Source organism: Engystomops pustulosus, chromosome 4, assembly GCF_040894005.1.
Source record: "Engystomops pustulosus chromosome 4, aEngPut4.maternal, whole genome shotgun sequence".
In the NCBI taxonomy this organism is placed as follows: domain Eukaryota; kingdom Metazoa; phylum Chordata; class Amphibia; order Anura; family Leptodactylidae; genus Engystomops; species Engystomops pustulosus.
This window is the reverse complement of record NC_092414.1, coordinates 139374953-139435900: the sequence shown is the minus strand read 5'-3', so window position 1 is coordinate 139435900 and position 60948 is coordinate 139374953. Positions and strand designations below refer to the sequence as shown.

Sequence of the window (60948 nt, the reverse complement as noted above, 5' to 3'; positions counted from 1 at the left end):
TATGCTACTACCACCTTTCTCTATTAGCGTATAGAGGCTCAGCTATGACAACTGCGTGCTGTGGACATGATGTCACCACTGAGCCTCTGTATACTAAGAGAGAAAGGTGGTAACAGGTGTGCTGTGCTGGAATGTAGGTGAGGATAGAGGTAACTGTAGGTTCTTTTATTTTCATATAGCAGACGCTGCCAGTAATATAAAAAGTATTTGTTCCAGACAACCCCTTTAAACACAATTCCCACATATGTAATTGGTGAAGTCTCATTGTTTCATTTATCATCACTGTTTTGAATAGGAAAAGTATAAACACAGAATAATTATGAAGAACATCCTTTATAAACCTTATAAAGGTATACTATTTCAAGTTCTGTATCCAATGGTTATCACAAGTACTGATTAAAGACAACAGCACCTGGTAGAAGGATAGCTTCACGTAAATCAGTGCAGCAAGATATAAAACTAATCTGTATTATTCATAGGATGATGTCATGAGTAACGCCTTACTTGCAGGTGTCACAGCAACACATTTATTTATTGCAGGGACTTCACGCAGGGTCACATGCTCTTTATTCTCCAGTTTCACTTTCATCTCCTTTGTCATTGGCTGCTTGTACTGTTCATTTTTTTCCAAGACCAGTCAAAGCACACAGACAAGGAAGTCAGTCTCTTGCTGAAGCCGTCACCATGAGCTGCCTGCTGGAGCGTTCTCCCAGTAAGTATAGTGAATTCTTGTTGGGGGCTCTCTTCTGACATTGACCTTCAGCTAAAAGTTTTAAATACCATAATAGAGATAGAGGTCAAGGGCCAGGTATAGTTAAAGTATAATAAGACTAAACATAAGGGTTGAAGCTAAGCCATTATTTAAAGCAGTTACTATCCTAAAACTAAGTTGACAAACAATATTTATATGACATCTGGTTAGATCTGAGAAAGTTTAGAAAACAGCACAACTTCTTACACTTCAGATCAATTACATGATATATCAGAAAAGAAGCAACGATTGTGTAGGAATGTCAGTAACAATGAATACCACTGAGAAAAGGGGGAACCAATGAAAGTGAATAGAGGTAGTACAGCAGACTCAGAGGGAAGTTTCAACATGTACTGCTTTGGCTACTTTTACAATCTCACACCAGAGTGTATGGATCAGGGCATCACAATGGGTCTTTGTTGGTAGAGGTACAATATAAATCAGGAAAGTAGGATGACAAAACTAACTGCAGCTGCAAATGCGGTCAGATTTTAATACCCTTTTTCTCTCCATTTTATATGCACAGAGAAACGCATGAGCTGAGATATGTGCAACCTTAGTGTAGAGCTTATAAAGCTCCTTCATCTCCATGTGGTAAAGGAGACACATATAACGAGTTTTCATTTCTTGGTTAAATAAATAGCAAATCTGGAAGACCTAAGTAGAAAGATTTAGTATGTCTTCTATAAGTGGAGAATAGGACTTGCACTAATCACTGATTTTCTATGTGATATACGAAGATAGAAGCAAAAATCTCAACACACAGTTTAGAGTCCCGGCTGCCCTATTTGAACTGCCCTTTTATCTTCTATTCAAATGAACGATAACTTAGTGCAGTATGGCCATTAATTGAGCTCTGAATTATCCCTTTAAACTTGATCTAATCCACAGCTTTACACAGTTATAGAAGAGTACCCTTTAAAAGACATTGCATGGTTATACATAACTGAAGAAAAATGTTCAGAGTACACAAAAAAACTTTCAGAAGTTTATGCACCAATCTCATCCATGTCTGAGCCAGCAGGTGCCATTGCAGTCCTGCACACTGCCCATTACCCCTATGGTCTTTGTCAGCATTTTGGTGGCTTACTTTAGCCATTAATTTTTGCATAAAACCGCAACACAGCAGCAATAACTTAGGCACAATATAGGTTCCTACTATACTCATTCTTTCTGACATAAACTATAGATTTTTTGTGCACTAGAATTATTGTGCAAAGTATGACCACAGTAGGGTGGGCACTTCTTAAACGATAGCCAACTCTTGACAAGTCCTGGATAGTGGCATGGTGCCACTACATTAATGTATATTTGGTTCATAAAAGCTTAGAGATATGTCATAAAATTTGTTTGCAAATATTTTATCATTTATGGTACAGTATACCTTACTGGCACAGGACTCCTCTATTGTCTGCCGCTGTATAAGTCTGCTATAGCACACAAATATGCTATTAACCCTGCCCTTGACAAAACACAATTTCTATTGCTTTGCCAGCGGAAATCCCCTTCTCTTTCCTCTGATCTTCTAAGAACTTTAAGACATCTTAGTTGAGGTGTTATAATACAGTATTTCCCTGTCTCAGAATAAATACATCTGTTATTTCCTGAAATGTCTGCAGATTGCTGATGATAGATTTATAAATCGGCTCGCCCACACCCAGCCGTACATGTTTCCATGAATGGCCAGGCTGTACATAAGATGCAGGTGCTGAGGATCTGGGAAAAAGTATTAATATATAGGTGATGTGATTCTTTATGCAATCAGAAGATACTTTAAGTGCACCCATCACCAGGATTGTCAACTTTAGCTGGTGATACATTCCAATAGCCTTTACAGATTTATATAATACCTGAATCATTTCAGTACTTTATAGAACTTTATTTCACATTACCTGGCTCGCTGGTACTTTCTGTATCAATTCCTCATGGTTTTCTAGATCTCTGCTTGCTGTCTTCTTATAGAAAGCCTTTGTGTTTACTTCTAGTAGATAGAAATCTGTCCATGGTCATGTGATGTCACGCAGGGGCACGAGCCATTATTATCACAGGAAATAATCAGAGTTGCGTGATAATGACAGCTTGTGGTCCTGCATGTCAAACATAAGACCATGGAAAGATTTCTATCCAGTGGAAGTAAACATAGTTGGCCAGATTTACTAATGTAGTGCCGTTTGCCTCACTATCAAAGCGAGTGTGCCAGATCCATGAAGACAGGTACTCGGTCTTCATGAATCTGACACATCCCTGTGGACGCTGAATGTCCTTAAAATGGAGTGCACCAATTTTTTCTGGTGCACCCAGCTTAAGGAGCATGTGACACATTTATGTTAGACTTATGACATAAATTTGGCAGCCAGTGCGAACGTGCATGGGAATACCCCTTTATGTGTATGATATTTATCTGCATTTATCTGCAGTCTAGAATTTAGGCGCAGACTGCTTAATAAATCTGGGCCTTAATCTTTCTACAGCAGGACTTTCTGTGCCAAGCACTGATAAGCTGAAAAAAAAATTCGAAAGGTGGTGGAATTGAAAAAAAACCCACAGTTGCAACATATTTGATGGGCTTTATTTGTACCGCTGTCAATTTGCGTTGAGATGAGACGCGCATGTCCATTCTGCTCCATTCAGCTCTATGGAGCTTACGGCGCTCAGCAATCTCCGTCAGCTCCATAGTGATGAATGGAGCAGAACGGACATGCGCGGATGTCTGCCCCACTCATCTCTGGGAACGACAAGCGGTCAAATGGAGGTACCTCAGAACCCATCAGACCCCCATTCTCATGACCTGTCAGCAAGTTGGGCTCTATCCATTAGGGAAAACCCATTTATGAGCAATAACTAACAAAGTTATCATTGTGATGGCTAGTGAAAGGTCTGATTTATGGACGCTGACTTTTTAAAAAGTTGCATAAAAGGTTCCAAAGCCAATTCTGTCCCACCCAGTGCCAAAACTGCGACTTTTTAAGTTAAAAATTGTTACAAGATTTAGTCAAGTGGCAAAGCCACAATGATTAAGTCTGATTTTGGCAGTTCCACCCAATGTCCTGTCAATTGTTTAACATCTCTATTGTAAATTATCTAATTCATAACAGGTAATTTCACCACTTAGTATGATTAGAAAATGTCCCAAAGTTTTGTTTTACAACTTCATATATGAGAAAAGTAATATCATACTGAAGTAACTGGATGCCAGGAACAATTTTGAGAATCTTATTTTAGGAGAAATAAAGGGAATGTGCTTGACAGAAGAGAAATAGGGATGACATAGACAGGGACTACTATGAAGAGGATTTCAACAAAGGAATGTTTACTATGACAAACAGTGAGAGATTATTAACTTAGTTACAAATGAACCTGTTGAATTTGAATGGAAACATTTCAACATTACCCAAAGAATGGAGGTTGGACTAAAGCCTGCTGGCCTTCCCTAGAATCAGGAGAAGAGAATATCCTCAGGTATGTCTTTACTTTGCAATTATAAAGGCATTTATTATTTATCTTACAAATGTCTGAAGGCCTGCAGCAGATATTCAGTGTGCTACCTCGTTTTGAGGATATTCTGATGCATTGACATGTCAACCCAATGATTTCTGAAAATGCCTCAGCCCTGCAAGGGACTACAGATTTTTTTAGACCTTCCCCCATAGTATATTTAAGGAAAAAAGTTTACAAATTTGAGCCTCCAAAATGTTATATCTTACCTTTGCACATTTTTCAAATGTGAATTGTTATGTCATGGAGGTATCATAATACTTACCACCCAGCCCCACAATACACTTACCTGAATTAAGAAGGACTGCACAATTTCCAGTTAAAGCTAACAATGCCTCATGCATCTTATAATTCTATTACAGCATCATACAGGCTGTGTAGCTCCTTAGATGGTTGTAAAAGCACATTATGAGACCATCTCAAGCTTATTAATTTGTTATACAGGCAGTCCCCGGGTTACATACAAGATAGGGTCTGTAGGTTTGTTCTTAAGTTGAATTTGTATGCAAGTCAGAACTGTATATTTTATCATTGTAATCCCAGCCAGAACTTTTTTGCTCTCTGTGACTTTTGGATTTTAAAAATGTTGGGTTGTCATAAGAATCAGGATTAACACTAAAGCTTCATTACAGACACATGTGATAACTGTTATAGCTGTTTATTGTAGCCTAGGACTAGAGTACAATAAATTACCAATATCCAAAGGTCCGTTTGTAACTATGGGTCGTATGTAAGTCGAGTGTTCTTAAGTAGGGGACCGCCTGTATATCTTTTTATTAAAATGATATATGATGTTATGTACAGTCGCTTTCCAAAAATATTTGTAAAATATATATGGAGTTTGTTTATTGTAAATCCTGGGAAAAATTTCCATGTTCTATTACTTGCCATACAAATTATATTCATGTCAGCTAAAACTGAAGATTTTGGGGGAAAGACCCTTGAAAGAAGACAGCAGAGGAGTTCAGGATCAGTCAGTTATATATTTTTGTTTCTCCTTTTCCAGTTCTCAACATATGCATGCTTAGCCATGCCCATCTTGTGTGATGGGGAAGTTTTGTAATGGTTGAAAAGGTATTACATTATACCAGTCTAATCTACTAAAGGTCACTTACCTTTGGTAATCTAATAAAATGGCCAGAAACACACAAAAGGGTTTTAATTCATTTCTGAGAGACAAAGGTCTTTGTTTATAGTTAGACAAACATATAGCTTCACATGATAAGGGCTGTATTTGCCATTAGGCAATTGAGAGCTAGTGCCTAGGGCAGTGATGGCAAACCTTTTAGAGACCGAGTGCCCAAACTACAACAAAGACCCGCTTATTTATTGCAAAGTGCCAACACAGAAATTTAATTTGTGATTTATACTTCCTTCTCTGTCACAGTTTTCATTGATACCAGCACTCTGAGGACACCAATAAAGCAGAAAATAGTCCAAGGTAGAGCTGTCACTTTAAAATAGCTCTGTGCACAGCAAGTCCTGGGCTGTCTGGGACTGCAGGAAGATACCTGGAGTCATCTCTGGTGACGGCCTGAGTGCCCACAGAAATGGCTCTGAGTGCCACCTCTGGCACCAGTGCCATAGGTTAGCCATCACTGGCCTAGGGCATCCAGTTACAGGGGGGCATCTTTGGGGGCAGTAATGTTTTACCATTCTTTTTATCTTCATACTAACAATGAGTCATAAACTAAGGAATGGTGGCCCAACAGTAAAAGAATATAGGGGGCCAAGGACTGTGGTTTACATTATATAGGTGTGTAGAAACATAGTTTAATGGTCTATAATGTTGGATCAGAGATTAGTCATAATCTGAAGGAGTGAATACATGGGGTTCCTAGTTTAAAAGAGAGGGGGCACAAGTGTTTAAAGTAATAGTGGGTAATAGTATATTGGAGTGGGACATGAAGGGGTCAAAATCTACCACAATAGGGGTTACATGTGGTAATAGTCTTGGATGTTATATATGGAATTACAGTTGATGAATATCACTAAGGGTGCATTCACACGCGGTATAAGTGGTCAAAACTTTGGAACTCTTTAACTTATCCTCCTGACACATTGCACTTCAAATTAGATAAAAAATTTGGATGATATCTTTTGCTTTTAGTTATGGAAAAAAAACAGAAATTTGACAAAAGTTTTTTTAAAAATCTTCATTTTTTAAAGTGTGAAATATTTCTGTTCATAACCAACATTTCCCAAATGTCTACGTTATATTGGCAAGGATTTTTCTGCATCCTCTAATTTTTTTAGTTAATTGTAGTTACAATTTTTTTATAATGTGGACGTATGGTGGCTTATTTTTTGCAAGATTACATTATTATGGGCTATCTATAGCAAATTGATTTAGATTTTAATAACTTTTTCTTGGTGGGGCATAAGAACATCATCAATTCTTGTTTAGGGTTTTTAGCTTTAATTTTTTTGGATGTTCATCTTACCATAAAAATAATATATTGGAGCACATTTACTAAGGGCTTTGCACCAGTTTTCTGAGAGACTTTGCACACCATAAATGTGTTGCACGTGACCCTATTGTGGCGCAGCTGCAGTAGCCTCCAGGCGACACAATTTAGAGGGCGTTCCGGTGCACGCCTTTTGTTAAAGGTGCACCACAAAAAAGTTAGTGAACTTTGTCTGGCCAGTGAAGGGAACGCCAGATTCATGATTTCTGGCACACAATCTTAATGAATCTGGCACACCGAGGAATATACACGGGCAGAGCAGTTTCCCACATTCTTGTGCCGCATTATCTTTATTCTATCGGTCACCTTAATTACAGCGATACCCTATTCATATAGCTTTTTATGTTTCACTTGTCTTACAGAATACAAAAATCACTTGCCAGGTTCTAAAAGATATAATATTTACATTTTTTTGTCTAAGGAGCTGTTTTAGGACTTGCTTTTTGCAGACTGCATTTGGTAAAATGTTGGGGTAAATGGTTATTTTTTATCACTCTTTATCCTGTTTTCATCAGGTTGTATGTAGAGATGGGCTAATTTGTTGAAATTCGGTTCGACCTGATTCTCCAAATTTTTTTAAAAAATTAGATTCGAATCATGACGAATCACGTTAAAAACATGCATTTCCTGGCTGCAGAGAGCCTGTAGGGTGTTGTAGAACGTTGTGCCATGCTTAAATATGCAGAGTGAGCGTGGTTTGGTCTTCAAACAATGCTGTGTTTTAGTATGACACGCACATGACAGCCGCCACTCTTTGAATCGCTCACTCTTCAATTCCATGGGCACTTACAGGGGCCAACTTGACCAAATAAGTGAAGCGGGAAGGCAGCCTGACAAGGTAATGTCTGTGCCAGCTCGAAAGGACTGAGCTGCGGGCCAAGATCCCACAATAATATCAAAGAGTGTACTCTTTTTACACTGACATCAGATGATTCCATAGATTACAACAGAACCTGTTCTGTTAAATGCGGATACATGTAGAAACCCCCCAAAAGAGTGCAGAGGGTGTCATCAGTAATCTTGCACTGACGTCACTGATCATTTTGCCCTTCTTTCATTTGTCAGTGTCTGCTTTCAATCGGTCAATAATCCATCAGTATTGCTAAAGCCAAAAACAAACAGGAGTTGATCCAAAACAGAGATCCTCTGTGTTCTGTATCCACTTCTGCTTTTGGCTATTAATCCTGAGGCTTTTCATTCCTTCTGACAGATGATATGAAGGGGAAAACCAAACATAGTGGCAAATACATAGAGTGTTGGAGGGTGAAAACAGCATTATGGAAATCATAGGGTGTTCCAGGGAGACAGCGGTAAGTTGGCAGCAGCATGAGAGGCAACAGAATGGCACGATGACAAATTCCGGAGGTGGCAGCAACATGGTAGGCCACAGTGTGGCACAATGATAGAGCATGGAGGTGGCAGCAGCAGGAGGTCAGAGTGGCACAATCGCAAAATCTGGAGGTTGCAGCAACATGGTAGGCCACAGTGTGGTACAATGATAGAGTGTGGAGGTGGCAGCAGCAAAAGCAGCAGCAGGAGGTTAGAAAATGGCACAATGACAAATTCTGGAGCTGGTAGTAACCTGGTAGGCCACATAGTGGCGCAATGACAAATTCTGGAGGTGGCAACAACATAGTAGGCCACAGTGTGGTACAATGATGGAGCGTGGAGGTGGCAGAAGCAGCAGCAGGAGGTCATAGAATGTCACAATGACAAATTCTGGAGGTGGCAGCAACATGGTAGGCCACAGAGTGGAACAAGACAGAGTGTGGAGGTGCCAGCAGCAGCATGAAGTCAGAGTGGCACGATGACAAATTCTTTAGGTGGCAGCAGCATGGTAGGCCACAGTGTGGCACAATGACAAAGTTTGAAATGAATTTGACGTTTGAAATGAATTTGAAATGTTTTAATTTAAATTTGACTTAGAGACGCCACATGCATCATTTATTACAATTTCCCTGAAAAGTGGTGGCTACCTCCACAGAGTGTCAGCGGGAGCTCCCAGGAAGCCTACCCGGGTTAATGGAAGTCCCCGGCCACACTTGGAAGTAAGTCCCGGTAAGGGACATGGCCCTGGAAGCAGCCCAGTGACTTGCCTTGGATCCCTAGGACCAGCTATGCCCTGAGAGCCATCTTTGGAGCATTTGTGGTGGTGACCGGCAAAACCACCCTCCCCTGGCCACCCTCATGGAAGTAGTTCCCGGCTGAGATGTCTAAGGAGCTCCCAATGCCTTGCTCCATCGATGAAGGTGACCGTGAGTGAAGAAAACGGCAAAGTGTGGAATTTTGTCCAGGATCGGCAAAACCACCCTCCCCTAGCCGCCCTCATGGAAGTGTTTCCCAGGCACGAGGTCCAGGGAGCTCCTGGGGGTGGGAAAGTAGCAAAGAAACGGGAAGGGGGCTTATTTGCTAAACCTATGCCGAAAAGGGTTCCCACGAGCCTGGCGTGATTTTGGCAAAGTACCAGTCAAATCAATGGACTCACACAGTGAATTTAACGGGATATCGAGAACCCTGGGGTGGATCGAGAGGGTGGAGCTGACACTGGAGAATTCCATGTGTGGAAGTGTGACCGGTGGATAGCGGAATGTGATGCAGACAAGGGTGCGCCTCTGGTGGCATGCTCCGATCATTTGCCCTGCAGCACACTCGCTCAACCCGACTCATGGGCCTGGAGCTCGTCTAGAGTGTGAGCCTTGCTCCGGGCATGGACATGGGGCTGGACGCAGCTGCTTCCAGGGTGGTCGGGAGAAGCATGCTTGCCCCTGCCGGACTAGCGGCACCATTTATATTTGAATTTGAAGATTAGAAACGCCACATGCGTCATTCATTTCAATTTCACTAAAAATCTTATATCTTTGCCAAAAAAGAACTGCAAAGGTGGCAGCAGTAGCAGCATGAGGTTACAGAGTGGCATAATAACAAATTGTGGAGGTGGCAGAAGCAACATGAGGTCAGATAGTGGCATAATGACAAAGTGTGGAGGTGGCAGCAGAACAGCAGCATGAGGTCAGAGTGGCATGATGACAAATTCCTTAGGTGGCAGCACCATGATAGACCACATAGTGTCACAATGACAAAGTGTGGAGGTGGCAGGAGGTCGGAGAGTGGCACAATGACAAATTATGGAGGTGGCAGCAACCTGGTAGGCCACATAGTGGCACAATGACAAAATATGGAGGTGGCAGCGGCAGGAGGTTGGAGAGCAGCAGTTTGAAGTTTGAAATGAATTTGAAGTTTAAAATGAATTCAAAGTTTGAAATGAATTCAAAGTTTGACATTTTTAATTTAAATTTGAAGATTAGAGACACCACATGCATCATTCATATTTTAAGTAGTATACAGGGTTCCCGCATTGATGCCAACAGTGAAACAGAGCGTAGTGCACACCAAAATTATAATGTTTAGGCCACCTCCTCCAACATGGGTGTGTTGAGTAAGTTTTTTTTTAAATGTACTCAGGACAACAAAATAACACATTCTCTAAATCAAAATCTCTAAATCATTCTCTTAACAAAAATACAGCAGATATAAATCAAAACTGCCTCTGCCAGTGCTGGTGAACACAATTCCAGTTGCCCCTAGATACTACCCTGTAACTTCTGACTTAGGGTTGGGGCAGCCATCTTTGATTTCTGTGTGACAGCCATGGTGATAGTGCTGAGTACAATGTGGAGAGGGGTGCAGAGAGAGACAAAGCAAGTTCTTTAGAAACAGACTTGGATGTAGAAAATTATATGGAACAGGGAAGATCTTGTACCTTTCTATTCTGTGTAAGGAACATCTGTATCCACACTCCTGAACACACTCAACTCTGCTATATACATAGAGAGCTCTGTCACATGACCTCCTCCTCTGTGAGCAGGAAGCAGCAGTCCCTTCTGTGAGATCGTAGATGTGTTTATAAGGCTTATTTGCATGGCTTGTCAGCACAGGCAGCTACTTCATCACTGAGATAATCTGAGGAGTATAGCAAAGAAACTACTGCATATAGGTAACAAAGAAAATAGGTAAAGTTGTTCTACATCCCAAGAGCTATTGATTTGTAGAAAAAAAAAACTTTAAAGTTGTTCTTTAAGAACCCAACTGTTACCTCAGTTGGATTTTGATTTTCAAAATCATCTTTCTTTCATAAAAAGAATATGGCAAGAAATGTGACAATTTTACACAGAATCCCCCAATACAGACAACAGAGGATCAATTAATTGAAACCCCTTTTAATGTTTTAAGGGAATCCGTTACCACTATTTTCACAAGTACAGGTAGTGACAGGTTCCTATAGAGCTCTAGTAATTATCTGACACCCTGCTTGTAGCTAAAAATTATTCCCCTGAGATTCCCATATATTCAGCTTTATAGTTTTACCTGGTACCTAAGCGTAGCTACAGCGAGTCCAGGTGGGCGTGGCCTCCGAGAGGTGAGTCCAGCAGCTTCTCTCCATCCCTATTGCTGTATGCTGCTATGACGTCATGTGACCAGGGTGACATCATCGCCGGTCCTATAGCTTTTGTAGCATTAGGAACTGTACAATAAGCATATATGTCATGAAATCACAGCATATTGTATCACATGAAATCACAGCAGCCTGCATGGAGATGAGTAGAAGTCCATGGAGGATGCTGTGATTGTTTTATGTGGTCAGATATGTACATGGGGTACAGCTTTCATATTAAGTAGCTTAAGGACCTTTGATGATGTCACCCCCGTCACATGACATTATGGCACGCCCCCCCCCCTTCCTCGACTCGCTCCAAAGCTGCACAGATAACAGGCAAGATTATAACTGATTTTATGGGGATCTTAGGGAAACTACTTTTAGCTACAAGAAGGGCGTCAGATAGTTACTAGGGCTCTATAGGAATCTGCCACTACCTGTATTTGTGAAAATAGTGGTTACAGGTTCCCTTTAAAAGTATAGCTAATTCTAAGATTGCTTTTAACATTTAGGATATTTAGCATAAGATATTTTGTCTCTTCCAGGATGACAGGGTTATCCAGTCTTTCTGTAGATTAACGGACAACAGATTGAACTAAGATAACCACATAGTGATGACTTCAAATGGCAAATGTTAAGAGATTTGTCTAGTTTGTATAGACGTTATTTACTCTTCCTTGCTTTTCATAAGGTCAATATCAGTAGCTTTATTAACTGTGGTGTCTCCACTCCACAAGGTTATCAAGGCAACCTGGAAAACATCAAACTGTTTTAAGCATTTTAATCTCCTGGCTCTTTTTGTTAATTCTCATCACTCATCACTCAGCAGATTCCTTTTCATAGCCATTCGTATTCTAACCTTTGTTGGCATAGATGTCATCTCTCTGTAAAGCTATATTTAATGAGAACCTGTCACCAGTAAACACCCCACCCCACACACGAACCTCACACACTACCTTTGTAGATGTTTTTATACATGTTCCACTGTTTTACCATTCTTATGAAAGAGACTTTTATGGATGTCCTCTGTACCAGTCATGGAGGCGGGGAGCTGCAGTATACAGTCAAGCTATACCACCTCTGTAAGTGCTAAAAAAAATTCCAGCGTGGGTGAGGAGAAGGTTTAAAGTGAGTGGCTTTGTGTGACTTGGCTCCGCTATATCATTGAACACTCCCTTACAAAGGTGGGGGGTTGAGAGTAATGCTGGCTATGGGAAGAGAAATCAACTTTCCTCTGTCAGTGAGGAGGTTGGGGTAGCTTGACTATGTACTGCATCTCCTTGCCTCTGTTATTGGAACAGAGGAACTCACTAAAAGTATTTTTTTAGAAGAAAATATATGACAGGGCCATCAGTGGAACATATATAAAGACATCTAAAAGGTACTGGCCCAGGCCCTGCACCAGTTCTCTGTCTGACTTTGCACATTATTTTCAGTGTAAACTGCTTGCACATGTATTTAAGAAGTGTCTATGACAAATTTGTGCACTATACCTGACGCAAACAAAATTCTGCCCTGAAAGGGGCATTCCAGTGCATAGTTGGACAATGCAAAACAATTATCAAGCAGAATTGTGTCGCACGCTCTATGTTGAAGGTACACCAGAAAAAAAGTTGGTGCACTTTGTTGGAGCAGTGCAGGGAGCGCCAGATTCATGAAGAACGGGCATCACAATTTATGAATCTGGCGCACACTGCACTATACACAGGCAAACTGAACCTAGTGCCACTGTGTGCGGTTTGTGTGTGGGGGTTCATTAGTGTCATTGGGGTCATTCTCTTTAATGTAATTGTTGAGCAAGACATAGACATGTTCATGGGAACTATAGAATGGGATGAATAATGTAGTAAATAAGGTAACAGTATTACGTCTACCTCCCCATACGAACTTTACAGAACAAAATGGTAATAGCAGGATTTTTCATACATAACTTTAAATAATAATTAAATTATACCACCTTATTATTAATAAATAATTTTAGGGAAGTGAAAAACAAGAAGAAATAAATGTATTTTTAGCAAACTAATGAGTCTTTCATAGTCATTGTGGATGCAACAAAAAACACTTTCCGTTGGAGTTCCTTAATATCACAAGTTCACAAATGTAGAGGGATGTAGCATGGACAGAAGTTCCCTTTAAGCTCAGCAGGGTATGTAACACATAGTTAAAGGAAATCCATCATCACTAATGGGTAGACTACTAGTACTCACACTCAAAAATGAGCCCGGTGGGTTAGAGGGAGTAAATAAATGAGGGGCTACGATAAAGCCCACAGAGCCCCTCCAGGCTCATTTGCACATTTTAGGTTGATCAAGAAGCAAACCACATTTATTGGAGAAATCATTAGTGATTGCTATAAGCACTGAAAGAAATAAATTGATATAACATATTCATGAATGTTTACTTAAAATCAGTTCTGTTTTTTCCATAGCCGACCAATCTGAAACAATGGAGGAATGCTGAATAATGTTCTATCTGTGATGTATTCCACATGTCCAGTGGCTCTGCTGATGTCTAACCATGCTAAAAGGTGGGAACCATCCTTAAACTTTCAGGGAATGTTCAAGTAGGTTTTGTTTGGAAGAATTGGAAAATACAAAACTTAGGTCTACGAGATCTATGGTCTTAGTTATGGTATACTTAGGTTTACGAGGTCTTGTATAGTAATAAGTCTTCACTAAGAAAATAATACTAACAATAAATGTGTTGATAATTATTTCAGATTTTAAAGCAGTGGTTTGCTCTCTAGATGCTTTCTTTGTGTGACTTGGAATCTTAAAAGTTAAAAATAGTTTTAGCCGGAGAGAGCTTTGACAACAATTCTAACAATACCTATATCATGATGCTGGCTTCTTCCTAGCCCGAGATCCAGTTTGATATATTGATCAGCCATACTACTAAAATTATCTACAGCTTCTTCTGAAATGGGTGGGCACTTCCTTGTTTTGACATCAGCTAAGGGTACTGAGGCCAGAGCAGCTACTCTCCTCTCTACCAGTAGCAGTCCAGCCAATCAGGACACAGAATCTCTGGCTGAATCATTTTCTTAGTGTTACTGCTGTACATCACAGATATGACCCTTATCTAACACCTTATCTAACAGATGAATTCAATGTTAGTTTTACATCCTTACATGCATACAGTTACAGTGCCCTATATACATAGATTATCACACACTCTTACATACTCTTACACACACTGTTACACAGATAGACCTAGAATCTATTATAGCCTTATTACTACTATTCACACTATCTGCTATGATGGATGTGTCAGTCAGGCTGTTTAGCAGATGCTATTACTCTCATCTCATCCCAGTACACTGGGTGGTTGGGTATACAGTGAACAATGGAGACTTAGCACACATAAGTAAATAGTCTTCATCCTATGTATCAGCCTGATGTGCTGATCCTATCCCAGCCTTATACAAAGATGAAGATGGTTTGCATACTACAACCATACTGAAGCCAGGGAGAGAGCATGAAGACCAACATAAATTTCTTAATGATGTATATTAGAAAAACTCCTGCCACACAATATCAAAAATCATCTGAAATTATGGTTCTGCTTAAAGCTGAGCAGCTGCAGGGGATCATAAGAGCAGAGTGTACACAGAGCAGACATGACACAGCCGCTTCCTGTAATCACTGAGGAAAGAAGGAGGAGCCCACTCCTCACCCTTTCCTGACCCTCGGGTCCATGGAGTTTCATTCTCAGGTCCATGGAGTTTCATTCTATGGACTGTCCTTAAACACCAAAATGCTTGGCATAGGGAAAAGTCTGAGGGAAGCAGCAAACAGAGAATTAGCAGAGAAACAGCTGCAATAAGGTAATTAATGTATATTGACAAAATGTTAGTTTTCAGCCATTGCAGCTATAGAAAAAAATCTTTATAAATATTAAATCTTTATGTTTTAACATGCACTTACAGTCAATCATATCCTTTACATCCATTATTAACGCATATGGTAACATTCATTACATTCATTCATGCCTTTTGCACTTAATTGGATTGGCACACAGTCAGAAGGCATATCTACATTGGGGTATGTAGGATTACATAATTCATATTCACCTTACTGATTCCCAGCTGCATCCCTCCATCACCTAGGATCTATACTACCAGGTCCTTTTAGACACACAGGACTCACCCAATCACTGCAACTGGGGGCTGTGTGGAATTTGTAAGGTCAATTTGATCTTATTGTCTGCAATTCTGAGCCTTTTAAAAGAAAGAATTATTAGCACGGACAACGCCCTTAAATTGTATTTACTAAGAGAAAGTACACAAGTATTCCCTAAAATAGGACACTATTTATTTCTATTTGAAATTAATATAAAAACATAAGTAAATGTCATGTAATAGCTTGAACTATAGGGTTGATTCTGAATATATCGTAAATGGGATATAGGATGGGTCTTAACTGCTGTATACTAGACTTGACTAGAAGAGATAATAGCCTTGAATGTGATGTCAGTTATGTTACATTTACATTATGATTGATTTCAGATAGAGAAGCTATTGCAAGTAACCCACCTGCTTTTCACTTGTAGATATCCAAATCACAGAGCAACCAGTGTGTGCCTGTGTTCCCCTGGACTACCCCCTAACCCTGCGTTGCCAGGCCCAGGGCCCTACGACACTGTATTATCAATGGTTTATGCAGCGGGAGGTAATTTCAACACATATGCTTACATTAGTGAGTGTATATTTATAGAGATCTAACCTAATGGAACAAGTACCGTTTGTGTTGAACACACTTCCTTTTTCTTTCTGCTTATCTGAAACTAGAATAGATTTTTTTCTCTTGTGAAAGTGCAATATAGGATGTGTCATTGCTGTGGGTTACATTCTCTACATGTCTTACTATAAATAGAATATGTTCAAATTAGTGTGAATTAACATGCAAGTTCCCTTTTCCACTAGGTATACTCATCACTCTTTGTAATACACTATCTGTTTATCTTCTATATGTATATGCCTTTCTAATGTAATTACCTAAGGGTGAATTTACATTGGTGCTTCAGTGATTTTTCACCAGCCATTTGGGCTTACGGACATATTCAGATTTGTCTTTGGTTCCTGGCTTCAGTGTGCAATGCGAGTTCTGTATATCAAAAACACACTTAGAACTCGCACGTGAAAAATGTTATTGTCAAAGGGGCCTTAGACTACATGCACACTGATGCACACTAACTATCTTTTCCCCGTGTATGGAGTGGTATTGCTCCGTGTGGCCATTGCTTTCAATGGGTGGCATATGTACAGCCGCAGGCTGTTGTTGGCATTAGTTGGCATCAGTAAAAAATCACTGAAGCCAAGAAGAGAAAACAAATCTTCGTATCCATAAGCCCAAATGGCTTCAGTGATTTTTACTGATGTGTAAAAGAACCCTTCGTGTGCTGCTGTTTGCTATTCCATAAAAAAGTAAAGAAAGAAAATTGCATCATAAATTGTCCCAGATAGACCACAAGGATACTCTATGGACCCCTTGGCTAAGTGAAGAAACATGGCCTCAGATAACCCAACTAATTTATAAATTTATGTCAGAAAGTGGCATAAACAATAGCTCAAATTTATGCCAGCTCCTTCCTGATGTATATTTGAACTTTTGCTGCCACATAAATCCAGTGGATCATGGCGGGAGGCAACGGTCTTCATAAATCTACCTTTATCTTTGTCTTTATTATTACATTTTTGGCACAATGATTGTCTCACTTTCTTTAAAACAATAGATATCAGACACACAGTTCACACACAGAGTACACAGTTTAGAATTATAGCTGCAACAAAGATTTCATCATGAAACTGAGAAAAATAACTTGACTTTAAACATAAAATATTGGATGTACCCTGGAAATAATTACAACAAAATATTTTAGACCATTGTAGGTCATTTTTGTTTGCAGAGCTCATTTGCTTAGTCACGCTGATAGTTTTAGATTTATAAAGCCGTTAAAGTAGCCGTACATTCTCTTGAAGAAGACATTAAATATCATTAATGGCTGTATGAACGAGAAAATCTAGGTATAATAATTATGCAAGTATTTCAAATATATTATCAGGTACTCATACAATTTAGGTAAATCTGTGGCTTGATATGAGGAGTGATGCATTTATATATGAAATGGTGTATGGTTTAATTAATTTTATTATTACATTAATGACTCCAATAAATGACACAATAATCTCCAAATATAAATAAAACATGAATATATCTGCACTAGTAAGTTAAAGCTCTGCTAACATACATTCTTTGTTTCACCAGTCCACATGTCAGGAAATTCCAGGCGCCACTCAGCCAGAGCTGTACATTCACGCCAAGCAATCCAATTTATACATCTGTCGGGTAAATGACAAAAAGTACCGGACCTTATTCAGCAACTGGGTGAAGGTGAAAGTACTAAGAAACATTCCTGCAGGTAAGTCAATATGCAGTGAGATAAATTGTTATGGTAGCTCTCATTTATCAAGAGTATTAATTCAACTTTATATTGATTTTGGGGGAGGGGGGGAGGTTACATTCTATTTATACTGTACCTTGTTGGGACATACAGTTGTAAGAATCCAATAAAACTTCAAACTACACAATCATATCAATATGCAGGATGTCAATAGCCTTCTTTATTTGTATTGAGCTGACAGTTTTATTTCTGAATACTTCTTGTAAGTATTTTACTTCCCAATACAACAGGACGCCAGATTCTGATTACTATAAGAATGGGAAGTTGGCTTCTGCTTTTGTGAACTATCTCAATAGCTTTTTATGTGATACATATTTAAATAGTCTAGTGATTAGTTTAGGCTTGGACTTTTACTTCCTAATATACAGTATTTGTCATCAAGCTTGATTAAAGTGTAACTCTTAAGTTACCTGGCCAAAAATAGATTTAGAATGGCTATAGAGAGCATTGGATAACAGTTCCAATGATATCTATAGCATGGTGCTGGCTTCTTCCTAGCCTGAGAACCAGCCTGATATGTCTATCAGGTCTTTTTGAAAAATCCTCTACAGTTTTCTTGATGAAGGCAGCCATTTCTTGGTTCTGACCTAGGCGATATACCAGTGCCCAATAGGAAGATCCACCATTGGTCAGGAACCGTTGACCGGGCCGCTTCAAGTTAAAAAAAAATTGCTATACTTGCCTTCGTCTTCTTCTCCTCTTCCTGCCGGCGTACATTCACTATGACGCGGCGGTGTAAGGGGTGTGTGACGTCACAGAGTGTGCAAGGGCCAGAACTGCAGGGACAAGAAGCCGTAGGTAAGAGTTTATTTTTTCAAGGAGGTCCTGAAGTGAGAGGGTCTGAGGCAGGCAGAAAGGAGAGCATTAGCAGGCAATTGGCTGCAATAAGGTTATGAAAGTATATAGGGAAAATGTTAGTTTTTGGCGATTACAGCTATAGAAAAAAAATGTATAGTCTTTACAGTTATACATTAAGAAACACAACTCCTGAAAGTGTAAATATACTAGGTGTGTGTAAGCTATAAGCATCCCTAGATACAGATTATATTAAGTGTGGATTTGCACAGTAACACTTGAAAAACGCATGCATCCTTATGCATGTTTTTTGACCCTTGTGTTTTTGACCCAACCAAAATGCCACCTGTGAGCTCACCCAAAATTTTTTGCTAAATCTTCAGCCAAATCCACATCAAAATGTCTGAACTCATACTTTTTAAATTATTTTTAGCAGTTTAACCCTGGTCATTTAATGTGCAGCAGGCAGAGAATACTTGTTGCTCATTTTGGAGCGGAGTAAGTGTGTCAGGTGTGGTTTTAGTGATTTAGTGATATACCTGTACCTTACCGTCACGGGTGGTCCCACGACCCATCGCGGGCTCACCCGTGCTCCCGGCGCTCGCAGGCGCGGTGCCTGATTCCCTGCCGAGCTCTGTGCGTGCACATCCCCGTCTCTTAGGGCACGCGCGGCACTTCCAGGGAATTTAAAGGGCCAGCGCATCGTTAATTGGTGCGCTGGCTGAACTTTCCCTTTAAAAGCCAGCACCTTCCTTACTGCCTTGTCGGATCTTTGTGCCTCACAGCCTGAGAGAAACCTCTTCTGCGATTTACCTGCGTTCCTGTGTCTCCCGCGTTCCTGAGTCCCTCCGTGTTCCTGTGTTATCTGAGCTCCTCCGTGTTCCTGTGTACCAGTGTTCCTCCGTGCTGCTGTCCTGTGTGCTGTATTCCCGTACCCATCTGCTTGGACCTCCTGTTGCTGACCCCAGATTGGACTCTGCTGCCTGCCCTGACCCTGTGCCTGGACTTTGACCTCGAGATTGTCTGCCGTCTCTGTACCTTGACCTTGGACGCCACTGCAGACAAGTCACACCTGAGGAACGACCTGGTGGTACCACGCCGCAGCTTGTCTAATCCGCTTTGCGGCGGGCTCTGGTGAAAACCGGGTACCACTTAGACTCCTGTCCCAGGTAGTGGCTTGTGTCATCCTCTGCAGTGGTCCAGATGATCCACACCCGCAAGCCTGACACTTACTTCACTCTGGTGCTGGTTATACTGGTCTCTTAACCCCTTAACGCTCTGCGCCGTAGCTCTACGGCGCAGAGGTGTAAGGAGTGTATGAAGAGGGCTCACGGGCTGAGTCCTCTTCATACAAAGGTGGGGGTTTTTGCATTTTGCAGAAAACCCCCACCGCTAATAACCGCGGTCGGTGCTTGCACCGATCGCGGCTATTAACCCTGTCATTGCCGCAGGCAAAGTCGCCGGCGGCGTTTAAAAGACGGCGGCGCGAGGGAGGCGCCATCTTTTTTCCGATCACCGCGCTCCCGACCATCATCGGGGAGCGGTGATCGATTGCCATGGTAGCCTCAGGTCTTCTTTTGACACAAGGCTACATGGCTTCTGGAGATTCGTTACAATGAGCCAGTGGCTCATTGTAATGAATGACCTGCAAAAATGCCACATATTGCAATACAGAAGTATTGCAGTATATGGTAGGAACGATCTGACCATCTAGGGTTAATGTACCCTAGATGGTCTAAGAAATAGTGGGGAAAAAAAGAAAAAAAAAAGTTTAAAAAATAAAAAAAATTAATAAAATATTAAAAATTCAAATCACCCCCCTTTCCCTAGAACTGATATAAAACATAATAAACAGTAAAAATCACAAACATATTAGGTATCACCGCATCCCAAAATGCCCGATCTATCAAAATATAAAAACGGTTGCGGCCGGCGGTGACCTCCGAGGCGGGAAATGGCGCCCAAATGTTCGAAATGCGACTTTTACACCTTTTTACATCACATAAAAAATGAAATAAAAAATGATCAAAATGTCGCACAGACCTTAAAATGGTAGCAATGAAAAAGTCGCCTCATTTCGCAAAAAATGACACCTCACACATCTCCGTGCACTAAAGTATGAAAAAGTTATTAGCGTTAGAAGATGGCAAAACATTTTTTTTTCTTTTTTGTACACATTTGTTTAATTTTTGAAAATGTATTAAAACACAATAAAACCTGTATAAATTTAGTATCACTGCGATCGCACCAAACCAAATAATAAAGCTGAGGTGTTATTTTGAGTGCACAGTCAAAGTCGAAAAAACTGAGCCCACAAGAACGTGACGTTTTTTTTTTCAATTTTTCCACATTTGGAATTTTTTTCAGCTTCGCAGTACACGGCATGTTAAAATAAATAACATTACGGGAAAGTAAAATTTGTTACGCACAAAATAAGCCCTCACACAGGTCTGTACACGTAAAAATGAAGAGCGAGAAATGAGCGGAAAAACCCTGCGTCCTTAAGGGGTTAATACTTGCTGTTATACTTCTTCTATTGTGATTTTGTTGTATTGCAACCCTTACTACATTTGTGACTATTCTTTGCCTAACAATTGTGTACCTCACCACCATTTTGGTTTTTGACTTTGCTTGTCTATTTATCTGGTTCTCTGTTTGTGTGTCATCTGTTCTAAGCACATACTCTCAGTATGGAATGTATACTAAAGTCATAGTAACCATACATGAATGCATGAATATACTCATTAAAAAATATATAATTAAAAAATATATTTAATCAAAAATACTGTAGTAAATTTGGATATAGAATTTTGGTTTGTTTTGTTTCAGGGACTATTCCTCCTGACTGGAATGGTAGGCCTATTATTGTTACTGAACCAGTGTCTGCACATGTGAAATGCCATAATGCAGTACGTCTTTACTGCTATGCTCTGGGACTACCCGCCCCTGAATACCAGTGGTATCATAATGGTCTGTGCTTGCTCCATAGTAGAGAGAAGGAAATCAAGGTGAGATTTCTACATCAAAGTAAGAATATTGGCCCAGATTTACTAAAGCCCCTGCACCAGTTTGAATATTGGCCCAGATTTATTAAAGCCCCTGTACCAGTTTTTCTTTGCACAATGTTTCAAACTGCTTGCACATGTATTTAATAAGTATCTAAGACACGCTGCACTCTACCCAAAGCGACACAAAATTCTGCACTGAAATGGGCGTTCTGGTGCTCAGTCGGACCATGTGCCACATTTATTATGCAGAGTTCGACAGAATTGTCCCATGTTAAAAGTGCACACAATAAAAATGGTGCACTCTGCTGGAGCAGTGCAGAGGAAGCCAGATTCATGAAGAACGGGTGCAACAAATCCTGAACTTGGCGCCCTTTGCACACTACTACACATAGTGCAGTTTTCACTGTTTTAGTAAATGTGAGCCATTAGGGCACATTTACTAAGAACAGTGCAAACTGTGCTATGTGCAGTTAAAGGGAACCTGTCATGAAGAAGGTCATTTTTACATGATGACAGGTTCCAATAGCCTCTGGCATGTAGATTTCATCTGAATAATTCCAGTGCTCATTTACTGTATTATTTACATTACCTGGCTCCCTGCCAGTAGTGTGTGATGAGTCTCCTATGGGAGGCAGTTCAATTGAGAATTACTTGTGGAAGTGAGCTGGACATAAGGGAGGGAGCAGGGAAGAGGGAGGGGCAATGAGTGAGGATGAAGTGAGGAAATTGTAGTGAAGATGGCTGGTGCCATATGAACCCAACCCTTTCCAAGAGACTCACTACACGCCACTGCTGGAAAGGAGCCACGTAATGTTAAAAGAAATTATTAAAAAGCACTGGAATTATTCAGATGCACCACACAGGCATATTTGAAATCAACATGCCAGGGGTTATTGTAACCTCTCATAATACATGAATGATATCTTTGTCTCATCATAGATCAAATCCGTAAGGCAAAAGGATACTGGAAGCTACCTGTGTCATGTGTCAAATGCCTATGGAGAAGTTTGGAGCGAACCTGTTGAACTAATAATAGGTAAAAACTCAACTACTTTGCGATTTATTGTAGAGCAGTGATGGCAAATCTTCTAGAAACCAAGTGCACAAACTACAACAAGAAGTGCCAACATGGCTATTTATGCATTAACTTATTTGTCCCTGCTTTGTCACAGCTTCAATCGTATTGGTGTCCTGAGAATATCAATACTGTAGGTAGGAGGAGAAATTTGGATTATTATTGTAGTAAGAAGAATTGTGGGGTAGAAGCTCCAATAATAATCCAGCATGTCCACACCTCCTTACTCGAGGAGTAGCCAAGAATGTGTAGTTTAAAAAAGCATTGACCAAAGCATGTCCTGGGTGGCCTGAGACTGCAGGAAGAGGCCCTGAGCCCTGTCTAGTGATCTATGCTGGTGTGACAGCCTTTGTGCCCACAGAGAGGACTCTGAGTACCACCTCTGGTGTCTGTGCCATAGGTTCGCTAACACTATTATAGAAGGTACTGTGGATTTTCACAAAACTATATCATGTCTTTCAGAAGAAGACATCATTCTTCAAGGCTCTCCACATCCTTCAGTATGTCCAGGTAAAAGATATGTATGCATATTATAAAGGTTATAAACAGTAAGCATCTGATGATGCCATAATGGGCATTTTAATATCTAAAGGGGTATTTTAATGTAGATAGAAGGAAAATTGTGATATCATAAATGTTGTCATTATGGGGTCAGAGGCATTGAAACCCCGTTGGGGCTGCCATCTTGGAAGTCATCGGGGGGTGGCGATCAGTTACCATGGTCATTCAAAGACCCTAGGCTAGGGGGGTCTGAAAAATAATTTTCCCTACAACTGATACCACTATAAATAAACAGTAAAAATCATAAACATGTTAGATAACATCCCGTCTGATCTATTAAAATATAATAAGGTTTTTCTCAGCATTTAACCCTGCAATGGAAAATAGCACCCGATGTCGAAAATTTTACTTTTTTTACAATTTTGTAAAATATAAATTGAGATGCCATAATGGGGTATTCCAGTGTAATTCCAATGTAATAATGGACATGATTGACTGTTGCTGCCTGTGGACATGAGGCAGCTATAAATTATTGCACCTATATTGTTACTAATGCTCTGTCAACATGGTAGTCCCCATAATTATTACAAGAAAACAGAAAATAAAAATCTACAATCAGTAAATGAAACAAGTTACAATTCCCTTCAAGTAGCTGTAGCATTATTTGCAATAGCCAACCAATTAATTAATTTATACAACTCTTGTATTCTCTGCTTGTAAATGAATATTCTTTTGTATTCTGTATATAGTTAGACAACGTTGTTTTGTCTTTACAGGACTACCTCCAGGACATAGATTCTTTGGTGAGTAATGTTCTAAGTATGCGCTTATTCTTTGATATTACCTACATTACAATGCTGTTTCTGGAGAAGAATAAATAAACTATGCATACAATGATCTAAATAATCTTACAACTCTACAGATATTACAGATATTCAACAATAGAACTGATACTACATGTCATATTTTTTTGACTTTGCAGCAACTGGAAAAGTGGCACTACTTATTGGCAACAATGGTTACCAAAATCACCCCAATCTGCTTGCCCCCATGGTGGATGTGTATGAGCTGTCTGTCCTCCTCAGAAAACTTGGCTTCTGTGTATTATCACTTATAGATCTAACACATGAAGAAATGTTGATATCCATTAGACAGTTTCTGCAGCTTCTGGATAAAGGGGCTTATGGTAAGTTTATACATTATAAATAACGATATGGATTATCACCTTGGTAGCAATTTAGTAGTCATAAAGACTTTTACTATGAAATGTTATATTATTAGAGGCAGCAGAGTTTATCACTGCTTTATACTGCTTTAACCCGTTCTGACTTCTCATAGCTTCTGTCATGCTGCTAGTATACATATCTCCCTTCCAGGAACGTTTGCATCATTGGCTAATAATACTCAGAATTAGCTACTGCTAGTCCCTGACCTTGTAGTGAAGGTGAAGAAAAGTTGCTCAGTATAGAGTAACAGTGTTATTTGTGTATTTTCCAGCTTATTTTGAAAACCCTAAGTGGGGGGAGGGGGGTAAAAACGCTTTCTCTGACTCCCCATTCCTGCAATCTTGCCCATCTGTCAGCACTCGGAGTGACGTTGGTCATGTGAATCAGGATGTATAACTGTGACATCTATGTTTCAGCTTCTGTGACTACTGCAGCCACTAACTGGGTGCAGTGGTCACATGTGTCAGCACTACGTTGTGGGAAAGGGGAAAATGAGCTGGGTAAGTAGCTTTCATGCCCTCCCCCCTTCCCACCCCCCAAAGACTAGAACCTTTCAGCCACAAGGGGTTTTATGGACTTCCCTTAGAGGGTGGCAATTTGTATTATCAAATCAGGGACATTTTTACAATATAGAATGAACATTAATAAACATGAAATACTATAGGTCAGTATGTAAACATTTCCTTTCCAGGCAAATGTTATGCAGCTGCAATACCAAATATAGACAGTAGATGGCACACAGAGGTGATCAGGCTCTATGGGACACATGCAATCTAATAGGAGTAATACTTTGTAATGAAACTGCGGGCCATTATACCTGCTAGAAATAGCCCTCCTTGGCAACTAAACAATGGAAATGCACGGACAGCAATATATTGGTGGTCTCTTCAACTTGTCATGTAACAATCCCTTTTACAATATGTCATAGGCAGACTGTAATAAAGAAATAGTGGGACAAATTTATTAAAAGTAGAGCAGCTATGTGCAGTTTGCGTCACAAATGTTCAGAGTGTGCCAGATTATTGAATACTGATGCATGGTCTTCATTAAGCAAGTTGCTATAATAAATGTGGTGCAGCTGCGACACAAAACTGGCACAGACACTTCATAAATACATGTGCAAGCAGTTTGCACGTTCTATTCAAAGTCAGACAAAAACTGTCACACACACTTTAATAAATTTGGGCCAGTGTGTTCACAATTTCCTGCAATAAAGTATAAGCAACCAACCTGGTTTAGATACCCAGGAGGGGGGATCAACAAAAATTGTTAAAATTTAAAAAATATTTTAAAAACAGGAAAAGCATAAAAATAAAAGCCTGTCTGACTTTGCACTAAAAACTGCTTGCACATGTATTTATGAAGTGTCTGCACAAGTTATGTGTCGCGGCTGCACTGTGTCCGACAAGACAGAAAAAATGTGCATCTAAAGGGGCGAGTTACTGCTTAGTTGGTGTTTATTACACCGCATTCATTACTGATGTGTGCCTCAGTTCTGTCTCCAACACAATTCGGAAGCATAAACAAAGTGCACCAAAAAAAAAAAAGATTAACGAAGACCAGATTAATAAAGACCGTGTGCCAGCTTTGATTAATCTGGCACGCTCTGTACACTCCACAGGCACCAGTTTTGATAAATGTGGGCCAATGTCTCCAAGAAAATGACATGTTTGCTGTTATTTGTGTAAATTCCGCTGCAATTTGACATTTTTCCAGCTTTTCAGTACACCATTCATCAAAATGTACCTCTAGGAAGTACAATTTGTGTTGCGTAAAAAAACAAACAATCATACCCCCTCTGTTTATGAAAAAATGTAAAAGTTAAGGTTTTTGGAATACAGAGAATAATAAAGGAAAGGCAAAACCATAGGGCTGTGGCATTAAGGTATTAAACATATTCCCAATTTTGTAAATGTCTGTAAGCCAAAAATAGGAGGGGAAATCACTTATACATAAAGTACATATATTATACTTTATGTATAAGTGATTTCCCCTCCTAGTTTTGGCTTACAGACATTATATACTAATATATATATTAGTATATAGTATAATATCCACTGTATTGTCAAGCTTCATCCTCTTTTGACTTTCTGATGCAAAACCCTGATGTGTGGATAAGTTTCTCTGCAGACTGATGCATTCTGGTTTGAGTAATTATATCTGTAGCTGCCTGTGACTGGTTAATTCAGCATTATTATTTTTTTTTTTATTAATTATTTTATCCCTTAAGGAATGGCTGGACCATTTTTTTTCAAACTGTATTTATTGAAATTTTAGAATATAAAAGAACACTCTATGTTAGGGTCAACAATACAAACAAATGGTCAGGAGACCTAAAGGGTTTCTCATTTCAATTCTCAGTGTAATGGCTTAGTGTATTAAACAGCCTTATTGTATTATGGTTCAGTTTTGTGGTATTCAGAAGGAGAATGGGGGAGGGGTGTGCTAAGCACCCAAAAAAACTTATACTGAAATAAAACACAAATAGAACTAAAACCTATTGTGACAAGGCTCATCGCCCCATCATCTCAACCCAAACGAGGTGTGGCTGGATTATTTTACAAATCTCCTTCTGTGTCACCCTTCATCATCACAGACTATAAGCTCTTGCGAGCAGAGCCCTCATTACTATTGTTTCATTTGATTATGTTAGTGTCTTCTTTAATCTGTATGTTCCCCGTGATCTATACAACGCTGTGGACTATGGTGGCACTATATAATTAAAGCTTTATTATTAATATGAATGCGATTGTTAAGTAATGTTTTCAGTAGCCACAAATACATACAGGTAATTATGGTACAAAACTTTCTGGCTTGTATTACTGCAGAAAAATATTGTGAATGATAGTTCTATTTTATCATATCTGTACATTCATAGTATTATATATAAGTGACAGATAATTGAATGAGCCTAACATTGCTTATTTCCATGTACAGGTCTGTTCTACTATGCTGGCCATGGATATGAACACTCAGGAAGAAACTATATGGTACCAATTGATGCTCCTCAACCATACAGACCTGAAAACTGCATCAGTGTACAAAGAATCTTACAGCAGATGCAAGACAGGAAGACAGCCTTGAATGTGGTTCTACTAGACACATGCAGGAAGTGGTATGGTCATCAATGTCACCTCAGATAACCTGAGGCATATGGTCTCATTTATGACTCAACAAGAGCTTCCCATATAGGGCAGCCATTCACTGTTTACCACTGTTCACTGACAGCAACTCATCTGCCTGGAAGCCTTTGACATAGTTACAGCTTTGTGTCACACATTTCTTTTCTTTCAAAACAGGAAGGATTTTGGAAGGGTCATTGAGCAGTCAGTCAACCATGTTCATCTTCTCATATTAATAATCATGTTCATTTTTCAGGTTTGAAAAACACTATACAATACATAGCATTAGTTTTAGAAAAGGGTTAAATGGAGTCTACCAGCTGCTAAATCAAGCAGAATTGTGTAGGACCTGAATTGTGTAGATTTCCAGACAAACTTTTCCTGTCTCCCAATGATCTGTCATTTTGGAGGAGAATCAGTTTGTGTGTAAAGTGTCAGAGCTAGGTCCCAATTGATGGTACTGGGGGTCATTAAAAAATGTGGGGCTTATTTAGTAAGGGTCCGCAGCCCCACTTTAGTCGCTTTTTCCAATGTTTTCTTGTGCGGCACCATATTGCTCCGTGCGCCTATTGCGGTCTATGGGGCCATATGTATGGCTGCAACCTTGTGGCTGTATATAGGTTCCCTGCATGGTCGTGTAAATGTAGCCTTCGGTAGGTAATATCTATAAGTAATTTATTTCCATTAATTGGTAATTACTGCATTTTTCTGAGGGTGCGGTCACACGTTTCAGTTAAAACTGCATCACAATCCGCTATTAGGTGGTTTTAGGTGCAGTTTTGTTAATTTAACAGGTGAAAGACATGAACTGAATGAGTGAATTACATTTGTGGAACAGGTTTCCCCTTCAAAATCAAATTCACCCGTCTAGTTCATTTCTTTCACCTGTTAAATTAACAAAATTTTACTGACATTGGATCAGTGGAAAAAATGAAGTGTGAAAAAGCCCATCGCAAAGAATGGTTTATCCATGCTTGATTTTGATGGTAGATTTCCTTTCATTCCATCTCAGTTCATAAAGAAAAGGCTGACGACTCCAGTAGTTAGATATATTACCTGTTCCACATCCAAGCCTATCAGTGAACTTTTAAATAGTATCAATGTATGAAATAGTAAATCAAATCCCTGTCAGCATAGCTAGGAAGAGACAACCAGAGGGACAGCTGTGGGTTAGTTTTCATATTCTGTACCATTTTCTTACATTTGTTTCCCAAGGCCTCATTCCTTTTAAAATCAACTTTAAACATTTATGCTAATGAGCCACAAGTGCTTTGGGGAGTGTTACCAGAGCCCCACTGTGCTGTACCTTTACAGGCTGTTACACAGGAGCACGTCCTCACTCCCACTGTGTTCTTCTGCCATGAGATTACAGCAGGTGGAGGGGGGTAGTGCCAAAGTAGCAGGGAGAGGTGGAGACATGCAGGGAGAAGTGGAGACATGCTCCTAAACAGGCCTTTTTTGCTTCCTTCTGCAAAGTACACTTCGCATCCACCAGGAAACACTGTATGCACGGTAAGCTGCATATTGCATCCTGCTGCAGAGCAACATATACTCTCAGGTGAGGCCATAATAACCTATAGGGAACATAGAATGAGAATAAGTCACCATTCAGACAACCTCACTTAATGTATGAAGTGTCAGCACCACAATATTGGTGTTTTCCAACACTCTGGACTTTTTCTATTTTTGGGTGCAAAATTTTGTCGCCGCTTCTGAATCCAAAGGTTTTCTGGTGCTTCTATTTTTCAAACTTGTTTTTTGGCGCAATTTGTGATGCAAAAAGAGTTCTAAACCATATAGTCTGTTTGCCACAAAGTTATATCCCACTGAAAAATATAGAGCGGTTCCAGTGCCACCCTGCACCAAAATTAATAAATGCCCCTCTCTGTGTCCTTTTTACATGATAGAATAAATGCACTTATCATAGCCCATTCGTGAATCAAGTGAAGTTCTTTATTTAATTTATTTACTTGATTCACAAACGTGCTATTCATCTCATTTTTAATCTTGAGCTTCCTATGTATGCCCCCACCTCTGTAGGTTTAGTCCTTTTATCGCTATGCCCCAATTTCCCTATGTTGCACCTTCCTATTTCTCTATGATCCAGCTCTCTGTTGCCCTTGGTTATCTCATTATGCCCTCCTTTATTTGTTGCCCCCATTTTTCAATTCTGCCACCTTCTTTCTGCATCCCCTTTCATATTGTTGCTCCCTTATTCCTCTCTATGCTTCAAACTCACTTTGTCACCCCTTTACTGATTTCTGTTTGTTTCACCATCTCAGCTGCCAAGAGTTGTAAAGATGAATTCTTCTGTTGGATATGCCTGCAGGGCTACAATGTTTTGTAATGGTACCTCTTCTAGATACTTGGTCATAATATGCATTTAAATTGAATTGTTTGGTTTCTTAATTCTTCTTTAGGTACAACTCGGATTGTGCTTTATCCACAGTTACTCCTCTGAAGCCATTGGGCAATATAGTCTATGGATATGCAACGTAAGTTTTAGCTTTGTGACTATGGTATCGCAGTATGAGTGGATGGGGAGGTTACATGATAAAAAGTACTTTAATGGGGCTGATAATACCATATTCAAGAAATGGGTTTAAATATGCAGAGTGTTTCCCTAATAAAGACTACAAACTATCCGGTAAAAGTAGTGTGAAATGAGCTTCATATTGTATTTTACAATTAATTGTGATGAGCAATAGTATAAGTGAACCAAAGGGGCAGATTATTTGTGATAGACAGTTTGACTGGGATTGGATGAGTAGAATTAGTGATTTTTTTTTTTTTTGCCTCATAAATGTGTCTCATGTTTGTTACATTTTCAACTACTTATTTCCTGTTTCAAAGAGTAATTGTTTGTGGTGCAAAATGTGTAAAAGCTCAGCTAATAATATGTATGAATTTCAGTAAATTTTCTGTGTCATCCTAACAAAGTCATAGAATCCTGACTCATGGCCCATTCCTAATTCCTCCTCTGAGAACAATCTAACTTGATTTCAGGAAGTCCATAAAATTATTCTGATTAATAACACTCTGTGCTTTTTATGAGTATCCACCTTGCTGCCATTGATAGTGTGTAGCCATGAGCAAATGCTGAAACTAGCCAGATCTTCCTGACAGGAAAGAACATACCATATACATAATTTATGTTGATGTTCTCCTTTACAGGTAGATGATCGTTGTGGCTGCCATCAGTCTTTTATTGCCTTATCTTTTAGTTAGGATTCCTCTTATAAATAACCACTACTTGTGATATTGATTTAGTATGTGGGCTTGTCATTCCCATAAATTTCTTCCAAATTTTTATATTAAATTCTAAACACTGCTCAATTCTATGCTTTTTATTTTCTGTCACCGGCAAGAGAATGGATTCTACATAAAAGTAGAGTTGTTTAGTTCAAGAATTTAAATGTCTCCTTAACTCACTTACAGAAGTGAAAATTCTGAGGCTTATGAAGTTCAGGATGAGGCATTCAGCTCAGGCATCTTCATGACGTATCTCAAGAAGCACATTCTTAAAGAACAGAAGGTTACACACATGCTTGATAAGGTGCTTGAAGGTAAATCATCGGATTTTATTCAATATTATCTAAAATCAGTATCATTTCAATACTAGCCCTTAATCCTAATATGCTGCAAATTGCTAATTTTATGCTAAGAATATATTTAACACACCATCAAGAATGAGCTAACTTTTTAAACAAACTTTGAACTATTTCTCAGAACAGGGAATAACATATAAATCAAACGATCTTTGTCAGGGCAATTTGGGATACTAAACAACCCACAGGTCCTTATGGAACGGTGGTTCTGGGTCCGTAATTGCCCTGTTTCATTTTAAAGCATTCGGAAGAAAAAATTATTTATACTCATTTTGTCTCCTCGTTCCCTCGGCGCTTGCATGTTCCGGCGAGTGAATACGGCGTATTACACACCGGCTTAACAGCAGCTATGGCACATGCACAGCGAATCCAGGATACTGGGGTGATTCTTAAATGTAGGTTCCATTTTATCCCTATATGTATATGTATGTTTTAAAGGACAACTAATATCAGGTCTCTGCAACTATTTCTATCACCACTAACTGTTAGAGCAGCTCACAAGGATTCCATCCCAAACCTTATCTAGTTAATTCATACATTAATCATTGTAAAATCATCCTGTGTAAATGAGCATGGGAACATGGAGAGAGAGAGTGATGTCACCCCTGTTACCCCTCCCCTCTCCTCCCCCTGCTCATGTCTGTGTGTAATGTATAGTAAAGCATTGCTAGTGTCTGTGCTTTATCTGCTGCCTGTGAGAGATACAGACATAAGTTACACAAGTACCTGACATACTGGGGGTCATTTACTAAGGGCCCGATTCGCGTTTTCCCGACGTGTTACCCGAATATTTCCGATTTGCGCCGATTTCCCCGGGATTTTGGCGCATCGGTGGTGGCATGCACAAGACAGAAATCGGGGGGGGCGTGGCCAAACGAAGACCCGATGGATTCGGAAAAACCAACGCATTTAAAAAAAAAAAGTGACGCGAAACATGCACTTACCTTCACTAGGAATAGGCCGGGGAACTTGAGTGCATCTCGGGGGACTTCAGCGCAGCAGCGCCACCTGGTGGACGTCGGAGGAACTACCTTAGTGTATTCCGGCCGGACCCGAATCCACCGCAGAGAACGCGCGGCTGGATCGCGAATGGACCGGATAAGTAAATCTGCCCCACTATCTTCTTTATACACATGTGAGAGACACAGCCATCAGGTACACAAGTACCAGACAGGCTCTGTTCTCCTATACACATGTGGAAGACATAAACATCACCTACACAAGTACCTGACATGCGATTTTCTCCTATACACATGTGAGAGACACAGACATCAGCTACACAAGTACCTGACATGCTCTCTTCTCCTATACACATGTGAGAGAAACAGACATCAGCTACTTAAGTAACTGGAATGATCTGTTTTCCTATAGACATATGAGAGTCACAGACATCAGGTACACAACTACCTGACATGCTGTGCTATACACATGTGTGATACAGACATCAGCTACACAAGTACCTGACATGCTCTGCTATACACATGTGTTATAAAGACATCAGCTACACAAGTAACTGACATGCTCTCTTCTCCTATACACATGTGAGAGACACATACATAAGTTACACAAGTACCTGACATGTTCTGTTGTCCTATACACATGTGAGAGACACATACATCAGCTACTTAAGCAGCTGGCATACTCTGTTCTCCTATACACTTATGAGAGACAAAGGCATCAGCTATGCAAGTACAGGACATGCTCTATTCTCCTATACACATATGAGAGACACAGGCATCAGCTACTTAAGTACCTGGCATGCTCTGCTCTCCAGTACACATGTTAGAGACACAGACATCAGCTACACAAATACCTGACATGCTATCTCCTCCTATACACATATGAGAGACACAGACTTCAGCTACACAAGTACCGGACATGCTGTCTTCTCCTACACACATGTGATAGACACAGACATCAGCTACACAAGTACCTGACATGCTCATATAATGATGCCATGATCTGCAGGATATATGTGTTCATACGTATATTACACAAAAAGCTGAGAAAAGACCTATAGGCAACCTTTAAATGAAATCAACCACTGCTGCAGTGCTTCAGGTAAAGGATCTGTAAGATTGAAGCCCAGGAATGTTCAGTTTTTGGAGTAAAAGACTTTTAAAACCCTTGGACACGGCAGCCCTGGAGCACCCAAGGGAGGCGGAGAACAGCTTGGGTGCTCCCTATATACGTTATTATGCATGCCTCTCTCAGCTTGAGCTTGTTCTTTTACATGGGAATGGTAGAGAGGACAAGGGAAGAAGCGCCCCTACGAGTTGTGCATAATTACACATATAGGAAGAGCCTGAGCTTTTCTCCGCCTCCCTCAGGCACTTTGTTTCTTTCGCTAAAAACAGACTGTTCCTGGGCTTCATCCTTACAGATCCTTTACCTGCTGCACAGCACAAGTGAGTAAGTGATCGGAGCTCATAACCACTGTATAGCAGTGGTTGATTTCCTTTAAATAAAACCATGCATATTAAGTGCAAATGAAAAACCTTTACATGCAAGCACTTTCTCCTCTGACTAAAAGAGTGGGGAGAATTTTTTTACCTCTGTTTTTATTTCCTCCATTTAGAAATTGGGAAAGATCCTTTGGTAAAGGGTAAACAAGTAATGGAAATAAGACATTCCTTGAAAGAGCCACGAGCACTGACTGACAGGATCTGCTTCTCAGGAAGTGAACAGTTAAACAGGACTGTGTGGGACCAGCACACTAGTAAGTTGTTGAGATGTCATCCTCTCTAGACTGTTTGTATGAAATGAGTGATTAGTTTACTGTACATACACCATGGAAATGCAATGTAATTTGCAATTTGCCAATGCTATAGAGAGAGCAGAACATATTTAAATACAGTATAGGATTGTGGGAAAATATTTGGTATTTTACTAATTTTAATCCCTACACATGGTATGCCAACTTGTGAGTTAGGCCCATTTCACATTATCCCATGATTAATCTGTGATCACAGCCGTGATGGGTGCCATGCCACAGACTGATGACTATGCTGGGAACTGAACTCTGTGCATTATATTGATACACTTCCAGAAATAAAGAAAAGCAGATACAAACCAGCTAAACACATAGTAAACATGCAAAAACACATGTGTTTTCAATGCGTTTCAAAATGCACCAAGAACACACCATGCGATTGCACCCTAACTGGTGTGGTGTACCTCCTACTTATATCTGATTACATGATCTTATCACATAGTACAATGTACAAAATACAAATTGCAAATATATTACATGAATGTGCAAAAACCAGTGAAATACTTTACAAAAGTGCTTCCTAAGAGCAACGTGGAATAACTTATTGCTGTTTTAAAGCATTAAAAAATGGGTAACGAATATTCCACATGACAAAGAATAAAGTGTTACTTGTCATGTGACTTTTTGTAGGTGGATTCTCCCAGGTAACTAGTAAACCTATCTGTGGTGCGAGTGGCATTATTCAGCTAGTAATCACATAGTACAGGGTGTTCACTGTTGGAAAGTTTAAAAAGATAGGGACTGTTATTATGTGATGGCTAGTAGGTGGATCCTAGTAATGCTGACAATGGATGGTAGCAATAATAGACCACTTAGGTGATGAAGGTGGAGTCACCAGCGGGAACCTGGAGATCTTGTGGTAGTGTTCTAGAATAAAAACAAAGAAAGTATCCAAGTTAAACTCAATAAAACTCACCGGCAGCTTTATATAGAAAGAAGATATCTCAGTATAGAGTATACGTTAGGCTACATTCACACAAACGTATGCCCACAAACGTTGGCTGTGATGGAGAGGACGAGGGGTGACCCCTCCCCTCTACATAACGATGCATTGAGCACAGCGCAGTAATACAGGGAAAGATAGGACATGTCCCATCTTTTCCCTGTGTATAAAGCAGTACAGTGCCGCATGTGTGCGGCATTGTATCGCTTTGTGCTCCCATTGCCGGCCTATGGGGGACTTGCAGCCATATATACGTCCCCCAACAGTCATGTGAATGTAGCCTTAATAATAAAGTGTATATAGCAGACAATTTTACAAGAATTGACACAAAGGACATACAACACACGAGATGGCTGTGTGTTGACCTCAAATACAAAATATGAGATAGGAGACAATTGTTGTTAAATTACAGCTGGTAATGATAAATGTGTAATGTGTAATGACACATGGGCTCTTTTTTCAAACCATGTGGATGTTTGGCCATGTGAAAGTGGCCTAATGATGTGTATGTAGTACTTCTTTCTTTGTGTGTGTGTGTGTGTGTGTGTGCACATGAGAAATATTTTCAGTTCTCTCACTATAGTTAGAATTGGACTAACTTTACTTGTATTTCATGTCATGTAGTAGTTCTAAAAGCATCCCCTTACATGTTTTCCTACTTGTTTTGCAGAAATCCCAAAACAAGTGGTAAAGTTCTCATGTGGAGTTGAAGCTGAACTAAGATTTAAAGTTATGTTCTCAAACCTCATCCACACTTTTGCAAAACTGACACATAATCCTTCTCATTTATCCAGTGTCAGAATTATTCTCTACAAATCTATGGTAAGTCATCATCCAAGTTCATACACACAAGGCTAAATGTTTGAAAGAGAGCAGACCTTACAGATATCTGGGGCCACACTTGATGATGGCACAAAGCATAGGAACTTGAACATAGCATCTTCTCATATCTATCTATCTATATATCTGTATATCTATCTATCTCCTATCTATCATCTATCTCCTATCTATCTTGTATCTCCTATCTATCATCTATCTATCTATCTAAGTTCAGTGAAGAGGCAGCACTCTTTGTGGTGGTGAAAGGGGTGAAGCTTTATTCCATAAAAAGCAATGTTTCGGTGTACCGTTACACCTTTATCAAGTATGCTTTTTATGGAATAAAGCTTCACCCCTTTCACCACTACAAGGAGTGCTGCCTCTTCACTGAACCTATATTGGAGACCCTGGCCAAGGGATCACCGGCTTCTGCACCCACCGCTAGCAGTACTGCTCTGGATCTTCTACTTTTTATCTTTCTTTCTATCTATCTGTCTGTCTATGTAACACTCCAGCACAGCACATGAGGGCACATCTTTTTTTTTTATTAAATATTCTTGCTAACCATCTTGCAACTGTCTTTTGTATCAATTAGGATAATCTGGGATCCTCAAACAATAGACTTGACCCAGTAGATTCACTCCTGACAATGGAGGATGATGGAGAAGTGGATTATATTCTCAGACTTTGTAGTCTGCAAAAGTACAAGGTGAGAAATATTACACAATTTCTGAAGGCTATGTTCACATCCCGTTATTTGGACATGTTCATTGTGTACATATGGCATAACTCCATAACTCCAGCTTTTGCGGATTTCTTTGTGCCCTCCAAATGACATCTCCCCTTTATTCGTTGGGTCAGTACAATTATGGAAACAACACATTTACTGTATATACTCGAGTATAAGCCGAGTTTTTCAGCACAATTTTTGCTGCGATGTCAGCCGTGCACATGGTGCGGTCACGTAGCTGTCGCATACCTGAAGATGAAGAAGATCTGCCCTTGCCGTCATAATGGTGAATGCCAAGTTTATGTTTATTACGGGCAGACTGTCTTTTACTGGGGGCTGGCAGACTATCTTCTACAGGGGGCTGGCTGGCTGTATACTAGAGGAGCTGGCTGGCTATATACTACAGGAAGCTGGCAGGCTATATACTACAGGGGGCTGGCTATATACTGTGGCTGTGACCAATACATTTCCCACCCTCGGCTTATACTTGAGTATATATGGTATATAGATTTCATTAGGTTTTATTTATATCGATTTGGAACCAATGTGACTGTTTGATCATTTTTTATTAAAATATTTATGGATGGAAAAATGGCAATTCAGACATTTGGAACTATTTTCCGTTATGGTATTTACATGCTCCTAAAGATCTTATTAATGAGGTAAAAATTGCTCGACATTGAGGACTACTGGACATTTTACTAAAGAGCAGCAGCTGCATTTTTCACCCTAGGGTTATACTTTAGTCAATATGTTTTTTTTTTTTAATTAGGTGCTTCCGCTTATTCTCGGGTCGGCTTTTACTCGATTATATATGGTATTTTATCCCCGCAGTGAAAAAGCCCATACAAGGGTACATTATAGGTGTGTGTGGGGTGCTATAGAAAAAGGGGTATTATAATGTCCCCTTTTCTGTAGCCCCCTTATTATAAAGACAAACAGAAAAACATGGCTACAGAAAAAGAAGCACTATCCGAGGGGGCTAGATAATAAAGGGGGACAACAGATAAATGGGCAGCTTAAGGAAAGGGGAAATTTGAGATCAGGAAAATGGGACATTATATGGTTTGTGGTTAGATATGGAGTATTTGCTGGACAATTTTTTCCAGGGCCCAGGTAAGGGGGTTAGCCAAACTAATACCTTGAAAAAACTTTTGGATCCAGCCAGACTATGGATACAGATATATGTTCCAGATATATGTGTACACTGGATTAATAAACCAAGATGTGAACGAACCAAAAATGTTGAAGCTTTAACCTTTCTTTGTTTACATAATCTTAGATATCTATTGTTTTTTTTCCTTTACAGAATAATATCATCATAAAAATTGACCTGCACTACACAAGCATGGACACTGGAGAAATGGTTCAGGAAAGCTTAGAGCACATTATTCCCATACCGTGGATAGCTGGATTGCTGAACAAGACAAACACATTCTGCCAGGAGAGAAATCAGACAAGTGGGGCAACAGCCAAAGACAGTATTCCAAACTTGAAAAATCATCTCAGCAACATGTCCATGGACAAAGAACCCCCACTGGCTCATCTTACAGATGCAGCAGTAATGCCCACTAGTTGTCAATCTAAATCAAACAGAGAACCAGAGGAAAATGATGAAGGTGAAATACTGACTGACTTATGAACATCTTTATCTTTCTTCTGCTTATTTAGAAGAGCTGGATTTCAGTATAAGTGACTTTGTGCCCAGGAACTTCCATACCCTCAGTCACCAGTAGCTCCTGCCTCATCCTACGCCTGTGATCTAAATGATCCCCTGCCCCTCGGTGCTCTGGGGCCCCGTGTTTGGGAAACACTGCTCTGAGACACATGGTTATTGTTGCTGTTACAGTCTCCCCAAGACAACATTCCATGTAAACTAAATCTAAATTATTATCATACTTTATATATAACGTTTAAGCTGACTGTATGAATATATAGGAGAGATGATATAAGTAAACTTTGTAGTATGTTTTATCAACCCCTTTGTGACCGATGGTCATTGGTGCCTGAATGTCCAGGTCAACTTTTGACAGTCTGCTATGCACTTCTTTAAATGATGATAACAATTTTTACTCAATTTTTTTATCATGACATGTGAGGCTTTAACTTGATAGGATAGTTTTTTTAATTACATATTTTTTAGTTGGCAGTCATGAAGCGGTTACAGAAAAATGCATAAAAATTAGAAAAACTATTTTTTTCCTTTAAAGTATATTACAAAGTTTACAATTATCAAATGTATTATTCCCTTCTGTACAAAAAAAAAAACATTGCTTCAAAGGTTTAGCCAAGTTTTTAGAAATTTGGAGAGAGACTTTTTAAGAGGTACCCAGGATAACATAGTAAATAGATATAGTAAAAATCCATTTGTCCTATCAACGTGCACCCGTTTCCTTAGACAAGATTCTTAAATATATTCAGGATAACAAAATAACACATTCTCTTATTCACTGTTATTAACAAAAATCCAGCATTTCAGAGATATAATTCCAATCAGTCTTGGTGTATACAATTTCAGTTGCTGAAATCTTACACTGACCCTCACTGAGTGATAGGAGCTAAAACAGCAATAAAACTTTAGTTTAAAATTTTAAAGTAAGGGATTAAAAATTATCTTTATTGTGTTTAGATCACTAGGGGATTGAATTTTGAGAATTTTTTTCTTTCATGGGCAAAACCCTCTAAGGAAGCTTCATTCTTTCGGCTACTACCAAAGAAAATAATGAGAGGTATTACCATTTTGTTATTCACTATAGGCTGCTGATTGACAGGCTTGTCACATGCTTCTTCATCAGAATCACAGGTAACTGCATTAACAAAGAAGGGGTTGACGCTTCACACTTATTTATAAAGTATTACATGAATAGCACAGTATAATGGTACCATATTTTGCATTTAAAAACTTAACATTTGAATTTTGCTTGGCATGCCTGCCAACAGTACCAAATGGAAGCTAAATGTATCCAAACTGCCCAAAAGTGAAATCCATAGTTGGCAAATAATTCAGTATTGTACTATTTCTAGAATGTAGAACAGCCAGTAGATGGTGACATTTTACTGTTAGGGCGATGCATTGGAAAGCTAGCCCAGTATTTTCAGATATAATAATCTGAAATGATCAGAATGCCATTAGCAACAAGATGAATGGTTTCTCATCCTATTACCAGCAACCATCATAATCACAGATCTTGGTAAAATATGCAGTGCACAAAGCTCTAGCTGTTCTTATAGACTGACTTACCATGAATATGGTTTTCTCAAAACTATACACTAAATACAAGGTTGATGATGTGCGTCATGTTGTGTTATATTTGTGCTTATTTCTTATCATATAGTACAGTACTATGGTATTCGTCACGTCATGTTATGAGGAATCTAGCTACTAGTGTTAAGAATTTTCTGCTTAGAAAATAATGTAGCAAATATGTTCTTTTTAATTTTGTACAATTTGGTGCAAATATTTAATTTAATGGTACCCGTGCTTGTGTTGTTTTTTTAGAAAATAAAGCTGTCATAATTATTTGTTGAACTGTATAACACAAATTGCAATAGTATGCATTCAGGACAGAAATAATAGAATAAAATAAAAGAATAATAAAGAATAAATCATAAAAAGATTAAATAATAGAAAGATATTTCTTTGGTTCCTACAGCAGTGATAAATATCTACTCAACTTTCTTTTTGTGATCAGCAACTACATATTTTCCTGAATGTAAGTTAACCCTTTCCTTACTGGCTCTTTTCCAGTTTTGTGCTTATGGGTTTAATTTCAGCTCCTCTTTCCACAAACCATATCTTTTTTTATTTTTCTGTTTACATAGACATATAAGGGCCTGTTATCTGCGGGACAAATTGTACTTTCTAGTGGCACCATTTTAGATTTTGTTCAGTGTACAAAGAATAATTGCCAAAAAACACAGTTGTGCCATACTCCTAAGGGTTTTGTTTTTACATTTCTTGCTTTTTGGTCCAAATAACACCTCTACTTTATTCTTTGGGTTTGTACGAGATACAACATTTATAAAGGTTTTATTATGTTTTAATACTAAAAAAAAGTCTCTTTTTCAAAATTATTAGTTTTATCATATTCTGATGCCAATAACTATTTCATACTTCAGTGTACGGATCAGTGTAAAGTAATTTTTTGCAGGATGGGATGATATTTTCATTGCTAACATTATGGTGACTACAAAACTTTTTGATAACTCATTTCAAAGGGGGATATTTATCATACGCTCGTGCTTCTGCCTCTTGATGTAACGGGGCAGGGCCTGGCATAGAAAAAAAACGCAGCCGGCGACTTTTCACGTATGAAAAGTCGCCGGCAGCAGCAAGTGCGCAGTACACCCCGCGCCAGCCCACTCCCGTCCAGCCACGCCCTCCACTCAGCCGGCCGCCCCCCCCCCCCTTCACGCCCCACTGACTTGAAGGTGGTGGATTGGGGCAAATAATTGCAAAAGCTAGCAATAAGCTAGAATTTGCGATTATTTCAGGGCCTCTGCGCCACTGGTCCTGATGAATATCCCCCAAAGTATCTAAGTATCACTCAATTTTGATAAATTTACATTTTGTGATATGGGGATAACCAACATATTTAAGATTTTACTTGTTTATATATTTTTATAGGAATATTTATATTTTTTACTTTTTAAATATTTTTTAAAATGTTTATTTTACTGTTATTCTTTGAGACCCTAGGGGGTCTGATCACTCATATATACTGCAATACAACTGTAATATAGATTGCCTAATGACAGCTATGGGCGTCGGTCAGCTATCCAAAGGTCGGCAGCCAGGAAAAACACTGCCACAGTTGGGTTCATCAGTGGCAACTAACAGGTTAACTCTCGCAATCGGCATAGCACCGACCACGGCTGTTACAGGAAGGTGTCAACTGACAGTTATAATACAATTTACACCAGCAGGTCACTGCCGGAAGAGAGCTTAGCTTGTGAGCCCTCTCCATACACTCCTTACCGTTGTTTGATGTATATAGTTGTACGGCAGTCAGAAGAGGTTAGGAAATGGCTCCTTTGTTGTTTAAACACATTCTGGTGCTTATTTACTAAGGTCCCGTGGCCACATTTCCGTCGGGCTGTCCAACGTTTTCGGGGATCGTGCCGGGGATTTTGTCACACGCAATCAGATTTTGTCGCATCGGCGCCGGCTGTCACGCGACACAAATCGGGGGCGGGGCCGTCGGACAATTCGATGGATTCGGACATCATGCAGGATTTAACATGTGAAATTGTGTCGAAAGACATGCACTCACATACACTGGGAAGAGGAAGGTGAACTCCAGCGGACCTCAGCGGGGAAGCGACCCAAGCAGGATCTCGGACGCATGATCTTGGTGAATCGCACCGGACTTCATCCTCGTCAGACAGTCCGGATTGTTGACAGTTACAAGCAAGTTAGTGGCTTATTTACTAAGGGTCCCACGAATCGCACTTTCGTCAGCTTTTAGAAATTTTCGGGACTTGCGCCACTGTGGCAGCTATTTAGAAGGTGATTGTGCAGCAAGCGATCAGATTTTGATGCAATCGCCCGCCTTTCATGCGTTAGAAATCAGGGGGGGGGGGGGGAGTCGTCAGACTGAGTGCAGGATTTAACTTTAAAATTGTGTCGCAAAACATGCACTTATATACACCCGTAAGAAGAAGGTGAACTCCGGCGGACCTAAGCAGGGAAGCGTCAGATGCAGGAAATCGGTCGCACAATCTTTGTGAATCGCGCCAACATTCATTCTCGTCAGACAGCGCACCCCGGGGATCACGCAGGACCAGGTAAGTAAATGTGCCCCAATATGATTTAATGTTAAAATAAATCTACCATCAAAATTATCAATGGATAAACCAGGGGCACTCACGCATAGATCTGGGCACTGTGGTAATCTTCTTATATTTTTAGCTATGGCCTCCTTCCATCTAAAACAAACTTATGAGCAGGGGCGTCACTAGGTGGAAAGATTTGGGGCACAGGCCCCGGATCTTTTGTCCTGTGCCCCAGATGTCTGTGAGCAGGGACATGAGAGCTGGAGCAGAGAGAAGCAGTCATCACAGAGGCCCCGCCCCCAGCTCTGCCGGAGACTCCTGCTTCAGGCTAATAGTAGGGGCAATGAGGGGAAACAGTTCTTGTCATCCCCACAGCACAGGGACTTTCTACTCCAGCCTCTTATACCCCTTTCACAGGCTGTCAGCTCTCCTCTCTGCAGCCCTTCCCCCAGCAGCTCCTCACACAAGCTGCAGCTCCTCACACAAGCCCTGTCTATGTGTGTGAAGGCTCCAGTGTCGATCAAGAGGGTGAGGGAGGAGGCTGCAGCCATTACCTCAGCCCTGCCTGCTGCACCACACAGCAGAGGAGCTACCACTTAGCATTCCTCTTCATAAAACATAGTAAGTGGTTTATAGGAGGATTCTGATAATGTAGTCCATGTATATTGGGGCACATTTACTTACCCGGTCCAGTCGCGATCCAGCGGCGCGTTCTCTGCACTGGATTCGGGTCCGGCCGGGATTTAATAAGGTAGTTCCTCCGCCGTCCACCAGGTGGCGCTGCTGCGCTGAAAAGCATTTTAACGCGCCGGAATTCACCGAGGCCGTCTGAGTGAAGGTAAGCGGGTCCCGAGCGACACATTTTCGGTTCTTAAATGCGGCGGTTTTTCCGAATACGTCGGGTTTTCGTTCGGCCACGCCCCCCGATTTCCGTCGCGCGCATGCCGGCGCCGATGCGCCGCAATCTGATCGCGTGCGCCAAAATCCCGGGGCAATTCAGGTACAATCGGCGCAAATCGGAAATATTCGGGTAACACGTCGGGAAAACGCGAATCGGGCCCTTAGTAAATGACCCCCATAGTGTATGTATGTGTGTCTTCATGTATATACACAGTTTAGTATTCAGATGTTTCTGTATATTTATGAGTGAACTTGTATATAGGGTGTATAAGGCCTTGTGCACACAATGTGTAATGTTACTGTGAGCTTCATTCTTTTTTCAATCACCATGTCAAGTCCCAGCCCCATTACTTTCAGGGGGCTCAAGTACATATGCCTCGCGGGTGTTAACCCTTTACATGGCACCGATTAAACTGTGACATGCGCTGCAATCTTGGATGGGATCACCGCTCCCTATAACATCATCAGGTATCAATGATCTGTCTCCATGACCGCCTCAGGTCTTTATTAGATCTGAGAATTTGTCATTCATGCAGATCTGTTACAATGTACCAGTGAACATTGTAACAAATCATGTTCAAAAATGCCATATACTGCTATACAGTAGTATGGCAGTATATGATGATATCGGCAAGACCAACTAGGGTTAAAGTAGTCTAAAAAATAGTAAAAAACAAATAAGTTCTAATCAGCTCCTTTCCCAAGAAAAGATACAGTAAAAGTCACAAACATGTCAGGTATTGCAACGTCCCAAACACCATTTATTTGCCATTTTGCGAATAAAAAGTGATGAAAAAGTCGTACAGTCCCACAAATGGTATCAATGTATATGTCATCACCTCCTGCAAAAAATTACACCTGATGCAGTTCTGTATGCCACAGAATGGAAATGTTATTAGTGTCAGAATATGTCAAGTTGAAGAAATCTTTTTTGTACAAAAGGTTTTCTAAAGTTTATTAAAACCTAACAAAACATGTATAATTTGGAATCCCCATAATTTCACCGACCCAAAGCAAAAAGGGGAGGCATCGTTAGGTAAAATCCGTATAACAGAGCCCACAAAAAATGGTGCAAAAGCATTTTTTTGTTGAAGTTCACTGCATTTGGAATGTTTCTCCCGCTTCCCAGTACACGGCATGGAAAATTCAGAGATCCAGAGATGAGTAATGTGACGGTGCACAGTGCTGTCAGCTCCTTGCTCCACTACAAACCCTACAACGCTGCACAATGGGGCTGAGTGCTCTGCAGGGGGAGATAAAGTCATTACATCGCCGTCTCCTGGAGGAGGTGCCTTAAAGTGGGTCGAATTTCTGCATTCTGTCTGGCTGGGGATATGGATCCCAGAGGTGAAACCCAACCTATCATGTATTAATGACATATCCTGTCCATATGTTATAAATACTAGAGAATACCCTACCCTTTTACGTTTTGGGGCCACAATGACTGGATATAAGAAATGGGGAGATCTTTCTATAGCTGCATATGATAAAATGTGTTATTTTATGCAGCATGTGGGGTTATTCTGTATGAGTGGATGCTGCAGAGAATTTGAAACGTGCGACTTAGGGCCCGTGCCCCGGATATTTTATGACCCTAGCAACGCCCCTGCTTATGAGAATAATGCCAATAAACTTATGATAAAAATAATGCTAATGAGTGTGAAGGGCTTGGTTTTTTTTTCCAGAAGCCTCTGCTCTCTGGCTTCACAAGCTGTTCCAATGTGCAGCAGAACGTCTCAGTCTTATGCTCCACCCAGAGCTTCCTGTAATCTCAGATATAGGGAGCACACAGTGGGTGGGGGGAAAGTGCTCCTTATTAATGTAACAGCCTAGCCTTTCTGGGTCATTAGCCTAATTTTAAAAGTTGATTTTAGAAGGAGACCATAGATAACAAAAGGTAAGATTACCATAGTCACATAAATGTCTTTGGTTTATCATACTTGATTTTGATGGTAGATTTTCTGTAAGCAGTTGCAATTCAAAGTAAATAATACCATATTATAGTGTTTGCAAGTTCACAGTAAAAACTATTTGATTTGGGCCACCAAATGCGCTCAACAGCCACTATACACTAAAATATTACAAAACCTTCATCAGTCTTTCAAGGCCTAAAGTATAACACAGCAAAACACCTGGCTCCAGAGCCGGATTAAGGTTGGTTGGCCCTGGGCGCAAAATATGGTGAGGGCCACCATTGAATGTAGTCCAGACAGGGAACAGCAATCGCTACATACTGCTCCCCAGCAATAACTATATAGAATGTCCCCAGTATTTACTGTATACAGCCCCCCAGTAATCACTGTATACAGCGCCCCCAGTAATCACTATGTATAGCCCCCCAGCAACCACTTTATACAACTCCCCCAGCAATCACTATATACAGCTCCCCAGCAATCACTATATGCAGCTCCCCCAGCAACCACTATATACAGCCCCCCCAGCAACCACTATATTCAGCTCCCCAGCAACCACTATATACAGCCCCCCCAGCAACCACTTTATACAGCTCCCCCAACAATCACTATATACAGCTCCCCAGCAATCACTATAAACAGCCCCCCACAGCAACCACTATATACAGCCCCCCCCCAGCAACCACTATATTCAGCTCCCCAGCAACCACTATATACAGCTCCCCCCAGCAACCACTATATACAGCTCTCTAAATAAAACCTTAGAAAAACATATGAGTGCTGTCTGGTTCATAAATTCCTCATTACGCCATTGTGCTAAAATTCTAATTCTCTTTTATTTAAACATAAATATTTTTAAAATCAACAGTATGACAATATGGCGTAGAAATACAATCAAGGGTATGTTGCCCTCGGGAGTTCCACAAAAAGCGTCCACACTTCACAAAACAACAGGTATATAATATATGAATATCAATCAGGATAAATGACTACACCTAAGTTATCAGAAAAGTACCGTAAAGTGCCAGTGCAACAATCAATGGTAGTCCAACCCGGTGTAAACATGTAATGTAAAGTTAAAGTAACATATGCCCTTCTCACGATAAGTTGAGATGACAAGGTCAGCTTACCCGTGTTCTGTGTTGTGTGGATGCCGGTACCCCGACGCGCGTTCGCGTTGCCGCTTCCTCAGGGGGCCTGTGTGTGTCTATGTGTGGCCTTTTTGTATTTAAACCTACAAGCGTGTCACGTGAGCAGGAGAGAGTGACACCCCACGAAGTCACACCCACGACCGCGTCATCGTGGGGGCGGCAACCGCCGTGTCACATGATCCGTCCCGGCGCTGACGTCACCCCCATCTCTGCCGCTGCCTCCCTGACCCCCGCCCCCAGTGTCAGACGGAGAACGCACCACTGGATCTGAGAACATGTTACTCAGAAGCCAAGGTGCGTCTCCACCGCACGGAAAGGTGGGTATGCAGGGAGCACAGTTTTTGGACACGCGAAGTGAAGGAGGATGGCGATGAGAGGATGTCAAATGGAGAAAAGCACATGGGTTATACTCCGCTTTTTGAGGAACTCCCGAGGGCAACATACCCTTGATTGTATTTCTACGCCATATTGTCATACTGTTGATTTTAAAAACATTTATGTTTAAATAAAAGAGAATTTGAATTTTAGCACAATGGCGTAATGAGGAATTTATGAACCAGACAGCACTCATATGTTTTTCTAAGGTTTTATCAAGTTATAAATAGAGTGGGTTCGCATAAACTTATAGACAAATGTCATGGTTTAATTCTGTGCTAATTTTTTGGTTTGGTGTATTATCCCTTTGTGTTTTCACAGCTAATAAGCACAACATGGACTTTAGAGCCCGTGATCAGTCATGGGCCAAACAATTGGACGCACTGAGTGGTCGTGAGGTCAAGGAAATGACAAATAAATTGAAAAACTATTTAAACAGGAGGATGAGATTGTGGTGGAACAGGGCTTTCTTGGAAAGGTATTTGAGTAACAACTTAATCCCAAGAGGCTTACGGATACAGGTCTTCCCCTCATTTGAGGTAGAATATCAGACCTGGAAAAATAAATGGGAAGAACTGTCTAACAAGTGTGCCAGGGGCTATATGCAATTACTTATACAAATGAACGAAGAGATGCTAACAGAATTAGAGGTAGACATAGATACACTCCAAACTAACATTCAACAAAAATTATCCCCAGACATACTGGACAAATTCAACCAAGATTTAGATATGGAATATTCGAAATGGGAAAAGGAAGTGTGTCAAACCAAATCCGACAAATTTCAACGTGATATAAATCAGTGATTTTCAACCTGTGTGCCGCGGCACACTAGTGTGCCGCGACACAAGGTTGAGTGTGCCGCGGGGGAAAGTTCCCCGAACTAAGCTGCCCCGGTGTCGAGCCGCCGCCGCGCCCCCGTATTTCTGCCCCATACTTACCTCCAAGCCCCGCGTCGGCGATCCGCCCATCTTCTGTAGCTCCTGTACCGCGCGGCCCATGTCACGTGACTGACGCGACCTGACGTCAGGTCGCGTAAGTCACGTGACCAGAGGCGCGCGGTGCAGGAGCTACAGAAGGTGAGCGGATCGCCATTAGGAGTGAAGGTACGCGGAAGAAGACATCAAGGGTAAGTATATAAGGTTATTATTTGTATAAGGAAGGCAGCTAGGGTCTTTTTTTTATTAGTAAAGGTAGGCTGGGGCTTTTTATTAGTAAAGGGAGGCCTCTAGGGCCTTTTAATTAGTAAAGGGGGGCCTCTAGGGCCTTTTAATTAGTAAAGGGGGGCCTCTAGGGCCTTTTAACTAGTAAAGAGAGGCCGCTACGGGTTCTTAATTAGTAAAGGGAGGCCGCTAGGGTCTTTTAATTAGTAAAGGGAGGCCGCTAGGGCCTTTTTATTAGTAAAGGGAGGCAGCTAGGGCCTTTTTATTAGTAAAGGGAGGCAGCTAGGGCCTTTTTATTAGTAAAGGGAGGCATCTAGGGGCTTTTTATTAGTAAAGGGAGGCATCTAGGGGTTTTTTATTAGTAAAGGGAGGCCGCTAGGGGCTTTTTATTAGTAAAGGGAGGCAGCTAGGGGCTTTTTATTAGTAAAGGGAGGCCGCTAGGGGCTTTTTATTAGTAAAGGGAGGCAGCTAGGGGCTTTTTATTAGTAAAGGGAGGCAGCTAGGGCCTTTTTATTAGTAAAGGGAGGCCGCTAGGGGCTTTTTATTAGTAAAGGGAGGCAGCTAGGGCCTTTTTATTAGTAAAGGGAGGCAGCTAGGGCCTTTTTATTAGTAAAGGGAGGCAGCTAGGGCCTTTTTATTAGTAAAGGGAGGCCTTTTATGACTGTTTTAGTGTCATTTTGTGCTATTTTGGTTGGTGGTGTGCCCCAGGATTTTCTAAGTATAAAAAGTGTGCCGCGGCTCAAAAAAGGTTGAAAATCACTGATATAAATGATTATCAGCAGGGCCGGGTATATAAGTGGACTCAGACCCGAGGCAGAAGTGAATTGCTCAATGCAATGTATTGAGCAAAGGGCTTACATTCTCTCCGACTAATGGTTTTAATTTTTTTTCAGCACTAAAGGATTTACATTTATTTTCTCGTAAATTACTTTTAAAGAAAATTTACAACAGGAATGAGGGAGTGTCCCAATTCAGTGAGCAAAATGAACAAGAGGCACTTCAGGTACTTGAGGATTTATTGCAAGAACAAGCAGGAGAAATGCAAGGTACGTTTCCCAAGACAATATTGCCCAGATCTACCTATTTCCCCCCTTTGTCTGCCTGCTCTTCAGTCGAAATTTTTACTCGACTAGTGACGGAAGAATTCAAACAACTCCCAAAAAAAATCGCCCATGATAATCTAAAATTGAACGAAGGGCGCTAGAGGAACTACAAACTTGGGACGATGTGGTGTTTAAAGCGGCAGACAAGGGAGGGAATGTGGTGATCTGGCCCAAAGCCAAATATGAGAAAGAGGTGTATAGACATTTGAGAGACAAACAAACATATTCAAAGCTGTCATATAATCCGATTCGTGTTTTCAATCGACAATTGATCTCCATTTTAGATACAGCACTAGAAAATGGGGTCATTCCTAAGAAGGCATTTAATGGTTTGAAAGTCGATGAACCAAGAGTGCCCACCTTATATCTACTTCCCAAAATACATAAAGATCCCATTGACCCGCCAGGACGTCCCTTTGTGACCCTTGTTGTAAATTCATTGACTTCCACTTGAAACCTTTAGTGGAGTGCCTCCCCTCATATGTGCGAGACACGATGGACGTCTTGGCAAGGGTCAATGGGATCTCACTGCAGACGTAGAATCTTTATATACATGTATCGAACATCAAGATGGCCTGAATGCTGTGCAGTATTTTTTAGATTCTAGCTGCATGGATCGACCTCTTGCAAATCTGATCTTGGATTTATTGTCATTTGCCTTGACACATAATTTTTTCGTCTTCAAGGATGTGTTTTATTTGCAACAGCGCGGCACTGCCATGGGGGCGGCTTGCGCCCCGTCATACGCCAATCTCTTCCTCGGTTTGTGGGAGAGGGGCGTTTTTGGTGACGACGGGGTGCAGCTTGCCCACCACGTGCAGTGCTGGTTACGCTATATTGATGACATTTTATTTATTTGGCAAGGAACAGAAGAAGAACTAGTATGATTTATGCAACAACTGAATCGCAATAAATTCAATATAAAACTCACGTACAAATATAGCCAAAGCACGATTGACTTTCTGGATATACAGATTGAGGTGGGACCGCAGGGTCTACTACAAACTGATATGTATAGAAAATCCACCTCTGTAAATTCGTTACTACATGCCTCTTCAGCCCACCCTCCATCCACGATTAGGGCTATACCTATAGGCCAATTTTTACGTGCCCGCCGGCTATGCTCATCAGAAAAAGGCTTTAGACATCAAAGTAAAGATCTTAGAGAGAGATTTCAGGACCGGGGGTACAGCAACAGAAGCATAAAAAGAGGTTTTGACAGGGCCAGAAGGCAATCAAGAAATGATTTGCTGATTACTGGCTCCGTACATAAAAAGAGGACAGGTAAGGACAATTGTGTCAGATTTATTGCGACGTACAATGATCGGACATGAGGGCAATTTTAACTAAATATTGGCCAATACTACAAACAGATACTGTATTGAAAGATGCTTTGCAAGACAGACCAGCACTGACCGCTAGACGGAGCAAGAACTTGAAGGACTTACTGATCACCAGCCATTACATACCCAAAATTGAGAGAGGGGGGCTCTGGCACTCGGGCAGGGGGGTGGCAATGTGATTCACATGATATATTTATCAAATAATAACACGTATTCACATAATAAGGGTAGTCACTTTATTTTTTTCCAGCATTCACTCACGCAACACTATCACACTAGTAAATATAATATTTTCACATTATATACACTTTATATATAGACATTAAAATTGATATATATTAATCAGTACACCCCTATTATATTTACAATTTGATCTTGGTCTACTTATATTCTTATATAGAATTAGTATTTTTAACAATTATATATAAATACTGATTATGTATAACCCATGTGCTTTTCTCCATTTGACATCCTCTCATCGCCATCCTCCTTCACTTCGCGTGTCCAAAAACTGTGCTCCCTGCATACCCACCTTTCAGTGCGGCGGAGAATCACCTTGGCTTCTGAGTAACATGTTCTCAGATCCAGTGGTGCCTTCTCCGTCTGACACTGGGGGCGGGGGTCAGGGAGGCAGCGGCAGAGATAGGGGTGACGTCAGCGCCGGGACGGATCATCTGACACGGCGGTTGCCGCCCCCACGATGACGCGGTCGTGGGCATGGCTTCATTGCCCTGTCTGGTTCCGGTCGTGGCGGGGTGTCACTCTCTCCTGCTCACGTGACACGCTTGTAGGTTTAAATACAAAAAGGCCACACATAGACACACACAGACCCCCTGAGGAAGCGGCAACGCGAAACGCGCGTCGGGGTACCGGCATCCACACAACACAGAACACGGGTAAGCTGACCTTGTCATCTCAACTTACCGTGAGAAGGGCATATGGCACTTTAACTTTATATTACATGTTTACACCAGGTTGGACTACCATTGATTGTTGCACTGGTACTTTACGGTACTTTTCTGATAACTTAGGTGTAGTCATTTATCCTGATTGATATTCATATATTATATACCTGTTGTTTTGTGAAGTGTGGACGCTTTTTGTGGAACTCCCGAGGGCAACATACCCTTGATTGTATTTCTACGCCATATTGTCATACTGTTGATTTTAAAAACATTTATGTTTAAATAAAAGAGAATTTGAATTTTAGCACAATGGCGTAATGAGGAATTTATGAACCAGACAGCACTCATATGTTTTTCTAAGGTTTTATCAAGTTATAAATAGAGTGGGTTCGCATAAACTTATAGACAAATGTCATGGTTTAATTCTGTGCTAATTTTTTGGTTTGGTATATACAGCTCTCCCAGCAACCACTATATACAGCTCCCCCAGCAATCACTATATACAGCTCCCCCAGCAATCACTATATAAAGCTCCTCCAGCAATCACTATATAAAGCTCCCCCAGCAATCACTACATGCAGCCCCCCCAACAAACACTATATTCAGCTCCCCAGCAACCACTATATACAGCTCCCCCCAGTAACCACTATATACAGCTCCCACAGCAATCACTATATACAGCTCCCCCAGCAATCACTATATACAGCTAACCCAGCAATCACAATATACAGCTCCCCCAGCAATCACTATATACAGCTTCCCCCCAGCAACCACTATAAACAGCCCCCCAGTAACCAGTATATACAGCTCCCCCAACAATCACTAAATACAGATACCCCAGCAATCACTATATAAAGCTCCTCCAGCAATCACTATATAAAGCTCCCCCAGCAATCACTACATACAGCCCCCCCAACAAACACTATATTCAGCTCCCCAGCAACCACTATATACAGCTCCCCCCAGTAACCACTATATACAGCTCCCCCAGCAATCACTATATACAGCTCCCCAGCAATCACTATATACGGCCCCCCAACATTACCTATATATAGTCCCACAGCATTAACTATGTTGAGCCCCCTATAATAACTATATACAGTCCCCCTATTATAACTATATACAGCCCCCCTATAACTGCAGCAGCAGGAGCCCAAAGAGTCAAAATGACAGAGTGTGGAGGTGGCAGCAAAATGGTAAGCCATAGAGTGGCACAATGATAGACTGTGGAGGTGACGTCAGCAGCAGCAGGAGCCCACAGAGTGGCACAATGACAGACTGTGGTGGTGGCAGCAACCTGGTAGGCCACAGAATGGCACAATGACAAAGTGTGGAGATGGCAGCAGCAGCATGAGGTCAGAGAGTGGCATGATGAAAAATTCTTTAGGTGGCAGCAACATGGTAGGCCACAGAGTGCAACAATGACAGAGTGTGGAGGTGGCAGAAACCTGGTAGGCCACAGAGTGGCACAATGACAGAGTGGGGAGGTGGCGGACAATTCGAGTCCCTGGTAAAGATGGTGGGAGGCAGATGGAGCAACTGGCAGCAGATGTGTGGCATCAGACGGTTGGCAGCATCAGAATAGTGGCTGAGGCAGGTAATTAGAATCCAGACTCATTTCTCAACTTTTGGGGGAAGCGTCATGACTGATCTAATCTGATGCATAAGGCATTGGTGTGTTGAAATCCTGGCTGATCCAAGCCTGATTCATCTTTACAGAGGTCAGTCTCTCCACATTACGGGTGGACAGGCGTGTTCTCCTTGGAGTAACGATGGCACCCACCGCACTGAACACCCGCTCTGATGCCACACTACTGGCCAGGCAGTACAGCTTCTCTACTGCAAACTCCTCAAGTTGCGGCCACGCATCAATATGGCTGCCCAGTAGTCCAGGGGATCCTCTACCTGGAGTGGTAAAGTGCTGTCGAAGTAGAGTAGTGACTTGCTGCCTGCTTCGCAGCCTGACGCCCTACACCCTCTTCTCCTGACGATGATTAATCCCAAGTGTGATAGGCTACATTATCATCGATTTGTGTTTCCCTGTCACTGCTATTCTCCTCAACAGTCTCAGTAGGCTGACTACTTGCATGTGCAACATAACCTCTCGTGCCACTCTCCACATCTATTCTTTCCCTCCTACTGCACAAAGCAGCGGATGTCTGCCCCACCTCTTCACTGCCAAGCAGCTGCTGACTGTCCTCAAGGAGTTCATCCTCGCTGTATAGTGGTTATGAGGAAAATAAATAGGACCATTTTGAGGACTTTGCAACCTTTTGATCACTTTTAATTACATTTTTATGTGATGTAAAATGGTGTAAGAGGAGCGTTTTGGACATTTGGACGCCATTTTCCAGTATGGGGTTCGGCGCCAGCAATAACCATTTTTAAATCTCGATAGATCGGGCATTTTGAGATGCGTCAATACCTAACATGTTTGCAATATTTACTGTTTATTACGTTTTATATCAGTTCTAGGGAAAGGGGGGATTTGAATTTTTTTTACTTTTTAAAAACATTTTTAGACTCTTTAGGGTACTTTTACCCTAGATGGTCTGATCGCTCCTACCATATACTGCAATACTACTATATTTCAGTACAGGGCATTTTTTATATAGTATTCATTACAATACGCCACTGGCTCATTGTAACGAAACTGAAGATGCTATGAAGCCACGGGTCAGACAAAGACCAAAGGCTGTCATGGCAACCGATCGCCACTCCCGAATGATGGCCCTGGGCATCAGAACAAAGATGGTGCCGCCCACGCCCTGGCATTTTTTAAATTCTGCCGGCAGAAGGGTTAATACCCGCCATTGGTGCTAGCAATATGCAGCAAAGCCCACCTCTGTATGAAGAGTGCTCACCCAGTGATCACTCTCCATACAGCCTCAGCACCTCTGCGCTGTACGGGGCAGAGCATGAAGAGGTTATCAGAGATGCAACACAAATCATACTTTTTAGTGGTGCCATTCAATATTTCATGCAATGTACTGAAAGCTGGAAAAAAATTCCAAGTGCGGTCAAATTGAAAAAAAAAAAACAAATGAAACTTCCTCTTCAGTCTTTGGGTCGGTATGATCCCAGGGATAACAAATTAAGGCTGAATAACGCATGTGTTTTGCCTAATTACATGACTGTCAACACCGGGTCTGTTAGTTCATGCTATATACTGCAATACTACTGTATTACAGGATATAGTGATTTTACTGCTGATCTCTGAGATCACTGTCCATGGCGGGCCTACGAGTCACTGACTGTAGACTGTAGGCTGCCATGGCAACCAATCATTGCAGGTTGGTGTCAGCTGTATTATACAGCCAACACCCACAGTATATAGAGAGAGCTCAGCTGTGAACTCTCTCCATACACCCCTCACAGCACAGGACATAATACCATATTATGTCCTTGTGTGCAAAGGGGATAATAAACACACAGATTTGCTGATGTGTGTTTTAAGGAATGCCCTTAAAACACACAGCTCTGCTACATCTTTTTCCTCAAACACACAGCTGTGTGTATAAGATGTACAGACATGTAGCAGGGCTGTTTGTGTGTTTGAAGGAATGAAGTTACATCCATTCTCCTAAACACACACAGCATTGCAACATCCATCCAATATCTTCTACTCATATGAGTGCAGGAAACTTGTTCCCACTTCTGGGCTCTGTTTTGACCGTCAGTAAGGAAAGGATACAGGACCTGTGTATGTCACCAGTCACATTACTGTGACATCACGACAGGTCCTTTATCCTTTTAACTGCATGCTGCCAGAGAGCGATAGAAGCAAATAGCCCATGGAGCAGGTGAGGCAGGTCAAATTACCGTAGGGGGTCTGAAAAATAGTTAAAAAATGTAAATGTAAAAAAAAAAAATCAAATCATTCCCCGTAAACATGTTAGGTATCCCCAGAGTTGAACCCTATAAAAGAAAATAGCACCCAAATGTCAGAAACGCTGCTTTTTTGCCAGTTTCCAAAAGATAAAATGTTTTATTAAAAGTGATCAAAAGGTTGTATAGTCCCCAAAGTGGCAGCAACGAAAGTTCATCCTGCAACAAATTTTAATTTTTTTAAATGTATTAAAACGCAATAAAAACGATATATATTTGGTAACCAAACACTCAAGAAAATGTCGCAAATGCTATTCTTTCACCAAATTCACTGCATTTGTTACAATTTGTTACTGAGTTAATGTCACTGCTCTTTACATGGAAAAATAAAAAAGCTATAGCTTTTTTAAGGTAGGGAGTAAAAAAAGAAAATACAAAAACTAAAAAAGGCCATGGTCGCTAAGGGGTTAATATGTTGTGCTTTTTATATTATACATAGCGCTATGATTACGGTGATATCAAATATTTAAAGGCTCTCATATGTTTTATGACATTTGCACAAAAAAATTATTTTTCTATATTCTTTTTTACTTTTTGGTTATTGTGGCTTATTTGTAGTGGAATGAGATAGTGTTTTTATTCATACTACTGTTATGTAAAGTGGAATTATTGATTATCTTTTAATAATAAATTACAAGTTATATGACATTTTATTTTTATTTAGGGTATTTTATACTTTTATAATAAAGAAACTTTTTTTTTAATTAAAAAAAAAGGTTTTATTTTTGTTCCTAATGTGTGTTTTTAAAAATTTTTATTTAATATATTTTTTTTTCAGTTTCAGTAGGGGGCTTCACATAGCAATCCTTTGGACAGGATCCTTCAGACAGTGTTAAGCCCTGGTGAGCTGTTGAATGTTTTACCTTTGTATGTGGTAGTAGCAATAGGAGTGTGAAAAGTTCATTTATACTCCATTGGGTTGCACGCCTGTGTGAGATCTCTTCACTGAACACAGCACATTGGGGCAAATTTACTTACCCGGTCCATTCGCGTTCCAGCGGCGGCTTCTCCGCTCTGGATTCGGGTCCGGCCGGGATTTAATAAGGTAGTTCTTCCGCCGTCCACCAGGTGGCGCTGCTGCGCTGAAAGTAAACTCATCGCGCCGGAATGCACCGAGCTGGACCAGGTGAAGGTAAGCGGTCCTTATGCGACACATTTTCGGTTTTTAAATGCGGCGGTTTTTCCGAATACGTCGGGTTTTCGTTCGGCCACGCCCCCCGATTTCCGTCGCGCGCATGCCAGCGCCGATGCGCCACAATCCGATCGCGTGCGCCAAAATCCCGGGGCAATTTAAGTACAAGCGGCGCAAAACGGAAATATTCGGGTAACACGTCGGGAAAACGCGAATCGGGCCCTTAATAAATGACCCCCATTATCTCTGCAGTGTCACTGTCCTAGCACCCCTAGGCTTTATAGCTGAAATGTACTTTGGGGCACTGTCATTTTGGTAGTTGGTAGCACGTACATTGACGTGGCATGTACTGTTGCGGGATCTAGCTAGGTTAGGTTGCACATTTTACTATGTGTACACAGTGTACGATAACAGAAGCTACACTTGTGCTATTATAGATTTACATGGTCAAAATGTATTAGGGAATTGCTAAACAATATTAAATTACGGTGTACAAAAATGTTACCCAATATATATCTTTTTATGAGCTCTTTCCTACTGCTGTTGTTTTTCTCATTCATGATTGTCACGGGTGACCCCTCGATCCATGTCTCGGATCGCTGGTGCACCCGTGCTCCACTGTATGTGCTCTCCTGTCCTCGGCTGTGGTTTCGTCTGGGCCGCACGCCTCCCCCGACTAGTCAGCGTGCTCCCGCTGCTAGGGCACACTCTCCAGGAATTTAAAGGGCCAGCGTCCTCCCAATTGGCGCTGGCATCCCGGCTCTGCTATATATTCTGGAAGCTCCCAGCATCCCCTGCCAGATCTTCAGGTCATTCTACTGAAGAGAAAGCCTCCTGAGCGTTTTCAGACGCCTCTGAGTTTCCTGAGTGTTTCCAGACGCCTCCGAGTTTCATGGGAGTTTCTACAAGCCTTCTTGATTCCTGTGGCGGTCCCGTGTTCCTGTGGCGGTCCCGTAATCCTGTGATGGTCCTGTAGTCCTGTGGCGATCCGGTATCCCAGGGGTCTTCCGAGGTCCTGCCAGCCGTCCTTTCGAGGTCCTGCCTTTCCGTGGTCCTGTCTACCCTGTGTCCCTACCTTGACTACCACCGCGGGCCTAGTCTCACCCGTGGAGCGACCTGGTGGCTCCCCGCTGCAGCAAGACCATCCTGCTTTGTGGCGGGCTCTGGCAAAAACCAGGAGTCCACTTAGACTCTGCTCCCGGGTTGCGGCTAGTATCGTTATCCCCCGTGGTGGTCCAGGGAGTCCACAGACGTTAGCCTCTGAGACTCTTCCCGCACCTCAGTTCATGACAATGATTCTGTGTTTTTCATATTTCTGTTTTTTTTCAACTGACCCGTTGTCCATAAAAAAATTTTTTAAACCTGTCCTTTTTTCACACTTGCGGATCACAAAAAGCAATAGAAGTTTAAGGGTCCTTTTTTTCTCACTGATAATGCTGAGGAACCAGGTGTTATGTATGCTAACCAATGTTGAACCTTCAGTATAAGACAGGTAATGTCAAAAGGGTCTTCTGAAATAAATCCATGTGACCAAAAAGCAACCAAGCACCACTTTTGATTAGAGACATTATTCAAACTACAAATTGGATATAACTAGATAATATGCTATACCCACAGCGTAGTGGCAGCAAATGACTATGAACACTTCATACACACTCAGATCACAGGCTAACCATAGGAAGTTATTAAACAAGCTTTGATATGGAACATTCAGGACTTTTCCTGTGATTTGTTTGATGTCAGTTCACACAGCATCATAAATCACATTCATTACTGTGAAGCTATCAGCTGAAAAGTGTCATGTAAGAGTGCTCTGTGTCAACATTTGTCGTCCATCTCCGCACAATCAAATGTAATATTTCTCCATGGACTGAAACTTTCATCTAAAAAACATGTCTGCAGAATGTGCGTCATATATCACTATTTATACAGTTCTTTATATAATATTAGATCCAAACCACTCTCAATATCTATAGTTTCATGTACTTCATTATGATTACAGAACAGGTTCAGGGACTATAGGGGAAACAACCTCCAACTTTAAAGAGGACCCATCAGGGCGATTTGGGACACTAAACCACCGACTGGCTTTGTGTCCTAAATCACCCAATACTATGTGCCTGCTATAAAAAAAACTTTTACTTACCTAGAGATTGGTCCAATGAGACCCATCAGATCCATCTCTTGAACTCCTCAAGCCTGCGCAGTTAAGTAGTGAAGCCAAAGCTGTACACCCCAGCTTCATTGCGCAAGCGCCGGTTTGACTACACCACAGTGCAGGTTCCAGACCAAGGTAAGTTTAAATGTTTGTTTGTTTTTTATAGAGGGCACATAGGGACATGGTAAAGGGAGATTTGGGACACTAAACCACCGATCCATAAGGATCTATGGTTTAGCTTCCCAAATCACCCTGACAGTTTCTCTTTGACTTCACCACATAAAACATATTCCTTTAAGCTGAAGTGGAACATAAGGTGTTTCAAAGGCTAGTACTCTCAGACGATAATATATATCACCTTGACTTCAATTCAATTTCTACTTTCATTGTTGGCTAATGCAGTGTAACATTCTTCCACTAAAAGAAGTTTTTCAAAAAATCAACTACATTGGAAAGATAAATGAGAGAAGATGAAAGAACCTTTGAGGCTGCAAACATACAATGAGCAAAAACATGAAAGAATATTGATTTTAGGTCTGTATGACACGTGTTGCTGGTTATAAAGAATGAATGAGATTGAAGAGAGCTGATACATAGAAAAGGATTAGCAAGGAGACTTATCAAACGTTAGTATCAGAAAAGTTACCACTAAAGACTAGAGAAAATACGTATCTGTTACTAATGCATGCATGACACCGTCCCAACATCATTTACAATGTCATTTAATTGTACTTACCTTATAACATGGCAGCAGCTTAAACTGATTGGAGTTGATAAACTTAGATCTCCACCAATACTCTCAACCGAGTTCTTTTTGTAGACTATGAAACTCAAAAGCTCTCCAGAAGTACAACCAGTCTCCTCAAAGATAAAGGATAAATAATAATAAATCTTGGCTGTTTACTGCCCCTTAGCGACGACGGGCATGCCCACTGAAGGCTGGGCATGTGATTATGCAGTATAAGAGCAGATGAGTGACCATCGGGCGGCACATTTAGTGAGAGTGATTGATTGGTGTCGCCACGCTAAAAGTAAATCCTGGGTACCCCTTGAACAGCACTCCTCAACGGTACCGCTATCTGCCACCCCGTGGCTCGACAAATCCCTGACACTCGGACTGCGCAACCACCCGACTATATGGCCCACCCTAAAAGTATGCCATTCAGATGTTGTTAGAGGCCCTCTCATCTCCGCTCACTCGTCCATGTACCCTATTCTGGGACACCCCAAATTTGCCCCGGGATTGGAAGACCCGGTCTTCCGCAATTGGAGAACAGCTGGCATAAGTAATGTTTCACATTTCCGAGCAAACAACTCTTGGCGATCCCTTCTAAACATAGCAGAGTCCTCAGGGTTTTCGGTTCTGAGTCCTTGGCATACCTTCGCACTACAGTCCTTCTTGCACACCTTACCCCCCCAGACTCTTACGACGACACTCCTACCCCCTTTGAAACTATATGCTCGGGCACCGGACAGTTGAGACATGGCCTCTCCATTACTTATAACATCTTACAATGTCCAGAAAACCAACCCCCTCCTCGTTTCATCTCCCAGTGGGAACAAGATCTCCAAGTGACGTTTACACCAGAGCAAAGGGAGCGAATTTTCTCTCTATCTCACGAGTCATCTATCAGCTCACGCTTCCAAGAAGGTAACTACAAATTGCTATCCAGATGGTATGGGGTTCCGTCCAGACTCCATAGCCTGTTTCCGGACCCGACATGCTGGAGGTGTGGGGCGGCGGAGGGCACGTTCCTTCACACTTTCTGGTCATGTCCCACTTTGACTCCCTTTTGGGACGCAGTCCAATCTACGATTAGGCAGATTGATGACTACTCTCTGCCCCTCGATGCGGCTCTATTCCTTCTTCAACATAGCGAGATCTCACTCCAGGTATACAAGCGCTCGCTTCTCCACTTCCTCGTTATGGCGGCAAGATCATGCATTCCCCTTTTGTGGTGACAAACGGTCGCCCCGTCTGTGTCCCTCTGGCTTTCGAAGGTTAACGAAATAATGCTCATGGAAGAACTCACTGCCTCAATTCATGACACATTTGAGAAATTCCACAAGACCTGGCTTCCCTGGACTCAGTTCAGGCAATCACCCGCGTACAGGTCCCTCCTGGCCACTGGCGAATAGTGAGCCCACCTACATGGACGCCCACCCAGTGGCTGCCCTGGCTGCCTGGAAATCCCATAACCCCCCAACCACACCCCACCGGTCACTGTCTGTGGCCGGGCTCCCCCCCCCCCTTTTTTTTTTTCTTTCTTTCCCCCTTCCCCACTCTTCTCTGCCCTCCTCCGTCATTCCTCCCTCCTCCCACCGAATTTCCCAACCTCCCCCCACGTCCTTTTTCTCTTTCCCCTTGGAAAACACCTTGTCCCCCCCTTCTTTCTGTATTTGGCCTTCCTGGGCTCACCAGCGAACGCTTGGCCGCCCAGCGCAGCTGACGGTAAAAACCTAAGCCAGACCGTGTTTCTGCGGTCATGTCACATATATGCAATCTTTTGTTCTATTTGTTGTCCTGTCTTGCTTATATGCATATTCTACTCCACTTACTGTTAAAAAGTGTTATATAAATAAAGAATTAAAAAAAAAAAAAAGAGCAGATGAGTGATGTTAAAGGGGTTGGCCACTTTACCTCATGTTTTTTATGATGTGTGTGTGTGGGGGGGGGGGGGGGCAGGATATTAGGTAATTTAGCAATATAAGCCAAAGCTCAGGAGAAGGTAGTCTACATAAATTATGTCAATGAAATACAAGCAGCAATTTATAATATAAAACTTAACTTTTAGTATATAAATATTAAAATTAATACATTTAAGATCAAAAAATGTGTGCAATGATCTGACAAAGAAAAGAACCACAAACACATGTATTATGCTGTAAGACCAGAAGTGAATAAAAGGTCCTACCTTGCGCAGTAGA

General features: G+C 41.1%; 1 protein-coding gene across 1 annotated transcript; it reads left to right on the top strand.

Annotated features, from left to right (window-relative positions):
• Positions 1–602: 602 nt before the first annotated feature.
• Positions 603–39840, top strand: LOC140127259 (mucosa-associated lymphoid tissue lymphoma translocation protein 1-like). The gene is made up of 16 exons (XM_072147705.1): positions 603–712; positions 13581–13679; positions 15704–15822; positions 17419–17572; positions 21239–21417; positions 22357–22453; positions 22955–23002; positions 23770–23796; positions 23976–24179; positions 27157–27334; positions 29762–29836; positions 30780–30907; positions 33528–33668; positions 35336–35487; positions 36080–36193; positions 37524–39840. Exons 2-16 carry the CDS (start codon positions 13670–13672, stop codon positions 37854–37856), a joined length of 1959 nt encoding a protein of 652 aa, XP_072003806.1. The 5' UTR covers positions 603–712; positions 13581–13669; the 3' UTR covers positions 37857–39840.
• The last annotated feature ends 21108 nt before the right edge of the window (positions 39841–60948 follow it).

What these genes read in the sequence shown, in the direction of transcription:
- LOC140127259 (XM_072147705.1), top strand. An exon ending in TGTGTGGGACCAGCACACTA is followed by an intron (nt 33,669 to 35,335) that starts GTAAGTTGTTGA and finishes CTTGTTTTGCAG; the next exon opens with AAATCCCAAAACAAGTGGTA. An exon ending in GTAGTCTGCAAAAGTACAAG is followed by an intron (nt 36,194 to 37,523) that starts GTGAGAAATATT and finishes TTTCCTTTACAG; the next exon opens with AATAATATCATCATAAAAAT.